The 72,089-nt window shown below is 33.1% G+C and overlaps 4 protein-coding genes across 7 annotated transcripts; 2 read left to right on the forward strand and 2 right to left on the reverse strand.

The window, feature by feature from the left end:
* Positions 1-5,249: 5,249 nt before the first annotated feature.
* LOC100804040 (protease Do-like 8, chloroplastic) lies at positions 5,250-11,526 on the reverse strand. 2 transcript variants are annotated; one of them, XM_003543730.4, is made up of 13 exons: positions 11,214-11,526; positions 10,080-10,213; positions 9,293-9,375; positions 9,091-9,189; positions 8,867-8,933; positions 8,321-8,396; positions 8,166-8,232; positions 7,392-7,609; positions 7,136-7,203; positions 6,830-6,909; positions 6,363-6,449; positions 6,172-6,279; positions 5,250-5,693 (listed from the first exon to the last, which is right to left on the reverse strand). In XM_003543730.4, the coding sequence occupies exons 1-13, from the start codon at positions 11,372-11,374 to the stop codon at positions 5,565-5,567; spliced, it is 1,377 nt and encodes a 458-aa protein (XP_003543778.1). In that variant the 5' UTR covers positions 11,375-11,526; the 3' UTR covers positions 5,250-5,564. The 2 variants fall into 2 exon arrangements, with proteins under 2 accessions (XP_003543778.1, XP_006593673.1); XM_006593610.4 differs by having other exon boundaries at positions 10,080-10,216.
* Positions 11,527-13,518: 1,992 nt separating this feature from the next.
* LOC100777114 (DExH-box ATP-dependent RNA helicase DExH18, mitochondrial) lies at positions 13,519-18,114 on the forward strand. The gene is made up of 3 exons (XM_003543801.4): positions 13,519-16,151; positions 17,031-17,109; positions 17,635-18,114. Exons 1-2 carry the CDS (start codon positions 13,738-13,740, stop codon positions 17,083-17,085), a joined length of 2,469 nt encoding a protein of 822 aa, XP_003543849.2. The 5' UTR covers positions 13,519-13,737; the 3' UTR covers positions 17,086-17,109; positions 17,635-18,114.
* Positions 18,115-32,658: 14,544 nt separating this feature from the next.
* On the reverse strand, positions 32,659-37,485 carry LOC100798198 (cullin-3A). 2 transcript variants are annotated; one of them, XM_003543723.5, is made up of 3 exons: positions 37,326-37,485; positions 37,028-37,224; positions 32,659-34,951 (listed from the first exon to the last, which is right to left on the reverse strand). In XM_003543723.5, exons 2-3 carry the CDS (start codon positions 37,186-37,188, stop codon positions 32,911-32,913), a joined length of 2,202 nt encoding a protein of 733 aa, XP_003543771.1. In that variant the 5' UTR covers positions 37,189-37,224; positions 37,326-37,485; the 3' UTR covers positions 32,659-32,910. The 2 variants fall into 2 exon arrangements, with proteins under 2 accessions (XP_003543771.1, XP_006593672.1); XM_006593609.4 differs by having other exon boundaries at positions 37,028-37,216; positions 37,326-37,471.
* Positions 37,486-61,770: 24,285 nt separating this feature from the next.
* Positions 61,771-72,024, forward strand: LOC100797124 (ABC transporter B family member 19). Of its 2 annotated transcripts, XM_003543721.5 has the most exons (10): positions 61,771-62,488; positions 62,642-62,696; positions 63,175-63,350; positions 63,970-64,170; positions 64,796-65,055; positions 65,149-65,465; positions 65,593-65,816; positions 65,954-66,773; positions 67,247-67,488; positions 70,604-72,024. In XM_003543721.5, exons 1-10 carry the CDS (start codon positions 62,243-62,245, stop codon positions 71,810-71,812), a joined length of 3,750 nt encoding a protein of 1,249 aa, XP_003543769.1. In that variant the 5' UTR covers positions 61,771-62,242; the 3' UTR covers positions 71,813-72,024. The 2 variants fall into 2 exon arrangements, with proteins under 2 accessions (XP_003543769.1, XP_006593671.1); XM_006593608.4 differs by lacking the exons at positions 61,771-62,488; positions 62,642-62,696; positions 63,175-63,350 and adding an exon at positions 63,607-63,745.
* Positions 72,025-72,089: the final 65 nt, after the last annotated feature.

Raw genomic sequence — 72,089 nt, forward strand, 5'->3', positions numbered from 1 at the left:
GAAAAACAAAACAAAACCCATCGTTATTAATGTGCTGTTCTCAATTATGAATAATGACAAAGTAGAAGTTAAAAGCACTTAGTAAGAAGTTTCAAGTATTGCTAAATGCTAACTCACAGTGTGGGCAAATTTGCTTAGTTCAAGGCCATGTTATGTGCCTCCCGAGAAGGTTTCTGTTCCCAAAGCTTCTGCCGCCCTTTTAGGATTTTCTATAATGAGAAAGTGTGTTGTGAATTTGGATGAAAATCACGATGACTTTGGTGTTTAGAAAGAGGTTGTGTTTATAAGCTATTTAAGGTTCTTGCCAAGGAAGATGTCTCTAAGTCAAGAAAAAGTAAAACCCCTAATATACTTTGTTATGTGAATGAATGACCAAAAAATAAGGATCAGAAGAAGAGACCGCAGAATTAGAAGCTTTAAGGAGTATTTTTTATATTGTGAATGTGTGTCATTATTTCATTTTCATTGCTGATGATGCTCACAACATTTCCTTTTATCTTCAACAAATCAAAGACAAGCACAAAATTACAAGGCAAGCTTCTAACGTAATTATTTTTTTCTAACAGATAAATTAATTCTATTTTGAATTGTTTTTTTATGAACTACATAATATTCTTAATGTTGCTTTCGGTATGAAAAATTCTCTGCCTAATTCTTCTGAGGGACCTTATAAGACAATTTTTTTGTCATTTTTTTACTAATTCTTGGATTGTAACATTCCCTTTTATATGCCAAACTTTTCAGTCTTATATTCCTCATATCCCGTGACAAATTATGAACAAGTGACCTGTCATCAGTTTCGGTACTTCTAAAAATATTAGCCTTAAAAATAATTAATCCAATAGGCTAGGCCATACACTCTTGATTGAGAGGGAGTTCCGATTTAACCTGCTTGGAAACAGAGTATTCGAGTAAGTACAACTAGTTGACCTTGAAGTGATAGTATGATGTTAGAGTAATCTTATAGAAACATATAAGTTTTTATTTTTACACGGAAAAATCAACTATAAATTCTCTCATGTGTAAATATAGCAAAATCTTATACTATTATATCAATCATATAAGTTTTATAAGTTACTTTTGATTAGCTTATAAGAATATTTGAACCTATTATATCCACGGTTTCATTAAATGTAATATATTAATGTGTCTTTTTTACAAATTAATAAAAATATTATTTGAATATTAAAACGAAATTAAAAAATTAATGACAGCAAAATATTAATTAAAATTATGACTTCAAACTCAATTATAAAAGTTGAAAGGTTTTTTTGGAATTCTAACAATAAAACATAATAAAGATTTAATTATATACTTTTATTTATGGTATATAAGTATGACTGGAAATTGGTTTCTCTGTTGTCATTTTCTCAGCTGTCCAGTGTTGTCCACTTAGTTTGTGTTAATATTTAATTTTATGATTCAATTTAAAACTATGTGATTTTCAAGAGACAACACCAGAATAGCTGAGAAAGAAATAGCAGAGAAGCTAGGTCCATATGAGTGTGGAACAAGTTAGGTAGTATAGTAAATTAGTAATCACGTGTCTGCAGTTACAATTTAAAAAATTTATAAGTCATTACTTATGTCTAGACTAGGACTTATTTGATGGATATTGCAAGTAATTTTTGTAGGTGCTCCTTGAATCTTAATTTGATTGTCATTTATAATCAATCCTTTAAAAACAATTCTAACAAAAATTTGTCTACGTTAGATTTCATTTGGTTTGATTGAGAAAATATTATATTTGTTTTCACTTTTACTAAGATTATTGTTGATGTTATTTGTAATAATTCCAAACGAATTGTACACGGTAATTGATGACATGCTTAAATCACATGGCATAAAATTGCTAACCATGCCCATTATGGCTTGGCACTTAGCAATTAAGGAGTCTCTACTAAATTTGAAAGTCAAATGCTAATCACTATTTTTTGGACATTATTTAAGAAATTAAAAAAATTATTGAAATGCATAAATTGTGTTATTTTATTACTACAAAATTAACATTTAACATCAGTTATTTTGGACATTCAACATCAGTTTTAAACCAATATTGAATTCACTGACGTTAAAAGTATCAACATTACTGTCAGTTATAAAAATTGATGTTGAAATTCATTATACATCGATTTTTTACGAAAATTGATGTTATATAGTAAGAAATATACAAATAAAAGTAAAAACTGCAAAAATAACATCAATTTTGGGAGAAATCGATGTTGTTATACACCGTATAACATCAATTTTGACAACAACATCGGTTATGCCAAAAATCGATGTTTTTGCATTTTTTTAATATTTTGTCTGTTTTGTTAATATTATCCAAATTAAACATGCAAATTGAAAACATAACCAATCCAGGCAGTCCAGACAATAAATTATATTATACTCAAATTATTATTGAATAATTACTATCAAATAATGTACAATTAATAGATAAGGTAAAAGCATGAATAGAAGACCAACAAGTTTTATCTTTTTATTCTCAATACAAATGCGAGATGGAATAAGAAGCTTATATGCAGCACAATTGGAAAAGTTGTTCAATTCATGGCATCTTCCTATTTAAACTCAAGCTTTGTCGCCAATTAACCTGAAGTACAGCTTTTGAACCGAAACAAGTAATGCAAGAAACTAAAAATTTAAATTTACATTTTGTTAGTTCAAATTCATTACAAAACCAAAGATGATGGACAAAAAAAAAAGAACACCATATATGTAAAAAAAACTAAATATACATGATTGTGCATTGAGCATGAAAACTAAATATATCTTGGGGCAGGACTTCATGTGTGTAAAAATATCAGTATGATTGTGCATGGAAACTAAATATGTATAAAGCAGTGTAATGGAAATTTTAAATTTGAAATACCTAACACAGGAATAACAGAGGATTCTATCATGTGAATATTGTTTGTGTACTATTTATCACCTAAATCTTATTAATTTGTCATGATGACACTAATGACATATCTTATAAGTCTTTTTTCATCTTTAACCTTTTGTGTTTGTTTGACATCATCAAAAAATGGGAGATTGTTGAGTCAAAAGGGCATTTATGTCTTAAAGATGAATTAAGACCCTTAATTATTTTGATTAAATGTAAACAGATAAAAAAGTTAAAAGTTGTGTGGTATGTGTCTGATATTTCGTATCAAATAACATCTACGTCTGATGTTTCAGACGATAGGCAGATGGAGTCATAATCTGATACAACATGTGTGATGTCATTTAAGACCTCATTTAATACTTTGTGTTTGAGATTTTCTTTGCATAAACATTCTTCTAGGATTTGTTGAATCTTATGAAAAACAAATAAAGTCAAGATCTGAAATCCCTCAATCGTCATCCAAAGGAGAGCTCTGCTATGCAGGACCTACTCTGACACAAAGGAGTGACTACTTGATGCACTTCTCTAACACGCAAGTGTTGAGGAGAGGACTTTCTGCATGAGAAAATGACATGCATTTAATGCTAGCATTAAATGCTCCCAACGACCATTTTCATCATATGAATATCAAGTGACGATATCTACTTGTTGTGGGACAAGAGATACTTGAAGATGAAGCTTATATAAACCAAAAGCTTTGAAGACTAAACACGATTAAGAGCAAAAAAAAATTCATAATTCTTTCAGCAAAATGATTTTTGTACATTCTTGTAAAGTTATAAAGAGCTCTCAAAACACCTTGAATACATTCAGAGAAAAAGACTAAGCATTGATATGTATATCCGTCTGTAAGATGATTATAGTTTTAGTCTCTGAGCAATCTTCAACTAAAAATATGTTCTGATTTGTTTAGAGCCAGTAGTCGCTTGGTAGGACAAAGAATATTGGGTGTTAATTAAGCTTAGAGTAAAGCTTGTTTTCTAGAGTCAGAAGTAGTTGTGATATAATACTCGTAGCTTGTGAGAAGCTAGTGGAATTTGGTGATTTACCAAGAACTAAATGTAATCTCAATGGTTGAGATGAACTAGTTGTGATATTTTCTAGTTCTCTCTCTGCTTTTAACTAACCTAGGGTTTGAATTGGTTTGTAGGCTCTTGAAAACTTGTGTTTTATGTTTTTTTTCATTGTCCATTTGTGTTTCTCATAAAATCAGTTATCTATTCACAAAGTTTCCTTTTCAAATGAAAAACTTTGTTGATTTATGAAAAGGTTTAAAAATTCATTAAAGTCACAATTCAACTTTCCTTCTTGTGATATTTATCTTTACAAAAATGTTAATACACGATAAACAATATAAACTTTAAACACCACCACCAAAGTTGTCTTCTAGGAGATTTTTTCAAAACTTATAATAAGAGTCTTAAAATTTCTCTATTTATGTTTTCAAAACTTGGATTACTAAGAGCCATGAGATGAAAAATGAAGAAATGGATAGTGAGAAAATGTTATTAGAAAGAAAATTTATACTTTAATAAGAACTTTCTAGAGAAAGATTATAATAGAACTAAAAACATCTCACAAGACACCATGTATTTATAAAAGAAATGTGAAAAATCAACTCAGAAAAATATATAATTATACCAACATCCAACATGTCATAAATATTAAATCAAATTACTCAAATAAATAAGCATTTATTACATACTCTGAATTTGTTACTAACTTAAGCATAGAAATTCGTATTATAGGTACCCAGCTTTTGTCCATGACATTTCAGTCATATCATAGAGTTGCACTACTATCTAGATTCAAGAGACCTTGGATCTCAATTAACATAAAGTGCACTTTGGTCAATGTCACCCAAAATTTCGTCAACGTTAACAATTTCATATATCGCTGGTTTACTACCATATACATTGTATGTAAAGGTTACTTAGATTGAATACTACTATAGTACTATTATAAGAAGACCATTTTATAATTAAGCTTTAGGGATTTGAGATTTTTACGTAAAGGAAAAAATGAAAAAACTATATATTTACACAATTATGTACATAGACCATTCAGAAAAAAGACAACGAGACCATAAATATAAATTTGTATAAATATCATTACCCAAAATTTTACGTGCACCACAATCGCAAAGGAATGCACTAGCCTTTAAATGCATCAAAAATAGTTTTATACCTTTTTCTAAGTTGTCTCCAAAATTAATAAATAAAATTACGTCCCTTCTTAATTTTACGTTAAGGGCATCGTTGTTAACCCACTGAATAATTTAAATATTAATACACTTGTTTACTTTAGAGAGGTATATCAAATTTTTGCTTTGCACCCAAGCCATTCAGAACCATCATATTATAAGTCATATATCATTTTGATTAAAAAAATTACTTTAAAATGTACAGCATATTCGACTTTGTTCCCCGAACTTCCAATTAGGTCAGCTAACTAATAACATCTTCGTGAAACCTGTAATGCATGAGATCAAATTCAAGAGTAAAGTATTTCGAAAATCAGGCAAATTATTTATATTTCTATTCCCTACATGAGACCCTGACTGCACAAATAAATTTCTTTTCTTTTCTTTTTTGTTTGTTGTACAAAATAATACATGTCTACCAACATAATATATTAGTGGGTTATAACACATTAATGCATATAAACCATCTCAAGAACTTTGTTCCTCCAGTGCCACAGGCAGCTCCAACTTTTCACTGCCCCTCTGAATCATCAAAACTACCTTATCTCCAACATTATAGTCATCCAATGCTTTCAACAAGTCAGCTTTGCTCTTGACCTGCCAAGGATGCACCAAAGTTATCAAATTAATGCATGCTTTCTCTACTTAAACCCTATTTGAATAAATTTCTCTATAAGCACTTATAGGAGAAGAAAATAAGAATGGAAAATGCATTGAGCTTCTCCATAAGCTAAAATCAACTTATGCAATATAACTTATGGAGAAGTTAAACAAAAGGAGATTCTATAAAACATAAATACACAAGTTGATTTTAGCTTATGCAAGAACTTCAATTCATTTTACCTTCTTATCTTCTCCTGTAAGTATGTATAGACTTTTATCCAAAATCCAAATAGGGCCTTAAACATGATAGTGTGGTGTGCGTAGGAGCAGTATTTGTATTTTATAGACCAAACAAATAAAAGGTATAGGAAAGAGATAAAATAAAGGTTAACAATATATAAATGAATATTTTGGCTTTTAAAGGAGCATGACTTAAACAGTTAAAAAACAGTTTCTACAAAACAAGACTCACAGGCTTATTGTCAACTGCAACAATGATATCTCCAAGGACTATATTCCCAGCAAAACCCCTTGTAGTGGGATTTAGCCCAGCTTTGGCAGCAAGACTATTTGCAGGAACCTGCGGAACACAAGTTCTTGGGTAACAGAATGATTTGGAAGTAAAGTTAGTTACGGTACAAGAAAAGAAGCTAGTGGATTTACCAGAAGAACAAGAGCTCCATTTCGAACATTAAGTTGGTTTGCAATTAAGTCTGGCGCAATATCCACATTTAAACCAGCTCTAACAACCTTAAGTTGACCAAACCATGTAATCAAATATAGTCACAGGGTAAATAGATCTTAAAAAATATGCTGCTAACAAATAGTATGTACAGACATATGAATAAAGCTAAGCATATAAACAGTTTTATCCGTGTTTTCTACACAAACTAACAATTAAGCATTTTTTTCTCTCGTTAAAATCTAGAAAAATAATGTACTTTCTTTTTTATAAAACATAAAGACTGTCAAGTGTCAACCATGAAACCTGATAAGATATCGAGGCATTTGAGTAGATATCTAAAATAAGAAAGCAAGAAATGCATTGCACATAAAAAGTTTGACAGCAAAGCTAAAGAATTGGCTAGATTGTTTCTGTGTATGTGGTTCCATTTCCATGAAGCACTTACTTTTCCGAATTGGATCAGCTGTGGAACAATTCGCAATACAGTTGAAGATGGGATTGCAAATCCTACACCAGCTGATGTCCCTGCAATAGCATGAAAAAAGGCAATAAACATAGAGCATATAAAGGTAATAAGAGAAACTAGAACTTGCAGCTTAACAGTCATTTACCCATGCAAAGGAAAGTGAAAAGTGGTAGAAAATTTTCACAAGTGGACTGAAAAGATTTCCTCAGCTATCATATTCAAATATACATCAATGTTTGATAACATAGTCCAATTCCTTCTGATTGAGATAGTAATATAACTTGCCTGTCCTAGTAAATATTGCAGTATTAATCCCAATTAAGCTCCCTTTCGAATCCAAAAGGGGACCTCCGCTGTTAGAGTAATAGGAAAAGTACGAAATTCAGCATTTGATATAACAACCAGTTAACACTTAACACCAATCATGAAAAGAGCAACATTTTTACAAAGTAAACTGCACCAAACTAAAGGGATAAATTTGGTAAAGAAAAATGGAAAGGGAATATTCTTAGTTCATATATGGAAGGGAGCTTAGTGTAACCTGTTCCCAGGATTTATGGCTGCATCAGTTTGAACACCACCACCAATTGTTACCCCAGTTTGACTAGAGATGTCTCGGTTAAGTCCACTAATAACCCCAACTGTGAGGGTGTGATCAAAGCCAAATGGATTTCCAATAGCCAAACATTGCTGCCCAACTTTTAGAGATGACGATTGACCCACCTTGATAGGCCTTAAAATATCTTTAGGGGCTTCTACCTGTATTTGCAAAGTTATTAATTAATTAGTATCTCATCATGTGTATGATACATGCATTTTACTAACTATCTAAATAAGATAGTAATAAATATGTGATTTACAGAATCATTAGTTTAGAGGCTCGATTGCTTCAATATGAACACGAGATAAATTGTGAATATCGTTTAATTTGTCCTAATATCAAATGCTCCACTTTATTAATATTTAAAGGATGCATATAGACAAACACATCATGAGTACTATTTAATTAACAAAGAAAGAAACTTTCAACCATCATTATTTTACTGCACGTCACAAGAATGAACTCGAGGAAAAAAAATACTTTGAATAATGAATTAATCATTAAATGGTATAGATTATAGAAGGCAGTAACAAACAAATAGAAGACCTTATATGCTACTAACTACTAAGAACCACAGCAGCAACAAAATGAAACCCAACTTGGAAGCAAACTGTTGTAAAGTGAAACAAAGATGTTGTTAAGTAGATTGCTTGTGAAAGCCAAACAATTAATTTACATAAGAAATAAATTCAGAAAGTAAAAAAGAAATCATGCCTTCAAGACAGCAAGATCCTTTAAACGGTCAGCTCCAATGAGTCTACCTTCAAAATTCTTCTGTAACCTTTATAATAGAAAGTGTCAGAATTACATATATTTACAAGTTTACAACAGTGATATATGCAAAGAAATAAAGTCTCTGTGAGCCTCACCCTTCTGATGCTAGAATATTAACTCGGGCAACAACCTCACCAGAATTTGGGTTTCTTGAAAGGGCATTGCCAATTACTGAATAGTACAAGAATATAACAATCAGAACTCAGCACCTGGTCTGGAAAGCCTACTGAATACACTAAGAGTGGGAAAATATACATAAAAATTGAAAAGTGCATAGTACAAAGCACTCCATCAGAGTGCAGCCTATAAATTAGGCAAGCAGCAAAATGAGGCTAAAAATTTCAAAGAATGGGGCAAAGGAGAGAAAAATCAAAAGATATTTAAAAGCAAAAAACTTCCAACAAATTCTTAATATTACATTGAAAATGCATATGTCCAAGTCAAGAAGTCCAACTAAATATGAATTCACTGAATTGTTGTGATCAATATAGGATAAAGGCCAGATCTACATATTCACTCATAGCTCAAAAAAATCTTACTGAGATGAACCAAAGCTCAATGTGTGTCTGTGTATGTATTGTTTGGGAGATAGAAAAATTCAGACGTAACATAAAAACTGTATTTTCTCTACCGATTCTCACCATGATAATTTGTCACAATGTGGCCCTCCTCATCCCAAACTACTCCAGAACCATTTCCTTCAGGAATCTGGCAGTATAGATACAAAAATTAAATTGCATTTTTTGATATTCTACTCCTACGCAGGACAAAAAAAAACTATCATGCTTATAAGATAGACACTATAATAATTAAAAAATTTGATAGTATTTAACATCAGATATTATAGTTTTAAGTACTAAGTTACCTCAACCACACCAGTTACATTAAGCTGAGGACGTAATGTCACATCAAAGATGTTAACAACAGAGTATGTGTTTCTTTCAAATAGTTGGACAATTCGATCCTGCCAATCACAATGAATTGGAATTATCTACTGCTATACAAGGGTTAAAAAATGTGTCATACAACCACAACAGACAAATGAGGGGCTATAGTTGAAAGCTGACCTCTATTGGAAAGAGTGGACCAGAAGAAAACACAGGAGGGGTTACTTCTTCAAGTTTCACTGATGGATCTCCCAAAGCTAGAGCTGTGAATTTACAATTTATAGCATGAAGATAAACTTTGCTAGTAAATAGTAATAAACACTTGTATAAAAGAATATAACAATATGATTTATCATGAAAGAACATATAAAATTAGAACACAGCTGCAAGAATTCCATTACTGCACTCCACCAACCAATTCTATATTTAAAAGTTAAAACTGATGTCATATCAGAACTATGAACTCATGATACCATTGGTTACTCAAGGCTCCATGTAACAAACAAATAATCAAGAGTCAAATACACCAAACTGAAGGCGACCCACCTAGTCAGCATTTACAAAGAGAAAACTATAATTCTATTAGCTATACCCCTAAATGCTTCAAGCAGTTAAAAAAAGTATTAAATATGTTTTTAGTTGCTATAAAATCATGATATTTTAGTTTTAGTCCTCTAATTTTTATTTTGCAGGTCTTAATTCTCACACACACACACACACACACACACATATATATATATGGCATGACTACATTCTACATCAAGGATTATTCTGACATTGGCATATCTAGATACATGTCATGCCATTAGTAAATGCTAACTGGAACCATTTTCAAAACATCTAAAATTTATAAAAACCAACAAAAATTTATGAGAAATAGATAACATTGACCATTGTTCAAAAGTTATGAACTCTCCAATATACAACCAATCAAACAAGTTGGACACAAGCAGAACTATGTGCGGACCTGACAAGAACCTTGAAGAGCACAAACAGGAATACATAGTCAAGCTCACCACTAACACACGTCGTGTTGGAGACAGAACAATCTTCCTCAGCATTGCACCAAAATCCAGAGTTTCATCTTGAACTTGAACAGTGCTGCTACACGTGTAAACAACATCCACACATCAACAAAAGTCACAACCCCACATAAAAACAAGCAACACCGGCAATGAAAATGCTCTCTTACATGCAAAAAAGACTCAAACTTTAAAAATGGCACCACAAAAGACACACACTCAGTTGCAGTTTGTTATTGAAATTGTAGGACCTCTTCATTTTTTATTTTTATCAACAAAACAAAGCTTCATTAAGATGGGTACAAGGGATACCCTCCCAAATTCAAAAGAGAGAAAAAACAAAACAAGCATAAGAAAGCTCCCACACAGAAATCATTAGGACAGAACCGTGGCACCAATTCTGTTCCCAGCCCAATTTTCTGCTCAGCTTATCAGCACCTAAGCCAGCCCAACACAACTAAAACACAAGATACATATATCATCCCTTCCCAGAAGCAGCAGTAATAAACTTTAAAGTGCACGCCTTCGCGATTACCAAGGAAAAGTTCCAAAAAGCAGAAAAAGCCACAGCACCCCTTTGACTTACAACCACTTATGAACCAGATGCTCACCTCCCCGTGCCTCATAAATTTGGTGATCATCCATCATGTTCAAATAAGTGATTCAGATATCCATTCATACAGTGAACATAATGGCATGTTTGATTTGCCCTGTAACCACATCCATGATTTCACTGTGACCATTTTCTGTTTTCACTTTGAGTAAACATTTTCTGTTTTCACTTTTAATTATCACCATATATTCAATCTGTTTCAATTCTCAAAAGTTTATAAACTATTTTTTTTTTTTTTTGTTGTTTTCAGTAATTCCTATACAAACTTTTAAAAACAGGAAATGGGAAATGTTTTTTTTTCCCTTCAAACCAAACAGCCCCTTAGATTGAAAATGAAAATGTAGCATATTCAGAAAGACTCAAACTTTGAAAATGCCACCACAAATCACACACACCCAGTTGCAGTTTTTTAATTGAAATTTCAGTTTGCAAGTACAATGGAGGTGCATAGTGTGATGGGGGAAACCTTGAAATGGAGATGGGCGAAACGGCGTCGTTTGAGCAGACAGAGGACATTCCATCAAAGCAGATCTCACGGCGGCTGAGGACACTGCTTCTTCTTCCTCTGTGACTGTGGGTTGGCACTCCAAGTGACCACAAATTGCATGATGATAACAATACTTGCATTTTCTGATTTGGGTGTGGAAAATTAAGTGAAAAATATGCAAACTTGGAAGTTGAATTTATGGGAGAGATAGGGATAAGGGGTTAAGGAAGGGTGGCTCTCTACGCAGCTTATGGTGGTTTGGTTTGAGTTTGAGATATTCATGTATTGGGTTTGGTTCGGACAAGAATCTATGGTTGGATATTTAAAAATGCATAAAATGGAAAAAAAAATACTTTTCTTTTATAATGAACTAGGTTGGAATTAGTAAAATAAAATTAGAGATTAATTTTCATGGATTGTGAGATTAAATATTTTTATATTATCAACTTATTAGAAAATTTATCATATGTTTATATTTACAATGTATTTAAATTGAATTTATAAAAATATTATTTAATTGTTTAAAAAATTATTTTTCAAATATTTTATGAAGGGATAAAAAAAACTCATTTGTATCTTATATCTTTAATTGCAGGCAAAAAAAAATTAAAAAGTTAAAACATGATATATTTGTTAACAAATTATTTTATTTTATATAATAAAATAAGAGTTTATTTTTCATGCATTATTATCGGTATAAAAAAATACATTGACAACCAATAAAAATCATTATTAATATAAATTTTAAGATAATTATTATAATAATCAATAAATTTATCGTGATAATTTATTATTAAATGATAATATAAATATCATTTTTCCATATATATTATTTATTCTATGAAAAGTATATTTTATACTATTTTATTTAATTTTATTTTACTCTATTAATGTAAATATAACTTGAGCTAATTGAAAAAAAAAAGTGAGCCAATTGAACAAGAATATTCCAGTGCTAGAATTGGTTAAATACTATGAAGATGTAAAGTTTGTACAGTTACCTTTACCTTTGGCCATTCAGAAGTTAGAATCACAACATTGTTCCCTTGTCAATAGCTTCCTAATGCTTCTAATTTTGTAGGAGATGAGGAGGTAGCAGAAAATAAACACACCTTAATTATGATGAATCCTAATTTTGGCTATTTATTGCTCTTAACATTGTTAATAAAAAAGATAATGACAAACATTTTCTGTCTACTCATTTATAAAATAAAGATGAGATGAATAATTTTTTTTTAATCATTGATGAGATGAATGACTAGTCAATAATATTGAATTATTGTCTGATTAATTTAATTCTTTTCTGTCATAAACTTGTAATAGATAGACCGAAGAATTTATTATATGATTGAATTTAAACTAAATATATATTGTTTGATGGATGATTTTTCAGCTAGAATTGTAATTTGTAAAAATTAGAAAGTATTCAAGAAATTTGATTTGTTTTTTTATTAAATTAATTTTTTAGTATTTTAACTTAGTTTTCATATTGTTATGTTTTTGCGAGCAAGGTTGGAGAACCATCTCTTATAACGGAAAAACTTTCAAAAAAAATTATTAAATAGATAGACACAAGAATTTATTACATGATAGAATTCAAACTAAATATATTTGTTTGATGCATGATTTTTCAGCTAGAATTGTAATTTGTAAAAATTAGAAAGTATTCAAGAAATTTGATATGTTTTTTTTATTAAATTAATTTTGTAGTCTTCTAACTTAGTTTTCACATTGTTAAATTTTTGGGGTCAAGGTTGGAGAACCATCTCTTATAATAGAAGAACTTTCAAAAAAAATTATTAACTTGGACCCTTTTGTTTAGAAGTTTAATTTAATGTATATATATATGTTAGGCTTTTTTTAATCATTTGAGGGTAATTTTTTTTTTCAAAATTAACAAATGAGATTCTTTAATTGATTGTCATTTAAGGATATATCATAAAAATTGTCAATTTTTATATGATTTCTAAGTGCAAAATCACATATTCTAAAACTGATACAGTATAAAGATTTGTGACTTTTATTTACAAAATACTAACTAGTTTTACCGGTTATCTAAATAAGAATTAATTCAAAAAATACTTTCTTTTATGCTTGCTAAGTAATTTAGCTAATAAATAACACAATGATATGTGATTTTTTTCCCTGGTCCTTAACACATATTGGACATGTTAATAACTTAAGATCAACTTCAGACAATGTAACAGATCTTAACATATTTTTATTTTCCTAAAACGATTGGAAATGTTTACTACTTTAAATAAAATTATAGGAAATTAAATCCGTGCATTGCCCAGTTTTGTCCAGCCATCTAAATCCCTAGCCAGACCCTTCCCTCAATTTCCTCTCCTTCTCTCAAAAACAAAACACCACTTTTCAATTCACCCATCCCTCTCTCAAAATTTCCACCATCAAACAAAACCAAAACAAAATAAAAACCCTAACCTAAATGCGACAATCTTGTCGTGTCATCTTCCATTCTCTCAATTGAACCCTATTCTCAATGGCTAGAGGTCTCTTCCACTTGTGCACACGCAAGAGAATCCTCTCAAAGCTTCAAGCTCTTCTCTTCATCAACCACTCCCAATTCCACACTTTTCAGAACCCGGTTTCCCCAATTTCGACCCGTTTCTCGAACCCGCTCCTTCGCCCCAGATTCTCCCAAAGTTCGAAACTTCCCGGCGAAAGATTCCGCCCCACCAGGCCGTTTTCCGCCGCTGGCAACGAGGGTGGCGCCACCGAGACGCCGGAAGGTGAGTTCAAAACTGATTTTGAGCTTGGAGATGAGGTTATTAATAGTGTTCATGGTTTTTCTGAACATGGGGTCGTTGCAAATGATGAGAGTAATGACTGCAATTTAGAGATCGTTGATTCTGCAGAATGTAGTAGTAGTAGTAATAATGGTGGTGGTGGTGGTGGTGGTGGAAGTGATACTAACAATGAGTTAGGGAAGAAGAGTGAGGAATTTATGCATGTGGCATCACGTGACCCGGTCGAATTGTACCGCGAAATGTGTAGTGTGGAAAGGGGTCCAAGGCTGGATAGTACAGAGGTGGAGGTGCTGCTGGAAGTGTGCCATTGGTTTGCCAAATCAGGTTGGGCATCCAATCAGGCCCTTGCCATTTACATTGGTTTGTCATTTTTCCCCACTGCTGCACACAAGTTCCGCAACTTTCTCAAGAAGTGTCCTGCCGATGTTGCCAAGTACTTGGTATATCTTGGGCCAAGCGATGAGGCCGTGAGGTTTTTGTTTCCTATATTTGTTGAATTTTGTTTGGAGAATTTTCCTGACGAGATCAAGAGGTTCAGGGGCATGGTTGAGGCGGCTGACCTCACAAAGCCTCACACTTGGTTTCCATTTGCGCGGGTGATGAAAAGGAAGATAATTTATCACTGTGGGCCGACGAATAGTGGGAAGACTTATAATGCTTTGCAGAGGTTTATGGAGGCAAAGACGGGGATTTATTGTAGTCCGCTTAGGTTGTTGGCGATGGAAGTTTTTGACAAGGTTAATGCGAAGGGGATTTATTGCAGTCTGCTAACCGGACAAGAAAAGAAGCGCGTGCCGTTTTCAAATCATGTTGCTTGCACTGTGGAAATGGCATCAACGCAGGAATTGTATGAAGTGGCTGTTATTGATGAGATTCAGATGATGGCAGATTCGAATAGGGGGTATGCATGGACAAGGGCCCTCCTTGGGTTGACGGCTGATGAGATACATTTGTGCGGTGATCCTAGTGTTTTGGATATTGTCAGGAAGATCTGTCAAGACATGGGAGATGAGTTGTGTGAGCAGCATTATGAGAGGTTCAAACCATTGGTGGTTGAAGCAAAGACCCTGCTTGGAAATCTTGAAAATATTCGATCTGGGGATTGTGTAGTTGCATTTTCTAGGAGAGAGATATTTGAGGTTAAATTAGCCATTGAGAAACAGACTAAACACCGCTGTTGTGTGATATATGGTGCTCTGCCACCCGAAACTCGCAGACAGCAGGCTAGTTTGTTCAACGATCAAAGTAATGAATATGATGTTCTGGTAGCTAGTGATGCAGTGGGAATGGGCCTGAACCTTAACATTAGAAGGGTGATTTTTAATAGCCTTACAAAGTACAATGGTGACAAAATGGTTCCTGTTCCAGCATCACAGGTTAAACAAATTGCAGGAAGAGCTGGTCGGAGAGGATGCCTTTACCCTGATGGACTCGCCACAACCTTGCATTTAGATGATTTGGACTACTTGATTGAGTGTTTGAAACAACCTTTTGATGATGTAAAAAAGGTAGGCCTTTTTCCATCTTATGAGCAGGTTGAATTGTTTTCTGGGCAACTTCCAGATTTGACATTCACCCAGATTTTAGAAAAATTTGGTGAAAATTGCCGTTTGGATGGGTCATACTTCTTGTGTCAACATAATCACATCAAGAAGATTGCTAATATGTTAGAGAAGGTCCAGGGATTATCTCTAGAAGATCGTTTTAACTTCTGTTTTGCTCCTGTTAATGTTAGAGATCCAAAAGCTATGTACCATTTGCTTAGATATGCCACATCATTTGGTCAGAAGCTCCCTGTAAATGTAGCTATGGGGATGCCGAGAAGTTCTGCTCGAAATGATGCAGAACTCCTGGACCTTGAGACTAGGCATCAGGTATTATCCATGTATTTGTGGTTGTCAAACCACTTTGATGAGGAGACGTTTCCATATGTGAAGAAAGTTGAGGCAATGGCTTCATGCATTGCTGACTTACTGGGTCAATCTCTTGTCAAAGCTAATTGGAAACCTGAATCAAGGATTAAAGGGAGACCAAAAACCGAAAAAAGTGAAGGGCAACTAGAAACAAGGAGTGCAGTTGAATTACAAACTGAAAAAACGGAAATGGGCTATTCAAGGACACGATCTCTTTTAAAATTATATGAGAAGTAAGTGTCCCTAGATGTATCTACCTTCTTTATCCAAGTGTTCATTTAATTTCACTAAATGTTGAGTGCAAACATCTCTCCTTTGCTAGCAAACTTCTGCACTTTTTACCATCTAAGTGTATGGCTTCTTTATCTAAGTAAAAGGCCCCTGGCTGGTTATGGTGATGTGTTCTGTGATTCTGTTGGCTCATCATTGTGGCATAAAAATTATGGTTTTTGAAAGTTGAAACCATTAGGGGGATAAAGTTCTATTGTTAAAGATGGTTCGTGGGAAATATTTTATGGTGTTATTTCTTCTATATTTTTCACCTTTAGGATTTTTGGGTGGGGTGCTTGTTTGGTAGAGGGGGTCAATATTGTGGAGGGAGAAATGCTAGCAAGTAGCAACACACTCTATCATCAGTTTATTTTGTAAAAAGTCTAATAATTGCCTTGTAAATCGATCACTTTAAAGCAAGTATTATTGACTTTTGAAAGAATGGACCAATAATGAAGAATGTATTTAAGAGTATATTGCTAAAATATCTCTCATTATTGGTGAGGTGAACACTGTTGTTAATTTGTGGGGTGTACTGGTGATAGACTATTATCCTAAAATAGGAAATCAAAATGGCCCATTAATAAAGAAATAATTACTTCAAAGTGTGAAGTTTCAGATTTATCATACATTAGTTAAGAATGTATCGGAGCTGTTTGTCATGTCTGTAACTTCAAATTTTCAGAGTCACTTGTCAAAAGTAAATAAAACACGACTGGATCTTTGTTTCCTCACTTTACCTCTATTTTAGTGTTTTATATGGTCTACTATTCCTTTATTCTGTCTTCTGATTATCTTTCCCATGATCTTTGTTACCTGACTAGTTATTTTTTGTTTTTCAGAAAACGGCATGAAAATTCTTTACTGCTTGATCACTCAAAGAAAGTAGCTGGCTAGCTGCATAATATGACGACTTTGGAGGTAGTTCTGCTAATATTCTCATTTCTGTTGCGGGTGTAGATTTGGGATTTATTTTCTGCATGATAAGTACCCTGCCAAGTCAACATATACCCAAGTTTGATCATATAGGAATTTCCAGAAACGAATATGAAAAGTTGCTCTTGTTTTCTGCTTCAATGCCACCTTCGTCCCTTTTTTAAATAATTTTACATTGAATATGATTGAGATTTTTTACAGTATGAACCAAGCCCTTGAAGACAGCTAATAGTAAAACCAGTAGGAACATTTCTTTAATCATTTCCCATGTTGAATAGTACCTCACCTCATTAAGAAGGTTCTACAAACTACCTTGGCATCGAGTTTCATAGGAAAGTCAGATAATAATTGAATACCATGTCATGTTTCGCTTGTATTTTTTTTTCATTGGTAGTTATGAAGTTCCACTTTATTCTATGAATGGTTGTTCTTGTTCTTGTTCCTGTAATCCTGTAAATTAGTTCCCTCTACGAACCATAACTTTGTTGGGATTTCATCATTGGTGTGCAGGTAATTTATCAATGACCACACTGCAACATAACAACTCATACCAGGGCATTTGATAAATTCATAAGTTCTTAGCCAAAGCCGTGGTTAGACCTTGTTGGCACGGCACTGCACTGCACCAGACCCCAAAAGAAAGAGAGAAATAAAGACCGTGTTAGGAATGAAGGATAGTGACATCTAATCTATAGAGAGAGAAACCAACTAAGGGTCATGTTTTGCATCCTGTTTTGGTTCTGTTTTGTACTCAAATCAAATGTAGCCTAGAAATTTTGTTTCTACGCTGACACATCTTAGTACATGGTTGAATGTTTTAGGCTCCATCATTCATATTACACGCTTTGGTTGTGGATTTGAAGATGTTAAACGGGGCATGGCTAGGACCTAGGATATAATTTGATTTTAGTTTGAGTATCCTCTTTTTGTGCCAAATGCACATGACTTGAACAAGCCTTTGTTAAGGAATAGTTATTTCTGTTGCACTGACTTTTGAGCATTTTTATAGATGTTTTAAATCTTGTTTTACAACTTAAGATATGAAAACAGATGACCTTCTACGGTGAGAGACTCTCTTATCTCTCCCAATATAGAAAACTTTTTTCAATCTTTAGATTTATTTATTTTTATTTGATGGCTGAGATTTTTTTTATTTGATTCTTATTTGTTTCTTTTTTTTCTGATTTATCCCTCTGATTATTGCGGACATGCTCCATCTCATTTATCTGTACCCACCAAAGGGCTTTGCTAGGTGCACCAAGCATATTGCTTGTGCACCCAGCAGTAAAACAAAATTTTAAAAATACGTTTAAGTGATTTTTGTTTTTATGAATTACATAATCCTTATAACTCATACGGATTACGTGATCCATATGAGTCATACAGATTAACTCATATGGATCATATGTAATTTGTATGAGTCATACAGATTACATAATTTGTATGAGTCATATGAATTACGTACGGATTATGTAATCCGTGTGAGTTAATTCGTATAACTTATATAAATTACGTAATCGAATTACATAATCTGCAAGTGTTTTTTTAAAAAAATTAATAAATTAATTTTTTTAATAGTAAGTATTTTTTTATTTATAAAAAATATACAGATTAAATAATTCATGGGTTATATCAAAATTAATTGTCACAATTTATTATTTAAATTTATATGTGCATTAAATATATATTAAAAATTTTAGTGTTATATATAACAACATTATTTATTTTATAACATAATTGGACTATTAGCTCAGTTGGTTAGAGCATTGTGCTAATAATTTGAAAGTTACAGATTTGACTCCTGCTTGGGCCATTAATTTTAAATTAATTCGTAAAACATTTTTGAAAAAAAATTAAAAAAAAAACTTACGGATTGGACTCATAGGGATTAACTAATCCGTAAGTCTCATATGAAAGGGAAAAATTACAAAATTGCTAGGTGTACTAACAATTTCATTAGGTGCACATAGCAATGCCCCCCACCAAAGGCCAACAAGCACAAGCTACATCTAAAGAGAGGAAAGGGGAAAATCCATCAAATAAAAAATAAACACATCTAATGGTTGAAAAAGGTTGAGAAAGTCTCCCATGGTAAAAGACGTCATGAAAACATGTTATACTTTTAATTCTCTATAATGATCTATTTTATCAGAATCCGAAACATTAAAAGGTAACAAAGTATTGAGATGGATATGAAAAAGAAGAGATTGTATATAATAGATATTTATGGGTTCTCAAGTCTATGAGATAATGCGGTAAGAGATAAAACAGACTCTGAATTTAAGGATTACAACTTTAACATGTCAACATTTTTATACAGGCTTTTACTCAACAAAAAAACTTATGTGTTTATTATTTATTGTAGAGCAATTGTATAGCAATTTCAAAATTTGCTCAAGGCTCACATAAACGACCTTCATGTACATTACAACTAATATACAAATCCTAGCCGAGAAAATACGAATTAAAACTATCCCAGCTAGAGAAATTTCCCATCTCAGGGAACGAGCCGTTAGCAACATCACCAGCCATTTTCTCATGTGATTGTAGGACTAACTTAAAAGGATTGATGGCTCTTCCAAGAACAACTACATCAGATAGAAGTGGTTTGGCATCATTATTGCCAGATCCAAGGAAAATGCAGTTAGAAAGAGCACAAAAGCCGAGTTAATTTGCATATAAGGGTAAAAATGCATCTTTATGGTTACCCATGCCTCCTATCCAATCATTTCCTTCTTGTTTCCCAAGATGGTCTTCATCATATGACACCAATTGATGGGAAAATCTAGCTCTCCATCCATGTAAATAGCTCCTGAATTCATCTTTGTCAGCCCAGGACTTCAAAATAAGTAGCTTTTCCATATTGGAGCAACAAATTTGGCTGATCAACAGCTTCTCTTCATAATGATTGTCAATCTCCTTGTCAAATACCCGTCCTACAAGATCTCCTTGGGGTGCTACACTGCTTTCAACTCGTAATACCCACTGACAGATAATCGAAGTAATCAATCCAGTGGCCAAAAATGGAAGAGAGGTGGTCAAAACAGAATCTTATCACTCTATCTACTTGGATTGGAACCGATCCAGGAGTAAGATTGCTTCTAGTTTTCTCTGTTGTAAAACACTTCTGAACATCGAAGGAAAGCCTCAATCTAACTGAGTCATCTTCATCTTCCAAAAGCTTGATGCATGAGAACCATGCATCTAGTACCTGATGAGCATATAAATTCACAGCTTCATTTTTCACAAAACAAGAAGATGAAGTGCCCAAGGGAATCTGGTAATTAAAAACAAAGGAACCAAGGAGCCCAGCCTGCTCAAGCAAACCAAATGCTATCGGAGATTCAGTTGCTGCTTGGTGCATACTTGCTGGTTTAAATGATAAACTACGTTGTTTAAACATGTTACAGAAAAAAAACAATGCAGTCAACCAACCAACCTAACATTTCCTCCTGATTAATGAAAACTCTATTCTTTCATTTGACAGAATAGAACTTGCAAACAACATTGTTATTCTCTTGGTGCATACTCCCAGACAGTGAACAAGGGTCTCTTGGGTCTTTGCATGTCTTGTTTGCTTGTACAAGGAAACTAATTCATTCCAAAATTGGAACAAAGTCAAAGTCCATTTCACCAACATTTATATCAGTGCACTTGTCATGGCCAGCGTTATCAAACTGCAGCAAATTCCAAGCTACAAGGGTCCTCGGAATGTTATATTTACATTTGTGGTTCTTCTCTGATGCCAAAATCTTCACCAATGTTCTGTTAAGGTTAGTTTTTGCCTAGAGTTCAACAACCCTGATGTCATTATGGAAAAGATCATAGACCTTACCACAGGGTTCAGATGCAAGTCTAACTTCAATTTGCAAGTCTAACTTCATATAATGAATCTGACAAGCAGCAAATCAACCTATCCAAAAGATCAAGAGAAGTGTTCTCCATTTCATGTTCAGGCAATGATTCTGAAGTAGGAAGAGAATGTCTTGCTGGTAAATGGATTATCTCTTCCTCATCTATAGATACTTGAAAAAAAAATCCAAAATAGGAAATGGCTGCTTGCTCACGAAGTTCAGTGATGGTCGGTTCATATCAGAGTTTAAAAACAGGGAAAAGAACAAAACAGAGAATAGTAAACTAATCTTATTGATTCAGAAAAGTTAGTTTTTATGTTACAAAAGAGATATTTATAAACCTCTAGACCTTGAAGCTAATCATAAACTAACTAACAACTAACAGAATTCTGTTAGTGAAAGAAAAGTAGTTAGCTTATACTAACTGTCCTACAATAACCAATAACTGTTTGTAACAGTTATTTCTATACATTCATTCTAATAGCCCTCCCCTCTCTCAAACTAAAGGGGAAGGTTTTTCTAAAGAAAAATGCTTCACATTGAGTTTGTTCCTTGGTTCTTCAAATCTTGTTGAGGAAAGTGGCTTGGTTAAGACATCTGCCATATACTGCTAATGAGAATCCAATGGATTAGCCATATACTGACAAACTTTATTAACAACATAACTAATCTCAGGTCTAGTAAGGGTAGCATACTGCAGGGCACCCACTACTAACCTATAGAGAGTTGGATGGACAATTTGCAGTTTGTAACCATAGGAGTAGAGATAGAGTGTGTCTCAGCCATTTGAGTTTTATGAAGTAAATCTCTGACAAACTTGCTTTGAGATATCAAAATAGACCTATTAGGAAGATACTTAATCTCCATCCCCAAGATTAATGGTTGCTGATACTTAATCTCCATCCCCGAAGTTAATAAAAATTTCCAAAATAACAGAAATACGTACTCCAAAAGAGCTTGTGTGTTAATGGCTAATAACTAGTATCAGCAACCATTAATCTTTGAAATTAAAGGACTTTTGGCATCCCATATATAGGAGAAAATATGTTTGGTCGTAATTGTATATGCAATTTTTTTTTATCAAAATAGTTATTATTTTATTTTCTCGCACCTTCATCTGTCTCTCGAAAATAACATCATCAGCAAGACTACATTAATTACAGCATATTTTAGCCTTTATATCTCTCATTGAAGATCCAATTATAAAGTTTTGAGCAACATTATATCATAGAATAAGTGTGATGAAATGAAATCGACTATATAATTTTGAAGAACATGGAATTAAATTAAGAAAACAGAAGGAGAAGTATATAATATATATGCACTTACTGAGCCAATCTCCAACATAGACATGCTCTTGAGCTTCCCATTCAGTGTAGTTGATAGAAAGCACGATGATGCAATAACCAGACCCAAAAGGAAGAGCAGTGCACCTTCATACCTGAAAGATTACATACAATGTCCTCTGCTAATGTGGCATTAGCGTGTCAGAGCCTTGTCTGCCATTCCCCATCACTGCATCTTTATTTTACAAATTCTGTTATACCTTGTCTGCACAGAATTACAAATTCTGTTAGCATTATCTTAGTATAAATATCAGCTCAATGTAATAAGGTAGAATAATGAAAATCACTACTTCCCTTATTTCCATTCTCTGTTCTTAGGAGGAACTGGACCCTCAAAACAAGCTTTTACTCCTGTTCTTAGCATTTTGGTGCTTTCATTGAGAGCAATCCATGGCAGAGTCCACAAGATCCAAAGCCAACTCCGATCTTCTAGAGGACGCTATCACAAAGCTCACCATCTCCCTCAATGATACCCTTCACAGTCTTACTCACAAAATCGATGAGCTCATCAACCACCTGCAGAAACCAGAACCAAACAGTCACTCACCTTTGTCTTCATCCGCTATTCCCTCCTCCGCGACTCCTCCTTCTTCTCACCGCATGAAGTTGGATGTCCCAAGGTTTGATGGCGCTGACCTGCTTGGTTGGATCTTTAAGATCAACCAGTTCTTGGAATATCATGCGACACCGGAGCATGAACGCCTGACGATTGTCTCCTTCTACATGGACGGTCGTGCTCTGTCATTGTTCCAGTGGATGACTAGCAATGGCCAGTTCACCTCTTGGCCAGCTTTTCTCCAGGCCCTGCAATTCCAGTTCGCCCCTTCACAATATGAGGATCCCACCAGGGCATTATTCAAATTAACACAGAAGGGAACAGTCAACTCTTACCTCTTTGAGTTTGAGGACCTCGCGAATCGCATTGTTGGCATGCCATCTCCCTTTCTCTTGAGTTGCTTCGTTTCGGGATTGTCCTCGGAGATACGTCGGGAAGTCCAAGCTCTCCAACCCTTGACGATGGAAGTTATAGGAGATCTTAAACTGACTAAACTATGAAGGTAGAGAAATTAGCACTAAATGAATAAGCAAGTCTTCCCATAGCTCAAGCTTTAGTGCCCTTAATTTTGAAGCAATATTTGGCATTCCCATAATGTATTACATGACATTTCCTCCTTTGCCTTGATACCCCTAAAGACATCGGGAATGTCACACTAAATGATCATAAGACTCATACGATTTGAATGATCCCACTCCTCATGAAGTTTCCTCTATTCAGAGGTACTGGAATCCATAGGAGAAGGGGGTTTCTCAATTCTTAACGCAAGGTCTAGATCCATGCAGCCAAGAACAATTTGCATGTTCTCTTTCCAGTCCTTAAAATTTGTACCATTAAATACCGGAACTGAATTCAGATTATCAATGCATTTAAAGTATAACGCATCTCAAGATATCTACTGCACCATTAATATCAAGTCTTTGGACAATAATATTAATTGCTAGTGAAATCCTTGTTGTAATGTTCAAACATTGATAATAAAAGCATATCAAATCACAAACTCATCTTTTTGACGTGATTTATCATTCACATGCAAAACCTCATCATTATCATACATTTGTGTGTATGTAAATTAGTTAAATGGTAACTTTCCTTTGGGTCAATCACCACTCATATAAATAATTACACACGTTAACATTTCTTATGAATGTTAAACAATTAAAATGGTATACCATAGCTAAATTTTGAACATTGATGCACCAAATCTAAAAATGGTATACCGTAGCTAATTTAAATGCTAAACAATTAAAATGATACATCGTAGCTAAATTTTAAACACTGATGCACCAAATCCAAAGATAAAACATTTCTAGAGTAAATTATTTTAACTTTATTTATTTATTTTAAATTTTAGAAGTTCATGATTGTTATTTTAATTTACTGCAATGACCTCTAAAAGTAAAAACAAACACAAAGTTATATATATATATCAACCGCCCAAATATGGGTAGCTCTGATATCAATCTGTATTCGATTCTAACCACGTACTTTTTCTATCCATGTAGAGAGATAAACATGAATGAAATCCCGTGTGTTCTCATACTCAAAATTATGATGAAAACTAAGTGTGGAAGCTGGATTAGCCATAGTGGAATGATGATAGGTTGATGAGGATCAAGATTGGTTTTATGATCTTCTAAATGTAGAGAATTTTTTGTTCTTCTCTGAGTTTTCTTTACTCTACTGATGAGGATAAAGAGAAAAGAATTCTTGAAAAAGTGTTAAAGCGAAGGCCGGGAGCTCTCAGAGACCATGGCATTTAGGCCGTTGACGACATCTGAGGCGACAACCACAACGCATTTTTCGACCACCGCAGCAAGGTAGTCGAGCTTGGGCAAGTCAAGGACGAAAAGCATGGCACGTGAAACGGAGAAGTATGGGAAGGTTTTGTTGCGGAGGAGTGTTTGGAAGGGGGTGGAGAGGGTGGAGTGGAACGTCGTTGGTTATGCGAGTGGAGAGAGAAGGGTTTCGTGGAGGGGATGGGAGTTTTCGAGGAAGAGAAGGTGAAGGTAGACAGAGGCAGCAAAGTTAGGAGGGGTTCAGGTTCGAAGTTTGGTTCGGAGGAAGGTTTGGGTTGGGATTGGAGGAGGTGGTGGAAGGTGGTGACTGTTAGAATATATGATACATATATTCTATATTTGTGTATATCTCCTATTTTGATTACGTAATTAATCTTGTGCATATTTTGTCTACATTCTTAGCTAATTAGTCTCCTACTTTCTAGGCTAATTATGTTATTGTATATTGTATATATTCTCACGTTACTAATGATAAAGCAACGATTCAAACTCTTTCATGGTATCAGTTTAGTTTCGATCCTAAAATCCCTAACAACCACCTCTCTTCCACCCTTTTTATTCTCCTTCCGCTTCAATTCTCCATGGCTGATCAACCCAAATTTCATCCTGCTTTGACTATCACCAATGTTAAGTCCCTCATTCCCATAACGTTGGATGTGGAGCATGGCATGTATCACTCTTGGGCGGCTTTATTCAAGGTCCTTGTTAGGATTCATGATTTACATCACCACATCATCTCTCCTACGGAGGCACAAGAGGTAATTGCCTATGCCGCATCCAAAGCCCTAGACCCTACTCTATGGAAGCGTCTCGATGCCGCGATGCTTCAATGGATATACGGGACTATATCCACCGATCTCCTTCACGCTATCTTGCTCAAAGACGACACGGCTCAAGGGGCGTGGGCTCGTCTCGAATCTATGTTTTAGGACAACAAGGCTTCTCGGGCTACTCATCTTGAAGAGAAACTTGCGGACCTTAATTTCAAGAATTTTTCGTCGATTGATAGCTATTGTAATCACATCAAGTCGTTGGCTGATCAACTTGCCGATGTTGATGCCCCTCTCACCAATAACAGATTAGTTCTCAAACTCACGGCAGGGCTGCCTGAGGCCTATGCCGGGACGGTGGATATCATCCAAAATCAAGAACCATTACCCTCGTTTGCGAGTTGCTGATCTCGACTCAAGCTTGCAGAGCGGACCATTAAAAACCGCTTGGCAAAGGAAGGCAACTCCGACAACCGCTCTCAAGCCGCTCTCCTCACGAGCACCGACAGCCACCACGGCACGGACAACAACACCTCTGCATCCTCTGCTTCATCCCATCAGAATTCCAAAGGAAATAAGCAAAAGAAGTCCAACTCTAAGGTTTCTGGGAAAAGCCTTAATAGCAATGGGAAAGTGGCCCTACAACAATCTGAACTCATGCCATTTAATTGGCAGCAACAACCATGGGCCGCCTGGGCTCCTTGGTTGGCTCAGTGGCCAAACCCTCCTCCATGCCCATATCCTGCTTCCTCTTAGGCACTGAAAAATGTTGCTGCTCCTACTGCTGGGCCACACCAATCTGGGCCAGGGATCTTGGGTTCACGTCCACAGGCATACAATGCCATAGCACCATCCACTAGCTACACACCTACGGACATTGAAGCAGCAATGCATGCTCTATCTTTTTCGCAGCCGGATGGGAATTCCTATATGGACATCGGTGCTACATCTCACATGTCTGCGGACCAAGGTATTTTTTCTTCTTATTTCAATTTGAGAATTAAAAATAATAATATTGTTGTGGGTAGTGGACATTTGGTTCCAATTGTTGGTCACGGTAGTACTACGTTGCCATCCCCTTACCCTCCCTTTCACTTGAACAATGTCTTACATGCTCCTAAATTGATTAAAAATTTAATATCTGTCCGTAAATTCACCACTGATAACTCGGTTTCCGTTGCATTTGATCCCCTTGGTTTTTTTGTGCATGACTTACAGACGGGAAACATTCTAAGTTACCGTTTTCTGATTCTATGTCGCACACTGCTTCTCCTTTTGATATAATTCATAGGGATCTTTGGACTTTGTCTGTCATAAGTTCTTCTGACCATTGTTATTATGTTCTATTTCTTGATGATTATAGTAAATTTTTGTGGACATATCCTATTGCAAAGAAATCCCAAGTTAAACACTTGTTCAAATCTTTTCATAGTCTAATTCATACACAATTTACCCGTGATATTAAGACTTTTCAATGTGAAATGACCCGTAATATATTAATGGCACTTTACAAGAATTTTTTGATCAACATGGCATGCTTTTTCGTCTATCTTGCCCCCATACTTCCCCTCAAAATGGAAAAGTCGAACGCCACATAAAATCAATAAACAATATCATACGGACCTTACTTGCTCATGCTTCTTTGCCTCTTTCTTTTTGGCATCATGCATTAGAAATGGCCACATATCTCCTAAACATTCTCCCAACCAAGGTCCTAGGATTTATGTCTCCCACTCAAATTTTATATCAATGTGATCCCATATACTCGGAATTACATGTCTTCGGTTGCCTATGTTTTCCTCTCTTCCCGTCCACTTCTATTCACAAATTGCAAGAAAGGTCCACTCCTTGTGTCTATCTTGGTCCCGCCCTAAATCATAGAGGTTCAAAATGCTATGACATGTCAAGTGCAAAAATTATTATTTGTCGTCATGTGAAATTTGTTGGAACTAAATTCCCTTTCTCTAAGCTTCACTCCCTTCACAAAGATGACTATAATTTTATGGATTTTAATCCCATTTTTCATCACTTGCACCACCAAAGCAATACTCCTCCAAATTTAGCGCACCAAATTGACCCTACTTCCCGTCCTAGGCCTGTGGCATCAACAAACCCACCTCAGCCCACTCACTCATCTACTTATGGTACTGTCACATTGCACGCTCCTAACTATCAGCCTAGTTCACCCTTTTCTTTCCCTATGCGAACTGGGCCAGTCCACCAGCAAGCCCATCATCCCTCCCTAGATCGGCCTACAACCATTCCCACACCGTTGTCAAGTCCTACCCCTCATCCAATGACAACTCGAGCTAAAAATGGGATCTACAAACCAAATTCGAAATATTTTTCTAATTTTTCTGCCATGATTACCACTACTATATCTCCCTTACCCAAAGATCCAGCTAGTGCTATTTGTGACCCGAATTGGAAAAATGCAATGTTAGATGAATTTAATGCTCTTGTTGCTAATAAAACATGGGAATTGGTACCTAGGCCATCGGATGTGAATGTAATCAGGTCTATGTGGATTTTTTGCCATAAACGAAAATCTGATGGTTCTTTTAAGCGGCATAAAGCCTGTCTTGTAGGTGATGGGAAAACACAGCAGCCGGGTGTTGATTGTGATGAGACTTTTAGTCCGGTTGTCAAACCAGCTACTATTTGTACTGTTCTTAGAATTGTTGTTTCTAAATCTTGGCATATTCACCAGTTAGATGTCAAGAAGGCTTTCTTACATGGCTATCTCAACGAGACAGTTTATATGCATCAGCCTATGGGTTTCCGTGACAAAGGTCGCCCGGATCATGTGTGTTTACTAAAGAAATCTCTCTATGACCTTAAACAGGCTCTGCGGGCCTGGTATCAACGTTTTGCAAATTTTGTTGCCAACATTGGTTTCTCTCACAGTAAATCTAATCACTCATTATTTATTTATAGTCAGGGGCTTGGAGATGACATATATTTTGTTATATGTTGATGATATTATTCTTACGGCTTCATCAGATCGATTGAGAAAGCATTTTATGGCTCTCTTGGGTGTTGAGTTCGCTATGAAGGATCTAGGTCCTCTAAGCTTCTTTTTGGGGATTGTTGTGTCCCGCGATGCTAATGGTATGTATCACATAAATAGTACGCCACAGAGATCATTGAGAGAGCTGGTATAGCTAATTGCAGCTCTTGTCCCACTCCTGTTGACACCAAAACAAAACTTAGTGCATCGAAGGATTCACCTTATGAGGATCCTACGAAGTACCGCAGTCTGGCTGGTGCCTTACAATATCTTACCTTTACTAGACCTTACATCTCTTATGCAGTTCAACAAATTTGTCTTCACATGCATGATCCCAGGAACGAGCATATGAGTGCTCTTAAGCATATTTTGCGCTATTTGCAGGGTACTTTATCTTATGGTCTACACTTGTATAAATCCTCTTTCAACAAGCTCATTTCTTATATTGATGCTGACTGAGGAGGATGCCCGGATACTAGACGTTCTACTTTCGACTATTGTGTTTTTCTAGGTGACAACTTGATATCATGGTCGTCCAAAAGACAACCAACTTTGTCACGTTCCAATGTTGAGGCTGAATATCGAGGAGTAGCTAATGTTGTTTCTAATTCTTGTTGGATCCAAAATTTATTACTTGAACTACATTGTCCTATTCCTAAAGCTACTCTGGTTTATTGTGACAATGTGAGTGTCATTTATTTATCAGGAAATCCGATACAACATCAGCGTACCAAGCATATTGAGATGGACATTCATTTTGTCAGGGAAAAGGTCGCTAAAGGCGACGTACGAGTTCTACATGTTTCTTCCCGTTATCAGATCGCCGATATTTTTACGAAAGGCCTACCTCGTATTTTATTTGAAGATTTTTGAGCCAGTCTCAGCATTCGTGAACCTCCCGTTTTGACTGCAGGGGTGTGTTAGAATATATGTATCATATATTCTATATTTGTGTATATCTCCTATTTTGATTACGTAATTAATCTTATGCATATTCTGTTCATATTCTTAGCTAATTAGTTTCCTACTTTCTAGGCTAATTATGCTCTTGTATATTGTATATATTCTCACGTTACTAATGAGAAAGCAACGATTCAAACTCTTTCAGTGACGAGGTGTTTGGTTTGGGAGAGTTGGGAGAGGGTGGAGAAGAGGGAGGTGAAGTGGAGGAGGGAGGAGTGGAAAGCAGAGCGGAGACGATCATCGAAGAGGAGGAAGGGGAGGTAGGAGAGGGACGAGGGAGGGAAAACCACGACTATGTAGGTGTAATGATGGCGGTGTTGCAGGGTGCGCCACTTCGCCGACGACATGTTTGGTGAAATGCCCAACACACAGGTGAGTTTGAGTTCCTTTTTGGTGTCGCGATAGTGTTCAATGAAATGCCTCACACAAACGGAAAGGAAATGAGAGAAGGAAGGAGGCGTCGCAGTAGGGTACGGACGAATGCTTCGGCCTCTCGCGGAGGAGGGTGGGGGTAATTTGGGTTTTAAATTTTTAATTAAAGTTTTACTTAGGATTAATCATATTTTTTAGTTTAACTGTCACTATCATATTCGTGTGATACTACTGGTCTTCCATATTTGAATTGCTTGTTTTATGTTTTTTTTTTTTAGAAATTATAGACCTGGTTGGTTCAATAAAATTTTATACACCAATTTCATATTTAAATTGCTTGTTTTATTTATTTTTTAAATTTCCAGTCAGGTTTTTTCTTCGTTTTATTTGATATTTAATGAAATTAGTTAATGTGGTGAAATAGTAACAGCATAATAGTAAGTAATACAGTATACCAAACATAAAGAATATTTGAATTGGAATTACCAAAAAAGTTACAATGAGTGTATCATAGAAATAAAAATGAGTGTCCCTAAAAACCCGAAATTAAAATGTGTGGTTTTTTTAAAAGTTTGTTAAATTCGTTGTAGGCAACAGTTTCATGTACCTCCATAATTGTTTTCATTAAAATGTAAAATTTAGATACCTGGAAAATAATCTAAAATGTAATTTTTCATTCCAAATTAAGTGTTCTATGAGCTTACCAAGGTTCAGGAAAGCAATTTATGGAAGTGCAGGAAACAATTTTCTTCATTGTAAGTCTTAAGTCCATTTGATTGTTAAAAAATGAAAGATAGAACAACTTTACCCCACCATGTTTGATCTTAAAATTTGTTATAGAAGAGAACAAAAAGAATGGTATAGAAAAGGATAAAAACACAAAAAGTTGTAACCCACTAAGTTATAGGATAAAAAAAATTCCCAAATATAAAACATGCAAAAGGCATAACTACCCATCATTCTTTTGTCTCCCCCTACTCTCTATTCCATTTTCTCTCATTCTTCCTACTGTTATCTAATTACATTATAACTTTTTTTAAAAAAATCTTCTCCTCGATCCCACCCTCATTTCTCATTCCAGAATCCAGATTGTATTCCTTTTGCCTATTTGTCTCCGAACATCGTTTTCATCTTCTCTCAATAATCTACTCTGATCGGGATATAATGATATTGAGATTCAAGGATTGTTATGTGCTTGATTTATAAAGAACACAAATGTGAACAATCTTTCTTAGAAAAAAAAATATAAAACATATGCAAGGCTTTTTTTTCATGAACAAATGCAGATTTGTTAACAAGGTGTTCCACACTAAATCAAATGAGAAAAATCAAAGATTATTGCCTGCGGAGAGATACGTTCATAATTTGAAAATTTCCGTCTTACTCTCCTTCCCAAATCTCAATTTGAATAACTTGTATCCGCTCTTTCTTCCATAATTTGGAAACTTGTTTTTGTAATTCAAGGATTTGTCGTGTTGTTCTCCTTATACTAGAGCGCTTCAAACGCACCCTTAAACCCGTATGTTGCTAGTTGCTAGTAGCAACCCTCATTCTTATAAAGCTGAAGCCCACAGTCAAGGAATACTTGTCAGGCATTACTTCCGACACCCATGTCTTTCAACTTGCACCCCATATGAAACCCAAAAAATACTCTTTTATATAAAGATTGATAAATCCATAAAAGATATATGTGTTTCCATATTCGATAATTCGATATGTTTTTTTCACCTGAATTAAACGTTTCAGATTGTTGTTAGAGTATTCCAGATCATATGATCTATAAGTTTGATTTATTGGACTAATTTGGATTATATGCAATTAGCGGATCTGCAAACCTTTGCTGGAGCATTCTGAATCATATGATTCGTAAGTTTGATTTGTGCGTTCCAAAATAGTTGATCCAAAATGCAAAAATTAATTCGAGAAGACTTTACAGATTACCTGATCTAGAAGATTAGGATTTGGCATCAATTCCCAATGAGGTAATCCGAAATATAAATTTTATGAAATGTTTTTGAAAATCTTGAACTACATCTAAAATATTAGTTTGCAATTGTGTTACTTCCGTGGATTAGGATTAGTAGAAAATTTGTTTATCTCCCCTTTTAACATATGGGAGTTTAATTTCATCTATATGGATCTTATTACTTTTTCTTTATGAAATGCCTCTAATATGTGAGTAAGATGACTGGAAAAAATGTTGTGAAGGAGATAAAAATAAAATAAAATAACAAATTACACTTGCATTCATTGAACTTTTTTTAGAATTACACAAAGTACCACTCTTTTTTTTATCAAAAGTACACTAATCACTTTAATAGTAAACTAACACCTCATATATATTATACTAGTCCTAATTAATATTTGACAAAGAGGCACATTGACGCCTCTATAAGAGAAGTTCTTGTAAACATTAAACAAGGAAGAGTATTGTGTATATTTGAAAAACCTTAGGGAGTGTTAATATAATTGGCTTTCAAATAAAACATAAGTGATTAAAAAAAAAACAGAAGAATATTCATCAGTCAGCCAATATGCAGCATGAGATTATAGACTCAAGACAAATAGCCTGGTTGTCTCAAATCATTTGGGTAACAAACGAATCACTTATCTTCTTATTGTGATCCGAACCGCTCACATATCACCCGCTCAGTAATATAATATACATCAAATCCGAATAATCTCTTTCCTTTCCAATTCCTAGCACAAGAACCTTTGACAGAATATGCTATTCAAATAGGTAACAGCTTCTTTCCTAGCTTTCAATCATTTCTCGTAGAAGCTTCTTTCCTGGCATTCAATCATTTCTCGTAGAAGCTTCTTTCACAAGCAGTGCGGTTGAACAAATAATTCCAAATCCAAAGTGATTGAAAATTGAATATATTACAGTTGAGGGACATAAACTATAAAAAAAAATTGGTTTATTTTTGTTTAGAAATAAGAAGCTAAAAATGATATATTTAAGTTTTGCAGCCTGAAAAGAAGTAACCCTGAGAAATCTAGGTTTTGTTGAGTATGCAGAGAGTTACACTACTTGCGGCAATTTGTGATGTGCACTCAAACTTATGACAGACAGAATCACACAAGAGCCATGCCAAATCAAAAGCACATACAGTTCAAGCAAGATAGCGGTACAGTTTTCTGTCCACTTTATCCCTCTCCAAAAACTCACGCTCAATAAGGGATTCAATCCTTTTCTTAATAACAACAGGATTAGGCAAAAACCGTGACTGCAGCTGCTTTGTGACCTCAGCAACAATATTATTATGATCTAGAGTCCGCCTAGACTTCATTATCCTCACAATGGCTGCTTCGATCTGTGGCTTTCTGTCTTCTTCCACTCTTTGCCTAGTTTCTAGGTTTTCTGGTTCAGACTCCCTCTGAGCAACAACAGTCCCTATCTTTACCTTGAAGAACTTGCTGGTGAATTTGTCATTAAAGAAGAATGCATCATCCTCAGCTATGTCCTTGCTCATTGGCTCTTTTCGAAGAACATTTTTTCCTTTGACACAGGCCAGAGACTGAAGGCACCTCCTCAAATCTGACATGGGTATTGCTGTAGCTTGCTCTATCTCCTTACAAGTCAACCGCTCAGCGCTGTTGAAAAGCATAAGTACACACATTTGGTATGTGGAAACATTCAACTCATGCTTTTGGCCCTTACCAAATGTTGCTTTCAAATCAGCAGTCCCCATATTAGTTTGCCAGGACAATCTCCTACCATTATGGGTGCCAAGATAATATGTCCGAAACTTATCACATACACCCAGTATTTCTGCTGGAAGATTACATGGTGGGCTAGGTTGAGTAGGCCATGATCCTGTTGTAAGTACCTGGACAGATAGCGAAGGGCTATCCCCCATCTCAGTGCCAAGGATTGCATAGAAACCCTGCATCGTATCATGAGAAGTCTTCATGTCAGTAAACATACCCTCTAACTTAGAAGTGAATTGATATCCACATTCTGTTTTGAGCTTAACAATCAAACTCCTCTCTGCATCATCAGATATAGTCTTCCCTGAAAGAAGCCTTTTTGCTAAGTGTTGCTTGTAATACTTCTCAAACACATCCTTCTCTTGTAGGTACCTGAAAAGCATCATGACTTTGTCTAGTAGAATCTCCACATCCTCTTCGCCGACCCCTTTCAACCCTCTGCGAAGTTTGTCATCCACAAACAAAGAAATGAACTCTGGAGACCGGGCATTCAAATTGATGAAATATTCAAAAGAGGAATTCAAGGCATTCTGAAATGTCTTGTCATTGTTAAATGACATAGTAATAACCCTGTCATATTTATCCTTCAAATCCAAGAGACGTTGAACAAAATCCACAGGATCTCTCAACCTTTCAGGATCCATAACTAGCTGCTTACCTGTATCCCGTACAAAAGAGGTCATGACATCTTTAACAATTGTGAGCCCATCAGGCACCCGGCGAAACAAGTTATGCATTCTTTGCAAGTCTTCATATTTGTCATCCACAAGCATACTAACCAGGCCTGAGTTCTCCATGTGAACTAGAGTGTGCATATGACTCTCAATCATCTCCTTCTCCACCACATTAGTTATCTTTGACTCACTTCTAGGATCCAAGTAGTGAGATACTCTCTCCATTTCTTCATTTAACCGTCTCTCGGCTTTCTTCAAATAATCACCACAATCACAGGATTCAATGAATTTCTGGGACTCACGACAGTAAAAATTTGCTGAAACATCAAGAAAATGCTTCTCAAAGTCCTGTTGGTAAACAGGCAAACCCAAATCCATAAGCATCTTTATTATATTTCTCATCAATCCTCTGTTTATTACTTCACCATTCCTTTCTCTAAGTACAAGCTCAAGAAGAGTATCTAGAAGCCTAGCCTGAGTTTTGCTGGAATGGATCACAACATCTCTCCAAAGATTCAATCCAAGCTCGTGAACAGGAGTTTTATGGTTGCTCGGTATAAAAGTTCGATCCATGTACATCAGTATATCTCGGATCATTTGTAAGGCCTTATTATGATCTACCCACTTCCTGTTGATCTCTTCCAAGAAAATTTCTCCTTGAGCAGATTCAATTGATTGAGAAATTTCTTTTAGATGAGAAGTCATGGTCGTCACAAGTCCTGTGTAAAGTTTCTCCCCAAATTTTTGTAACACCATGTTATAAGCATTCCTGAACAGGCAGATCACAATGATCAGAAATTTGGAAAATATATACACAGATATGAAGATTGGTAGAAAGATCTACAATGCTTATTACTTATTATGAAGCAAGCTTAGGCAATTAATATATTTAAAGAAAACTAAACTACAGGCCTATCATATAACATTAAATTATATAGAGATCCTGATTTTTGTTCAATTATAAATTATTAATAAATGACAAGTTTAATGGAGGTCTGTGGCATCATTTGAGTAAATACAGATTGAGATCCTAAAAACATGAGCTTTTTCTTCTTACTAAATGGTATGAACTAAGCTAAGGACAACAGCATTTTCTTGTCCACGTGAAAATGAATAAGCAAAAGCTGGTGAACTAACCCATACACAAGCATAATAATCTACGACATCCAAATAGCATCACGGGGAATGTTTCAATATAATATGTGCCATATAAGAAACTATGTCAACATTTACAGGTTGTAACCCCCAAGAATACAACTTGATGGGGATTCATGTTCAGTATGTGAACAAGTTTTGTATTGGCTGCCGAGAACCTAACACAACCCTCCTCCTTTACTTGGGCTTCAGACCTGGTCAAAAGCTTTAAACTCCTCAAAATCAACAAATTGAATAGTAATTCTAGGACACTAACATTATAGATCATAAACTCAAAAGAGAATTGTTGAAAATCTTCCTTGACAATCAAAGGGGGAGGGTAAAAACCTATAAAAAAGAATACTTAAATATTTGGACACACACAAATGGAACAGTGTTAGCAATTGCAGATTGAGGAAAATGGCAGAAAGCCAGTAATCTGCTATATCATATAGCGGACAGCATTGTGGGCATAACGAAAGTCACATGATGGTTGAAAATATATGATATATGTATGAGAAATTAAGTTTTATGGAAATAAAAATAAAATACAGAAAAATTGGCATAATATTAACTCAGTTTAATTAGCTGGAGACTCTCCAAAAAAGATGACAAGAGGATGCAGGATGCATGCCGCAACCACAACAATGATAGCAGCTGCAATAGCGGCCAGAGTTTCAATTGTGGATCTGAGAAATTCCACTATGCAACAGCAATATAGTACCGCTATAGCGGCTATTTAACAAGACTGATATGGAAGCGAACCAGGAGATTAAAGCGTAAAAAAAATTGAATTTCAGCCTAATAAAAATGGATGGTTAAGATTAGAAATAATCAAAACAATTCTGTCTGTCCATATATGGCTGCATAACTATACGACAAGAAATGGATCCTCTCATGTTAGTTTTTTCACATGACAAGATTAAATGAAGAGATCATAAAAAACACTACACACAGGGTCTAGTCAAAATTAAAATCTCTTTAGGTCTCTTCACACAATCTTCTTATGTGAACGACCAACATTAGAAGATTCATTTCAGGTAGACAAATGAAAAAAAGAAAAAATCCTTAAAAAAGAGTTTTTTGATTGATACAGATATAAAAAACACTACACACATGGGGTCTTATCAAAATTAAAGAGTGTGTTTGGTTTTGCTTTAGAAATGTGCATAATTTTACAAAATCACGTCAAATACATGCAAATGATGCGGAAGCTACAAACTATTGCTTCCAATTGACGCACGTCAAAATCTCTTGAAGGTGCAACCAGACATAAAAAAAATCTCTTTAGGTCTATCTCTCTTCACACAACCTACTTATGTGAAGGACTATGATTAGAAGATTCATTCCAGGTAGACAACTGAAAAATAAAATAAAAGAGAGCTTTTTGATTAATAGATAATGTTCAAATTCAAACCCTATAATTCGCCACTCAAAATTTTCAGACGGAACTGATCAAAAAATTTCAGACAGACAAAATGTTCAGCAAAGCAATTCTTACACAATTCTTTTCACACACAATTTAAACATTCTACTATAAACCCTCGATAACACAAATTAGTTATAAAAAAATGCAGCAGAATCAAAAAAAAAAACAACAAAACCACACAATTGAAAATAATCCAAAACCTCATTGCACAATTCACAACAAGGTTAAAGTATTGAAATCGAAGAAGCGTTAATTGACAATTAAAGGAACGAATGAATCAACCTGTAAAGCTCTTCAAAGCTAAGGCCACTAGCGTTGTGATTGTATATCTCATGAATAGCGTGTTCCAGAACCTTCCATGTCTTCTCGGCGTACTTGGGATCCCCCACGGCGCGGTGCTTGAACGCTTCTATGTGGTACGGTCGCTTCTTCTGCGTGCTCATTTTCCCTCGCGAATCGGAACTCAGAACCCTACAGAGCTACGCGCAAAAAAAGTTCAATTCAGAGAACGAAAAGAAAAGAAAAAAAAAAAACAGAAACGGAGAAGAGGGAATTGGGAAATCGAGAGAGGAAGACGAACCCTAGCGACGTGGCGCGGAGGGAGGAGCGATTGGAGAAAGGAATTGGGAATTAGGGTTTTTATGTGACAACTCAGAAGTGGGAGATTAAATGGAAAAATAGGAGTGTTGCCAAGTACCGGTTGAATCCAAATTGACTCAAATCTATTTGAATTGTTTATAATCTTTATATATTTGGATTAAAATCAAACTAAATCGATTAAAATCGTTCATACGGGTTTAGATTAAATGGAAAAATAGGAGTGTTCCCAAGTACCTGTAAACCTGTAATTAAAATATAATAAATAGGTTTTAGAGGATGACATTAAAGATGATCATTGAATTTGACATTTTGAATTGGTGGGAACTGAAATATTATATTCTTCTAAATATTAGTCATTCTTGCTCGGATCTACGGTGTCATAAAGTAGAATTTTAAGTTCATCTAGTAGTTTCTTGAGTCTCATTATTGTTGAAACTCTAGTTTGTGTCTTAAAACCTGTCAAGCAAAATATGACTCGCAAGTTGAAATAAATAAAGTGGGAAAGATTGAATTAGATGTGTAATCTCTTATTTCATTTTTTATAGTGGTATAAAATATCAATTAATTTTTGTGTTAATGGGTTGTGTTTAAATTTTTAGAGTTACATGGTTTGACTTTAAATACTACTAACATTGAAAAGTATTAGGACTACTAGTGTTAGAACTTCTTCTGTTATTACTTTCAGGTACATTGATATTTGTTTCACTTTTTTCATATCTATTTTTTCTGTCATATTTATAATATTAATTGATCATATTTTGTTCATTTGTTGCAACAAATCTAGTTACAACAAATCTGATTGTAGCAAATATGGTTCCAACAAAACTTATTGTAATAAATTAGCTTGTAGGAAATAGTTGTGATTCAAACTATTATATTAAATCTCGTTGAAGTTTTTTTAAAATTTATATTAGTCTATTTTAAAATATTATGTTGATGATATTAAATGAATCAATTTTACTATTTGTAGGCATTTGATAATATTGTGTTAATTGTATTGAATATTTGGATGAATCATGATATAAAAGAGTAGTTCTAAAAAAGATCAAATTTAAATGGATAACGCATTGGCCTCGAACCGAACAAAACTATTCATGAATAGGTTGGATTGGGTTGGGTTTTAAAAAAAATTATAAAAATTGAACCAAACTAAACCAATTAAATTTGATTGGATTGAGTTTCGAATTTGACCAAAATCGACTCAAACCGGCCCACGAACACCCATAAGGGAAAAGGGGAATGAACCAAAGAATGAATGGTAGTGAGTGATGAGTAGTAATCCTCACATAGTTGAGAGGGATTGACTAAGGAGGACTTTGTCTTAAAGCCAATCACAAATATTTTTCATCATCTTTTAACAATAAAAAATAATATTAATTTAGGTGAAAATTATCATAAGTAGTAAAATTTTATCTCTTAAATGTTTAACATAATTGTATATTTAAAACTTGAATGGATTAAAAGGATAGTGTTTAGTTGATTCACGAACTTCACTTGAATTGAGTTATTCTAGGAGATTGATTTTCACGTAATATTGATATGGAAGTTAACAAATAATCATATATTGTTTAGGAAAGAAAAGTTGTGTATAGTCTAATGAAACATAATTCATTGGTCTTAAAAATGAATTTATGATGATATGAGATGTGGTTGAGATGATGTTGTTTTATGATTAGAATTTACTTTATGTTCAGATCATGAGATTCACATTCATATGATCTTTTGATGATTTGTTGCAAGAATTTAAGGTGTTGAAATATCTTGTTAGGTTTATTGAACTATAGGTGGGTTTATGATTGTGATGAGCATATTCATGATGAATTCATGATGTTATAACCTCTTTATGGTGTTGAGATTGTTGAATGAATTTGTGATAACTTATGATGGTTGTGGATGATAATCTTGTTTCGAGAATCATTCATATGTATGAAAAGAAGTTAGATATATCCTTTGGAAAGATTTTTATTATTGTTAGAAAATGGTATACTTGGGAGGGTATGTTTCATGCCAGAACTGTGTCTCACTAAAGCCTAGGTCTCACCTAGTGGGGTATCTTCTAGAGTATCACCCCTACATTTTGACTTCAAATGACATGTCGATGTATTTATAACTACTTTCCAGGAGGATTAATGACCCTTTTAGTACATATGAGATGGATTATTATTGATGGTGAAACTTTGATCCATGAGACTGACCATAGTGAGATGGTGGGTACAGAGGTGTCGTATCTTAAACCTCAAGGAGTCCAAGTTTAATTGTTGTGAGTAGGCACGTAAGTTGGGGGTGCTAAGAAAGCCTCCAACCTAGTGTTGGAGATTGTCGATGGTGGCTAACAATGAAAGGGCCTATAGAATGGATGGATGGGCGAACTCCTAGATAGGTTAAGGTTTTTGCAAACCTTGTTGAGGTAAGTCATTACTCAAACTCATTCATTTTTTATAAAACCACACTTCCTTCCTGGGGTTAATTCGAATCTTCCTGAATGGTTAGATCATAGAGTGCGACTATGTTAAAGGATGTACTTAGATTAATATCTCAAAAGGTGAAATCTCTATGGAGTTTAGTCTATCTTTAGTGTTGACGATTGGTAGACTAGTGATGATGATGTTTGATGGATAAATTATGGTGTATGATTATTGAATCTTGATACAATGATTGATGAACTAATGAATGTTATGATATTCTTTGTTTTGTGGATTCTAAGACTTATGTTTTATGCATGATTCCTTCATGTTACGTTTTATATGTGATTATAGTAGGTCATGCTTAAATGATTTAAGTCTATCTTGTTTTAAGTATGCATGTTTTTATAAGCTTATCCTTGTGTGTGGCACATTTGGTTGTAACTTTGATGATCTCAAAATTTGTATTCATGGGAGCAGATGATTAGGAGCTGAATCCTTTCTTTGGAGGCATTATGATGGACATGCTTGGACGTGAAGATGCGACCCCTTCTTGTGTTGTTTTTCATTAGTTTTATGCATAGTGTTGACTGACTTAGAGTTTATGCAGTTTATCCATATAGTGTGATTTATGTTTATATGCATGTTCTGAGTAGATTTGGATTACTATGATGTTATGTGTGTGTGTATTATGTGATGTTTTATTTTGGAGTTATGCGTTTTAGCCTTTGGTCTTTAAAATATGAAAAATTTACAAATATTTTTCATAATCAAATTAATTGAAGAGTTTCAAATGAATTAAAATAAAGTTTGCCGCTTGAGTTAATTTCTAGTTTCATGTAACGACAACAAGTTGTTACATTTTCTCTAGTGTTTCATCTTGCATTTCTCAGTTGATTATAAATTAAATGCTATAAGTATGTTTTTGCAAGTAAAAAAACATAATTACATCATAAAAACTAATTTATGTAAAATGATATTTTTTTAAAAGCTTAAATACATTTTTAGTTCTTATAATATACTTTTTTTTTGTTTTGGTTCGTATAAAAGTTTTTTCTTCAAAATAGTCCATGTAATTTTTTAAAAATTTAGTCATTGTTATTTTAGTCCTTGTAATATATTCATTTTTCATTTTAGTCTCTATAATATTTTATTTATTTTGAAAAATGAATATATTACAAGGACTATAACCAAACAAAAAAGATGAAACCGATTTTTCTTTACTACGATCATTTTGAAAAAATAATTTATAAATACCAAAACCAAAAAAGTAGTATATTCTAAGGACAAAAACAAATAGGTGGGCGTGCAAAGAGTAAAAATGAGAGTCTAAATAGTATGTCCCATATATAGTTAGACTTGGGCCACTAGATGGAAACTCAAGACAGTTTGGGCTCTTGCTTCTGGCACCCTATGTTTACTAACTATCTTCTAATAGTGTATTCCTTATTTTATTTTATATAAAGTTGAGCTTCTTCACCCATTCCCCTCCCACATTGGTAAATTTTGAGCTTCTCAAGTTGTCATTTCCCCTTTAGCAAAGACACTGTTTAACGCAAGTTAGTAGTTTTTTTTTCATATTTATATATTGACAAATCCATAATAGTGAAAATTGTTTGTGTCCTTACGAAACACCCAATTCAGAATTATGAAAACAAAATTTATGATTACATAATCCAGAATGATGTTTACATAATTCTGGAATAGCCAATCTAAAATTCTATAGACATAATTCTGAAGTATGTTATTTGGAAACAACTTATACTCTAGATTACTTAATTTGGAATAATGCTTTTATAATTTTGGATATGGTGTTTCATAAGGGTGGGTTTCATAATTTTGGTTAGGATGCTCCGTAATTCGTCATTATTTCAGCATTTTGCATCATCTAACCCGAAATTCTTTTATGACACTACAAAACACGTGATCTGAGAAACTACATCGTTGAGTGTTGGTACTATAAGCCAACCCCTACATAGATAGTTAGGTTGTTTGTTATTCATTTGATTTATTGAACCTTAGGGTAACACTGATGCATAGTGACAAGCAACAACAAATTCATATGAACATGGTTTTTTTTTAATCAATAAATATTAGTCGTTAATTTATTAGTCTTTGTTAGTAAGAGATTGAACTCATGACTCTTTTTCTTTTCCTTCTTTCTTAACCACCCAACAAATCTTATATCTCTTGCAAACATGGTTTTCTAAAGCACTTTTTGCTAGGTTCCTTTTTCTTCTTGTCCTTCTTCAGCTTTTGATGTTACCATTTTTTATCATAATTGAACCTAGAGAGGACCTCATTAACCAATATTTAATGAACGACACTTATTTGGTTCTAGTTATGGCATGTAGATTCCCCTCTTTACCCTTTTTTAATAAACAAAAGGTTTTATTGAATTGGTTGAATTGAGAAAATATTATTATCATCTAGGCTTCCTCCCAATGAAAAAGAGGATGAACTACACAAAAAGGGTCTGCACGGAAGTTTTGGAATATTCTAAATGTTATAAAGTTTGGGAGGTGCAGTTAGAAAACTTTAGTTGCAGGAAGCAACAACCTAGATTTAGAGTTTGTTTAAATTATACCTTTATTTTCGGATCATACTATTTACACCCCGATTTTCCAAGTACACCCACATACCCTCTTTCTACCTCTCAATTACCCATTATATCCTTTTTCTTACAGAAGTACACCCGTTTTGCTTTCCAGGAATGTATTTCCAGACTTACATATATCTATTCTAGAAGTATATCTTCAGAACTATGAAACATAGTTGAGAGATATACTTCCGGATTGATATATATTTTCAAAAGAATATCACTTAAGAATTAAGATGGTTGATGAGAAATAAAAAAAATGATAAACGCTTATCTTATAGTCATGTTTGTTAGTTTTATTTTCATCCTATCATTAGTGTTATTTAAATCATATCTAAAATCTTTTTTTATCATATCTTTATTATCCTTTAAATTCAAATTTTAAATTATCTTCACAATATATTTATTATATAATATTGCGCTTTCATCAGTATTATATAATATTTTGTGTTTTCCTTCATGTGACAATGCATTTCAAGGTACGTTCATCACTAACTTCATGTGGCACTGAATCATTGATGTAGACTTGGATTAGAAAATGAACGAACACACTTAAAGGAAAAGAATCGTCGTCAAAATCTTTGCTTTGTAATTAAGGTGTATAATATATGAAGTTAGTGATGAACATACCTTAAAACATAGTGTCACATGAAGCAAAATGCAAAATATTGTCTAATAATGATGAAAACGTAGTATTATATAATGAATATATGGTGAAGATATTTTAAAATTAGGGTTTAAAGAAAAATAAAGATAAGATAAAAATAAAATTTTAGATAAGATTTAAAGAAGGCTATTGATAGGATGAAAATAAGACTAACAAATATAGATAGAAAGTATATCTCTGGAACTATGATTCATGGTTCCAGAGATATACTTCTGGAATAGATATATGTAATTCCAGAAATACCTTTCTAGAAAACGAAATGGATATACTTCTTTAATAAAAAAAAAAAGGTATAATGGATAATTGAGTGATAGAAAGGGATATAGGGACGTACTTAGAAAAATGGAGGTGTAAATAGAAAGAGCCATGCTTTTTAGTAATTAATGTTTCACTTAAGGGAGTTGCTTTCAGCCCAACGTTTTTGTTGGGACACCCAGCAACCAACGTGAAAAAGCTAAAATGCCCTTCATCTTTTGTTTATAAAATAAAAAAGTGACTCATCCGTACGAGTCACTCCTGCGCCCTTCTTCCTCTTCCTCGTTATTCTTCTTTCTTCGTATTCCTTGCTGCTTCTTCTTCCTTCGTTCCTACTCATTCATTCCTGCTCCTTCGTTGCTGCTTCTTCTTCGTTCGTGTTCTTCATTGCTTTCATTCGCGCTCTGTTCATTGACACATTTGTGTTCTCCTTTGAGATAAGTTATTCTCTTTATCATTGTTTGTGCATTGTTTTGTTTGAATGATTGTTGGTTGTCGACGATGTAGCCTGAATTTTTTTTGTGAACAAAAGGCCATACAGATTGACAACCCGTATGACCAATATGGATTGTTGATCCGTATGGGTCATACGAATTGACAATACGTATAACTTTTTTTTAAAATTCTAAATTTATTTTCTGTTTTAATTTTAAATTTTTTTATTCTAAATTTATTTTTTGATTTATTTTTTATTTGTTATGTTTTAGTAATTTTTTTTGTATATTAGCAATAGTTTTATAAGCATTGATTGGTGATATTATTTTATAGTGGTATAAAAACAATAAAAAAATTAGTTTAGTAATTAGATTGGTAAAAACGTTATAATAAATATAAACGCATTTTTTTTAACTTTTTAAAAAATTGAAACCAATATTTAAAATACTTTAAATTTAAAATGATTGAAACAAAAATTTAAAATATATTAAAATTGTTAGTTAGTTTTAAAAAATGATTGAAACAAAAATTTAAAATATATTAAAATTGTTAGTTAGTTTTAAAAAATTGATGAAACCAAAATTTAAAATATATTAAAATTGTTAGTTAGTTTTAGAAAATGATTGAAACAAAAATTTAAAATATATTAAAATTGTTAGTTAGTTTTAAAAAATTGATGAAACCAAAATTTAAAATATATTAAAATTGTTAGTTAGTTTTAAAAAATTGTTGAAACTAAAATTTAAAATATATTAAAATTGATAGTTAGTTTTAAAAAAAGATTGAAACCAAATTTTAAAATATTATAAAAGTGTTAGTTAATTTTAAAAAAGAATTGAAACCAAATTTTAAAATATTTTAAAATTGTTAGTTTTAAAAAATATTGAACAGATAATCGTTAGAATTAGAGGTCTCGGACGAGCTTTATGTCGAGCAATAAGAAAAGCCCTAGGGAGGAGAGAGGCTAGTGACGATGATAATGATGCCCTCAGCAGCAAATGCCTACTGTATCTGCCCGTAGGCAGCGACAACAGGTGTGTATTGTTGAGGATCCTCCGACGACCGTGATGCAATTAAACGAAGAGCAGCAACAACCACCTGTTGAAGAAAGTGTTACTGATTTTAAGGGTTTTTGAGGCAGATCCCATGACACATCAGTTTTGAGAGATTTTGAAAATCACATTGCTTTAAGAGTCTGGAATGGAGAGGAATATAAATCAAAAAACATAAAGCACGTAACTTATAACTTATTATTTTTTTGTTACAAGATCGATATTATTGTTTGCAGGAACATCCTGAGCTGAAGCTATCTTCCCATGGAAGGAAGATGACTAAGTTCAGTAGGCCTACTCTAGAGATTGAAGGCCTTGTGGCTATTAGCGAACTAAGTTCTTTGATCCATGTTTCCTAGATAAAGGCGATCGAGGACTTATGCCTGCTTTTGTGGAACCTTGGCATAAGGAGACTAGTAGTTTCAATTTGCCCGTAAGAGAGGTGACTATTACCTTGGATGACATGGCTTCCTTGCTATATTTTCCTATTGTAAGGGCGTTCCATAGTTTCTAGTAGCTTCATGTCGACGACGCTGTCGATATGTTGGTGGAATTACTCGAGGTCAGCACTGCAGAGGCAAGAACTAAGACGATTCAATGTCATGGATCTTATGTTCAACTATCCTAGCTGCGAGATGTGTATCAGGCGTGCTTGGATGCACACTCTTTTCTAACAAGAGTGCCACACACGTGCACGCGCTATTCTTGGATACACTACGTGACTTGACGCAAAGTGGGACTTACGCTTAGGGCGTTGCTACACTTGTGCATATGTATGATAATTTAAATGAGGCGTCAAAGAGCACGACGAGGCAGCTTGCAAGATATATCACTTTGTTATAGGTTAGTTCACATGTTAATAAAACATTTTTTCATTGGTGTTGGTTGTTATATGTTGTCGCTTATTTTAATGAATATGTTTGCAAAATATCTTTAGTGTTGGATCTACGAGCATTTCCCATCTGTTGGTTTCGTCCTAGCTGTCGAGGATTATGACGAGCAGAGACCGCATGCATGCCGATGGACCTCTGGCGAGGCATTACCCGTGTCGACATATCATAGGCGTCTGGACAGACTGACCCCTGATGTTGTGTGATGGATTCCATATGGTGACCACTGTTCATTTAGGGAATTTGAGGTCATTTCCTTGTTTTCCAGCCATCTCAGATGGGGTCCCTTGACGGTCATTCACCGACTGGAGAGGGTTATACTACAGTTTGGGTACATCCAGACCATTCTGCCACATCCTGTTGCGCCTTCGGCTTCTATTGAAGAAATAGATGCTAGATGGATGCAATTATGTGACTATATTGCACCTGTAGAGAAAATTTTTGTAGTGTCTGACCAGTGTTCTTCAGATTACATGGAGTAGTTCTACATGATTTCACATTTGTTTATGACTCTGGCACAGCCAGGGGATCCTTCTAGAGTTCTGTTGGTTCAGCAATATGACATATTTGTTGAACCAGATGTGGCTCAGCAACTGGTGGCGACAACGACACTTGATGAAGCAGATGTTGATGTGCATCGTCCTGGACATGCAGTGGTAATATATTTTTTTGTATTTTGTGTTTGTTGTTTTATTTTATTACGAACAATTTTTATGTTCATTTTGTTTTCACTTACTAAGATGGTTATGTAGCAATTATTGAGATATTGGAGAGGCTACTAAATCTAAGGATCTTGACCAAAGATACAGAAGCCTATACTATTGCTGAAGAACGTCTAAGCATCACAAAGAAGTTGTGGAAGCAATGTCTTCCAAGGTTATTTTGATGATGCCAAAGAATCAAGAGTCAAGCAAATTCCAAAGATTCAAGAATCAAGATTCAAGGATAATCAAGATCAAGATTCAAGACTCAAGATTCAAGAATCAAGAGAAGACTCATTCAAGATAAGTACTAAAAAAGTTTTCCAAGACATTGAGTAGCACAAGAAGTTTTCACAAAATCATTACCAAAGAGTTTTACTCTCTGGTAATCGAATATCAGAAGGTAGTAATCGATTACCAGTGTTTTAAAACGTTAAGATTTCAAATTTCAAGAGTTACAACTTGTGTTTAACAGTTTTAAATCATTTTAAACTTGTGTAATCGATTACACAACACTTGTAATCGATTACCAGAGCTTCTAAACGTTTTGATTTCAAAATTTAAATTGAGAAGTCGCATCTATTGATGTGTAATCGATTACACCTTAATGGTAATCGATTACCAGAGACTGATTTCGAAAAATAAATTTCCAAAAGTCACAATTCTTCAAGTGACTTGTTTCTGAAGATTTTTTCAAAAGTCACAACTTTTTAAGTGACTAGTTTTAAAGAAATTGCCAAGAGTCACAAACTTTGACTTGAGTCATCAAGAGATTATAAATATGTGACCATGGCATGAATCATCAATAATCTATCTTTATAACATCATCTCTCAACATCTTTCAACAATCTTTCATCTCTTTCAACACTTTCAACAGAATTTTCTAATCCATTTCTCTTCATCTTTCTAAAAGTTTTTGTTCAATACTTTTTCTTTGAAGAAAAGTTCTTTGATAAAAAACTTGTGTTATTCATCTTTTTCATTCTCTTCTCCCTTTGCCAAAAGAATAGTAAGACTAATCGCCTGAATTATTTTGTGTCTCTCTTTTCCCTTACAAAAGATTCAAAGGACTAACCGCCTAAGAATTCTTTTGATTCTTCCCTTCCCCTTAAGCAAAAGATTTCAAAGGACTAATCGCCTGAGATATCTTTTGTTTCCCCTTACAAAGATTCAAAGGATTAACCGCCAGAGAATTCTTTGTCCCAACACATTGGAGGGTACATCCTTTGTGGTACAAGTAGAGGGTACATCTACTTAGGGATTGTACTGAGAATAAGAGAGGGTACATCTCTTGTGGATCAGTTCAAGTGGAGGGTACATCCACTTGGTTTTTCAAAGAGAATAAGGGAGGGTACATCCCTTGTGGATCTTTGGCTTGTAAAGGATTTTACAAGGTTGAAAGAAATCTTAAGAACCGCAGGTTGCTTGGGGACTGAATGTAGGCACGGTTTGTGGCCGAACCAGTATAAATCTTGTGTTTGTCTTCTTCTTCCCTACACTCTTTAATTTCCATTGTGTACTTTTAATTGTCGCTTTTACTTTTGGTTAAGTTTCTATTTCTGTTCTTTACTTTCTTAACTTAGTAGTAAAAGCCTAATTGAATCTAGTAACATTAAGAAGGTTAAATTTTTAATTAGTCAAGATACATTAATAATTAATTCAACCCCACATTCTTAATTATTTCCGAGGGCACTTGATCCAACAAGTGGTATTAAAGCAGGTATCTTGAGAAAAGTTTCACAACTTCAAGATTCATGGTCTCCTCAAATTCTCTGTTTCCTGAAGGAAACTCCATCCATAAGCCACCTATCTTTAATGGTGAGGGTTACCACTATTGGAAAACCCGAATGCAAATCTTTATTGAAGCCATAAATTTAAACATTTGGGAAGCAATAGAAATAGGACCTTACATACCCACCATAGTAGATGCAAGCACTAGTACAACAACACAAAAACCTAGAGATAAGTGGACTGATGAGGATAGAAGAAGAATTCAATATAATCTTAAAGCCAAAAACATCATTACTTTTGCCCTAGGAATAGATGAATATTTTAGAGTGTCAAGCTGTTCAAATGCAAAGGAGATTTGGGATACTCTCCAACTAACACATGAAGGCACCACTGATGTGAAAAGATCTAGAGTCAATACCCTTACACATGAATATGAATTATATAGGATGAACCCTAATGAGAACATCCAAAGTATGCAGAAAAGATTCACACACATAGTCAATCATCTTGCCTCCTTAGGAAAAACCTTTCCAAATGAAGATTTAATTAATAAAGTTTTGAGATGCTTAAGTAAGGAATGGCAGCCCAAGGTAACTGTCATTTCTGAAAGTAAAGATCTTTCCTTTATGTCTCTTGCCACTTTGTTTGGCAAATTGCAGGAACATGAAATGGAACTTCAACGTCTCAACCAAAATGAAGAGACCGACAAAAGGAAAAGAAGCATAGCACTCAAAGCCTCCTCTTCGATGCAAGAAGAAGAAGAATTTGATGATGAAGAGGACTTCTCACTTTTTGTGAAGAAGTTTCATAAATTCGTCAAAAATAGAAGAATGGAGAGAAGCCATAACTTCAACAATGGGAAGAGATCTCAAGAAGTTTCTCCAACACTTAAATGCTATAAGTGTAATCAACCCGGGCACATAAAGGCAAACTGCCCCTCAAATGAGTCATGGCCCAAGAAGAATGAGAAGAAAAGCTATAAAGAAAGAAGATCCAAGAAGGCGTATATTGCTTGGGATGACAATGACTCATCCGATGGTTCGGAGAAGAAAATCAACCTTCTATCCAAGGATTATGAAAGTGATGAGAACATCTCTCAAGAAGTTTAAGTAAGAAAAACAAAAGTCTGACTTCCATCTTTAAAGATCTAAGCACTTGAATCATGAAAAAGGTAACATCAACCCGGGCACATAAAGGCAAACTGCCCCTCAAATGAGTCATGGCCCAAGAAGAAAAGCTATAAAGAAAGAAGATCCAAGAAGGCGTATATTGCTTGGGATGACAATGACTCATCCGATGGTTCGGAGAAGAAAATCAACCTTCTATCCAAGGATTATGAAAGTGATGAGAACATCTCTCAAGAAGTTTAAGTTGGTTGAAATTTCTCTTTTATTTAACTTGTTTATATGATGACTAACAAAATTTTATTTGTTTGTCTTGCTTGATTGCTATAATGAGTTTGTGCTCATATGTTTAGTTGAGTTATCTTCCTTTCTCAAAATATGAAGCTTATCATTAAAATAAATTTAAATGGTTGATGATGCCATGATCTATATCTTTCAATTGTTGTATGATTACTTGTATGATATGTTTAGAAGTATTTGATTAATTACTCATGTTTTTCAAAACCATTATATTAAATAAAATTATTTTTTTGATATATTAAGACTTTCTATGTTTATTTTGGTAAGTGTTGAATTTTTTTTTGTTGTTTTAGAAGAAGTGTCTGATAATCGATTGCCTTCTCATGTAATCGATTACAGACAATTAAACTAAGTGTAATCGATTACAACATTATAGAGCGTCTGTGTCTATAAATTCAAAATTTCTGAAAAATATTGAAATGTGCCTAAGTTTCTATGAATTTTTTCCCTTGCTTACTGTGTAATTTCTTATCCAATCATTATTATTATATTGACTCCAAAAAAGAGGTACTAACGTTTTTGCATGTCAATACACAAAAACTTGTGTGTTTGAAGCTTCTTCTAATTGTGAGCTGCCAGACATGGTCTCACTCGTCAAATTCATGACCACTCATGAAAGTGTCCACGTGTAAAAAGCTATCTGCTGGTGCTTTCGATCATTATTCGCCGTTATTGCTTAAAATAGTGTTGTTTTCCCTTAGCAATCAAAGCTTATAAAGTGAGAAAACAGTGAGGTATGTTTGGTCAAATCATTAAGATAATGATGGGCTCAAGGGCCCCCTCAAAAGTAGAGTGAAATATGCTTCATGGAGGCTATGTTCTGTAAGGGATGGATCAAAGGCCCAGTGTTATTATCCCCCATATATTTTTCACTAATATTGCATAATGCATTGTTTTTACAATTAAAAAGAAAGCCAAGCTTTACATCAAGAATATGGTCTTGCTGTTCTGTTCCTAAACAGTATTTACTTTAGGGTAAACTCAAAGTGTATTTTGTTCGAGACTTACAAACTAATTTTTTGAGATATTAAAATTTATTTAGAATGTATTTGGTCAGGTTAAAATATGAATTATACAACTTTCATGTTTTTTACTAGATGAATGTAATTTATATATATGTTACTCAACGTGTTTCTAGATACGCCGTTAAGATATTAAACTCTTCTAATCTAATAAATATTTTTCTATATACATGAATGTGAGGATTAATCTTTGAGTAACATATTTAAATGACAAAGTGATCTATTATTTAGGTCACTCCATGTAGATATTTATGAATAACATTTAAACATTATGTACGAGGTCCACAAAGCAAGTTAGAAAGACTAGGAAAGTAACATTTTGATACTCTTGTAGGGCATCCATTTAAAGAAGAAGACAACCTTTTCTTGAACTGAATGTGTGGAATGGACTCGGTCAAGAAAATGGCACAAAGAAAATGGAAAGTGAGGGCAAAATGCATGATGTAATTCAAACACAATTAGAGCAAATGGGACAGAGGGATTGCACATTTTTCATGGTGCCCAGAACGACTACATGGGTAAAAAGCAAGTAATAATAAATTAGTAGTAGTGGGTAAATAATTGAAAGAGTTTGAACGATTTTGCAGTATGTGGTATTTGACCCTCTTGTGCTGCCATGTTTAAAAAACAAAAGGGAAAGCAATAGTAATCATTTAAACTTAGCTGCCGAGAGATGATTCTACCTATTTGAACTAAGGATCATCACATCAAAGATCTTTAATCAATAATGATAATTAAGAGGGGAAAGAACAAATTACAGCTACTAATCTACTAATATTTTAATTCAATTGCAGCTACTTAATATAAGTTTAGCTAGCCAATAGAGAGTAGGACCCTATACACCAAAGTGTGTGGTCCACAACTTTGGACCACGAGTCTACATTTTTAAGCCTAAATACATGCTTATTGATGATCATATGGAGCAAGGAGTAGTACAAGTTACCATATGGAAACAATAGAATAGTGAGATTAGCAAAGAGTTAGGCTATACGGCATCTACATGCTAGGATAATAAGGGTTTTAAAGGACGAAATGGAATCCTAATTAAGAAAAAGCATGTCACATGCTACATTATATTATATGGTGTTATTAATACATATATAAGGACTAAATTAGCTCACCAAAACGGATACCATGTCCCCAAAAGTGGCTACAACACAGCTAAAGCCACTTCATCAGTTTCTAATTTGTTTAATTTTTTTTCAAAATTTTATTGCGTTTTTTTCATTACACTTGAGACTATAAACAATTATTCCTAGACTTTTGAGCAAGAGAGGTCCCAAGAGCCACACAAAAGTACAATTGACTGTTGAAGAACTACCCGACCAATTCCAATTTCTGCGTGGTCTCAATTTCTGAGGCTGTTATAGCATTAAGCATCTATGTATTTTTATAGCCTCCTTTTTCATTGATTAATGCAGTAGGTGATCAAATGGTAATGATTTGTTTGCAAGTGAAGATTTTTCATATCTTTGTTGTTGTCATGTTTGTGGATTGAGATGAAAAATTATAGCTGAACAGATCAGATCATTTAGTTAATTAATCTTTTGGAAGAGGGATTAGACTTTAATTATATGTCCAATGAAGCAATGTCATTATAGAATGATATAACGGTAAATTCTGTTTTCCAGGAAGATGCTAAGACTTGTCACATGGATTTATCATGTAGTGCATGTCATTAGTGATATGAAATATCTTTGTTATTTGAATTTTATATGAATTATTAGAATTAAAATGAATGGTGAAACTAATTTACGCTTGCAAGCCAATTTAAAAATAAAAGTAAAAACATGTAACCATTTTTTTTACAAGTATATGATTGTATGAAGTACATTATTTTTGTGAGGAACTGAAGTTTAAATTAAGGCTTGATGTTAATACGAAACCTTATAAGCAGTGATGTATTATGGGTCTGTTACTCTGTTTGTTACACCTTTTTTTTCGTAAAAGAATCATTCTTATTAAAAACTAATCATTTTTTTTATTTTCTATGCATTTGTTTTAGCTTTTTAAAATAATTAGAAACTAAAATAAATATAAAATTTGATTAAAATCAGCCTTTTTTAAGAAAAAAATGATTTTTATGATTTTAAACAAACATAAATTAGCTTGTATTTTGTCAAAAGTTTCTAAAAAAAACAATCACTAAATTATTCTACTTTAGAATCACTCCTTTAATCTGCAACAAACTAGGTCTATATAAGTTTTTATTTCAACATTGAGTTTTTTTATAAAAAAAATCTTATAATAACTTATAAATAAACAATATATACATTTATAGTGTAAATGAATTTTTATATTATTTTTTAATTATAATTTGTCAGGTATAATAAATTTATTAATTGTTATGATAATTAATTTAAGAGTTATATTAAAAATGGTTTTTTATTGATTGACGTAAAATCTTTTATGATGTATATTAAACTCATAATTTATTTATTAGTAATAAAAACATTTTTCCTTGCTTTATTTCTTCTTCTTTAAAATGAATTTCTACGTGTGACAAACATAGTTCTGAAAACTAGAAGTATAGGAACTAGAAGTCAACAAAGGGTCACTTATTTATAACCCATAACATTTTCTTTGGATCCACTGGACCGAAATCATTCATCCAAGCCCATATATATGAATACTGTGATTGATGGAAGGCAAAAGTAATCAAGATAGCCCTTTGGATGTGACTTGGTGTAAAGTATCAGGAATGTTTTTGTAGGCTTACTAATAGACAATATGTTACTTCCAAAGTGTGATGGTGACAAGCTTAGCTCGTGTGAGATTTTAGGGCATAGCTTGGATCATTGGTGCAAAGTATGTGTGTTCACCTGATTTAGCCATTCTAACTACTCCAAACACATAACATTCCCTTTTAGAATTTTTTTACCCCATAAGCTTTCTTTATCTCTTTGAAAACTAGAAGAAACCAAGATTTTGTGAATTAAAAATGGTAGACAAATTGGTCAAAGAAGTAAGTTTATCCCATAATAAAAATTATATTTCTAACACCCACCTTTCTAACTTTGGCATTCCAGTTTGACCCATTTTGAAAAATATCCGAAGGTTTTGACTCTAACCTGATGTTTTCTACGCATAGAAATATTCATACATAAAAAATATTATACTGCTTATATTTACTCTGATTATTAGCACTTTATTATTATTTTTACTAAAAAAATAAAGTGATTTTCTTCGGAAATGGAGAGAATAAAAATTCATTATTAGGAAAGTTGCATTGGAACTCTCCTCTTTCCACGTGTTTTCCTAAAAAGAAAAGAAAAGAAAAACCTTCGTTCTAAACAGTTAGCAGAGAAGCAGAAAACAGATATTAAAATAAATCTAGAAAATAATTTTACTTCCCTATATATCATTGATATCGGTTAAATTTTATGTGAAATTAATTCAAAGATTTATCTAGTTGAGATATTTGTGATTTTGATTCAAGTGTTGAGGGTGAGACATTTTTTTTTTCACCATGATATTGGTACTCTATCAATTTTGTTGATTCATAATCTTTATTGGAAATCTAACGGGTCATTTTTAATAAGATTTATTTTTTTAATCATGATTTTTTTATTCAAAAGATTCATGTATCTTGTTTAACAAACGAATTTAGACTACCCGAACCAACACTTGTTAATAACACATTGTTTAAAGAACTATGTGTAGATACAAAAGAATATAAATTGTGGTAATCAATGTGAGTGATCTTAATTAGAACATTATCAATTTATTGTGTTGTATTTAAAATAAGCCTAATTTTCATACATGATTAATATAATTTTTTTATAATATCAGTCAATTAAGAATCATCTTAACTATAATTAATAAAACAATTGTTACAAAAAAAATTAACTGCTTTACTTATACGACAATTCATAATTAGGTGACAGGATAAAAAAATTTCAATTAATCAGTATATTTTAATTAAATTCTAATAAAGTATAAAGACAAAAGAAATACTTAAAAATGAAATTCTGGGTTGATGATTTATGGTGTGTGGGAGAGAGAGGGGTTTAATTTGACCGTTGCAATTTGAGGAAAGCTTTCTCCATTTTATGTGTACTGCTTGGTGTGTGAAATGATTGTTCTCTCCTCTCCTCTGAATGCTTGTGATGATCATTTATGCAAGCGACATAAAATTTGCATTTCAACTTGGGACCACAAAAAATCTTACTATGGATGATGGACAGAACTTTTTTTCTTTCATTTTTAAAATTTTTGTTTTAGTAACAACCTGAAACTATGAGGGAAGAATAGCATTCTTAATATACAAAAATTTTGAACCCAAAAAGAAAAACACCAAGATTGTTTTCAAATGATAGAAGAGGTTTTTTGGGCCATGCCAATGAAACTTCCACTCCATCATACTTATTGGCATTTGATGAGGGCTTGTCTTCTTTATAAATAAAATTGAATTTTAAAAAGCCAAATTCTTGTAGTAATAACAATAATTAATAACTATATATATATATATATATATATATATATATATATATATATATATATATATATATATATATTATTATATGGGTGGTTTTAATTCGTGTGTGTGATCGAGAATTCACAATTTTACTTAAATTAGGTAATCAACTTTCTATTAATTCCATGTTCATCAACTACCATCTTTTTTCTTTGATAATATTATACATCTTTATATTAAATTCTCAACAGAAGATCTTTATGTACTAAATTAAAATGTACTTTCTTAACTACATGTGCCTGACTCATCTGTTTGTTTTTGTTAATTGCCAAAAAAGTTCTTCTAGTGATTTTCTCAAAAGTTAAAAACAATAGTTTTTTAAATCTATAAGAGAGATAATATCATAAAATCAGTATTTTTTAAATTTAAAAAATAGCCCAAACTCTTTATTAAAAAATCAAACGTATCATTTTGATTTCTTTTATCTATTTTAAAGTTTAAATTTAAATTCTTTTAAATAACTTATTGAGCATCAATTTAGAAATACATTATATACAAAATCAGTAATTAAAATGATTTCTTCAAAAGTGGTTATTCACACTTAAATTTTTTAACTAAAATTTGAAATTCTGTCCCCTAGCTTACATTATACTATAAGGTTTTATATTAAGTTAACTTATCACTAAACACGTGGATTAACACTGATGTGAGATTGCTATATCATAACCAAATAAGATTACTTCTGGTAAAAAGCTATTGTGGTTAGGAGAAAAAAATTAACTTACAAGGAAAAGATTTTATATAAAATAATACTGTAAATGTTAACCGTTATATTACAGGTTGGAGTATCCAAATTGATTACCTTTCTCTCTCAAAAGATGGGCGCACCTGTCATAAATAAAGCTCAATGCATACCATACACAAAATAAATATTTAAAATGCATGGCTAACATTTTCTATTTTAAAAGGAATTTGTGTTTTTCTTCGGAATTGAAGTGATTCATATAAGCACAGCTATGACACGCTTCTATATTAAAATTAATAATAGATATAAATTGTAATATTAATGTTAATATTATTAGTGCATATTTACTACTAATAATATATTAATAAATATATACTAATAATATCAAAATTAATATTAACAATTATATATTAATAATATATAATAAAGACCAAAATTACATATATATTTATTACTTCTAAAAAAATATAATATTATAAAATCTAACAAACATTTTTTTTGTATATTTTTATCAATACTGATATTAATAGTATATATTTATTAATTTATATTTATCAAAGTTATTAGTATTTATTTATTTAGTATACTTATTAAAATTTAGTCTAGTAGATTTAAAAAAATTATTTCAGTATATATAAATTAATATATCTTAATATGTATTTTTAAACATTTATTTTATTATATATTTAAATCTAGTAATAATAAACATTCTGGCAATTTTGATCACCCATTTGAGTTATAGACATATAGAACAGATTTATTAACCTAATAGGTTTAGTGTTATGGTGAACTCTAAGGGTAAGGCCATTGAAATTGCCAAGTCTAGATGTTGGAAGAAGCTTTGGTTAGAATCTCATTCTAAATATGTTGTTTGTTGTTATGATGTTTCTCCGAGTATATGTGTAATCTCTTGAAAGCTGAAAAATAAGTCAAAAAATTGTCCGTCTCTTCTAATTTTTGTTAATGTATATCTCACTTATACAAATAAGGTTACTTTTATGCAGATTCTTTAGTTAATTTTGAGAAACATTGGAGGTTTTTTTTTTTTGTCTGACTCGGTCCCAAAGTTTTGTTGGGAGAACTTTTACAGGAATAGACTAAAATTATTTGTATATAGGTTTTCTCTTTGATGTTGTTCATGGATTTTTGTTTGGTCTCCTAAATCTGTTCTTGTTTCTTCTTTTTCTTAATATATTTTAGGTCTTACAACTTTTCTCATATAGATTGAATGGTGTCAACATAATTTGAATGATTGTACTCTTATTGGTTGCTATAAGTATTTTTGGGGAAAAAAAATCCATGGGTGAGATTGAGTTCAAACTCCATCCAAATGTTATGATGAGTTATTTTGAGGTCTTTGTTATATGAAAAATTAACAAAGTGTTAGAGGTGGAAACCCATCCTTAATAGTAAGAAATATGTGTAATTTTGGTCCTTGGTATATATTATGAATCTATATTTGCATTTATTAATACTAATTTTAATATTATTTGAATATATCATTATTTATTATTATTAATATATAAATAATTTTTATTATTTTAATAATACTATTGTATATTTAGTATATATGTATTAATATTAACTTTAATATTATTAGCATATATTGATTAATGTATATTTATTAATATTATTTAATTTAATAATAGTAAATACTACTTCAATCTCAGATATAGAGAAAAACATATTTTTCTTGGTCTAAAACATCGTTCATTTAATTGAGATTTTAATTCTAATGACTCTTTTATTTCTAATATCAAGTTTTAATGAAAGATAAGTTAGAAAAAATCATTTTTAATTGAGATTTGTACAATTAAATGTGATTAACTTACTTTTTTAATTAGTGTGAATAATTATTTTTTTCTTATACTTGAGATAAGAAAAATTATATATGTAATTTAATCCCCATTTAGGTTATAGTGTAAATTTTGTTTATATGTTAACCAAATTTGTTCACTTAGGATGCATTTGATTTGCTAAAAAGACAAGACAAAAAGAACAACACTAGATAAGTAGTTGAGTCATAGAATAATTTTTTGTATTGTAAGTCGTTTGGTGGTTGATGCACAATACAAGTAATTATGTGTTATTTCTGGTTTGAGTGCTTATGTATTGTATAAAATAATGTAAATTTTACTATAAAATCCTAGGTGCATTAGTAGCACCTTGGCGACGCAACAAAGAAGAGACACCTCCACGAAGGAGGCGTGGCCCTTGACGCCACCGGACCCAGGTTCTAATCGGAGTTGGCCAAAAGAAAAAAATATAGCAAGAAGGAGAAAAATAACGATGAGAACATTTGAATAAATTAACAATGAAAAGAAATAAATAATTAGCAAAAAGGAACAACAGGAGTCCATACACCCTTGCCGCTGATCAATGTATGACGTTTGGAGAGAGATAATGAAAGTTAAAAAATAGAGATAATATTATATTTTTACTTTTGGTAGACACTAAACAAAAAGTTATATTGTGATTTAGTGAGTTACAAGTTTTTGAGTATTGGTTGAGTCCATCATTCTATATTTTATACTATTCCTTAGTTATTTTTTAAATCAAAGATTAGACAAATATTTTATGTTATTTAATCCCTTATTTTTTTTAGCAAATCAAGCGTAAGGATTATAACATTGCTCACTTAGTAGACTTTAAGAAGGAAGCATGCTTATTTAAATCTCATTATACTAGTATTTAATAAATAGGTAAATGCCAATTAATATCTTATTGGTTAAAGATGTAAAATGACAAAACTTTTTACTGGGATGTGCAAAAATAAGTTGTTTATAATTCTTTTTAGGTTCATTTATGATTTTAACAATAAATATTTTTCTTTCAATCCATTAATCAATGTTTTAACCGTACTAATTAATACGATTCTAATAAATATAGTATTTAATGAAATTTTATAGATATTCAAAGTCTTTTGAATACTACTATTATATATATTTAGTAAAATCTATAGTATTTGACAAATATGATATTTAATGTTGTCGGCAGTCAATTTTACATAAACAAATTACCCAAGCGGTTCTAGTGTTGTGGTAAACCTTAAAGGTGAATATACATAAAGAAAAAAAAGAAAACATTAAGGAAGCAGGTGGACCTCATCCTAATTGCGGATTCATTTTAGAGTCTTTGTTACGGGAGAAATTAACACAAAGTGTTAGAGGTGGAACCTCCACTATTTTGATCTCCTATATAAATTATATATATAATATAATTGTTATTTATTTATTTAACAAAATTATTAGCTTAATGATTCATTTATATGTTTGAATTTCATTTATCACATATTAATGATATTATCTATTCATTTTTTATTTATTTTATATGTTACTTTAACTTGGCATGTCATTGTCACATAAATATCATAAGCATACATGTTAAACAACACATGCTAGCCTTTTAGGATCATGTCACATTATGTTAGTTTTCATATAATAATTTACTATCATATGAGTAATTTTGAATGAAAGGCTAATAAGAGAAATTTGGTTGACAAAAAGATGAAATTTAGAAAATCTAATTAACAATTAAAAACTTAAGAGACTAAAATTCCACAATTTCAATATATTCTATTTGTCCTTGAATATAAAATGTTCATAACTAATTCATAATTATTGATAAAGTTAGTTAATTGGGTTATTAACATAAAATTTATTTGTAATTATAATTTCTTTTAATTATACTTAAATAATTAATGTATGGAACATGAAGAGAGAAGAATAATAATAATGAAGTTTTAATTTTTAAATTTAAACTCTTTATTTCCCCAATTCTCATAAGAGAGAGAAATGAATAATTTATAATATTTATTATATGTGGACTAAAATAATTAAAATCATTTTGGTAAAAAAAATAATTAATACAAAAGATAATTAAAAAAAGTCTTATAAACAAATCAAATACTTTTTAAAACAATATCTTATATTTAGAAAAGGGAAGGAGTATAAAAGACTAAAAGTGAAATTATTATATTTTATTTCATCCAAAATACTCCTATTCCATTAATGTTGTACTTATTTTTTCTATTTACTTTGAAATTTTCAACAACACTCACTCCGATCCAGACGTTTAAGGTTTTAAGTTAGGACACATATATTAAGAACGTAATTAATTTGTTAATTTTTATAAAAAAAATATTAGATAATTTTTTAATATTTTTTATCTCTTTAATTAATGATTTACTTATTTTTTCTATACACTACTTCCACTTAGTATTTGTTAAAAATATTCTTGGGAAAAAGTTTTTAATGTAGCATTAATTTTATAAAACGACATGGGAGTAACTTCCTAATATATCATTTATATCTTCAATTAATGACATATAATGATTTTGTAAAACAACATATTTTGAAATAATTTTTTCTTCTAAAACATCATATAATTTGGAATCTAAAAAATACTACTTAATTTTTCATTCCCATTTCTTTTAGTGTAGGCTTAATTGCAACATCTGTCTCTTTATTTTATCTATTACACTTAGTCCTTCTATTTTTTAATTTATTGTTTGAGTCTCCATATATTTCAAAATATATTATCTTAGTCTCATTTTAATCATTAACTAATTATTTATCATTAAATTTTAAACATTGATTAGACTAAAAAATTAACCAATATTTTCTTAAAAAATAAGAACTTAAAAAATGATTTAGGAGAAACTAGAATCATAGTTCTTGAAGTAAGAATTACACTCTTTTACAATTAAATCCAAGTTTTTATTTAAATATTTGGTGTAAAATATAGTATTAATATAATTTTTATGTGAAAATAATTCAAAATTTAAAATTTATTTTTTTTAATTTATTATATTTTTATAATTTTATATATTATCTTTTAAAATATAATATATGAGATTAAATTATATTTTTACATAAATTATAATATATATTTATATAAGTTTTATTTTTATTTTATATATTATATTTATTTTTCTAAATAATACTTGTGATTTAGTGACAATATTCTTTTTATCTATATTAAGATATTCATATTATTCATTATAGATAAAAAATAATGTCAATAAATTACATAAATAAATATTTTAAAAAATAAAAAATACTATCATTTTATTTTATTATGAATTTTTACTATATAATTTAATTCTTTAATTATTTTTATAAATATTAGAATAAATAACAAGAATATCTTAATATAGGTAAAAAATACTGTTATTAAATCACATATATAAATATTAAAAAGATAATAAAATCTTGTCATTTTATGAAATTATAATTTATGTAAAAAAAATATACATTAAAGATGAAATTTATATTATATAAGATTATAAAAATATAATATATAAAAATAAAAATAAAACTTACATAAATATACATATTTTAATTTATATGAAAATATAATTTAATCTTATATAATATATTTTAAAAGATAATATATAAGATTATAAAAATATAAGAAATTTAAAAAAAATATAAAATTTGAATATTGAACTATTTTTACATAAAATTTGTTTTAATACTATATTTTATATTAAATATTAAAAAAAAAAACTTGTTTGTAGTAGTAAAAGAATGTGTTTATTATTTTAAGGATCATGGTTCTAGTTCTTTATAAAGTATTTTTTTAAGTTTTTTTTTTTTAAGAAAATATTAATCAATTTTATAATATAGTAAAATATAATGTATTTTGAAATACAGGAGGAGTTAAAAAATAAATTAAAAAAATAAGAAAACCAATTTAGTATAATAGATAAAAAAGAGGATAAATTTTAAAGCGTTTAGAGTAATGATTTTTACCTTTTATTTTTATAAAACAATTATTATTTTAAAAATTCAAATTCTAATGAATATTTCCTATAACTATAACGTACCTTATTTAATACTCCACTCACTATTTAATACTTCATTAAGTATTTTTTTTTAATCAGGATACATTCTTAAACAAATAAAAATATTAACTTAGAAAGGAAAGAGTAACAATTAAGAACTTTCACCACTCTAAAACAAAACAAAACAAAAAAAAAAACAAAAACTTTGACATTCTATTTAATTCTTTCAATTTTTCACCTATTAAAGAAAAGTGAAAAAACCAGACACAGGCACACTGCACAGAACCCCATAACACTATTCACTTGACTCCTTTATCTCTGTGGCTTTATCAACCTAACCGTGATCCATCATCATACTAGTATGCTCTAATTCACAACCACAGTAAAACCAAACCACTAACACTATAAAACCACACTTCACACCTCTCTCTCTTCCCAAACTCTTGTTCTTCTCCCCAATTTCCTTTGACCACTGTTCACCAAGACACACACACACACTCTCACTCTCTTTGCTCTCTCTACCAAACCAAAAAACGATATTGACACTGCAAAAAAGAGTGATATAGCAAAAGGGGTTGTTGTTTCAGATCTCCTTCATTCAATGTCAAGAAAGAAGTCACAACATTACACACCCCACTAGGCCTAGATCTCCTTGTTCATGGCATTGAGCCACGAGTCACTCTAAAAATCCCATTTTCTACCCTTTTGTTCTTATCACATCAGAACCTCTGTTTCATAGCTGGGGGTGTTTGTGTTGTGACTTGTTCTAATGGCTGAAGCTTCTGAGCCTAAAGCATTGCCTGAGGCAGAGAAGAAGAAGGAGCAGACTCTGCCCTTTTACAAGCTCTTCTCATTTGCAGACAAGTGTGATTGGATGCTCATGATCTCTGGCAGCATAGGAGCCATTGTTCATGGCTCATCCATGCCAGTTTTCTTCCTTCTCTTTGGTGAAATGGTTAATGGCTTTGGCAAAAACCAAATGGACTTGAAGAAAATGACAGAAGAAGTATCAAAGGTTAATTATTTGATCAATGAATCCCCCACACTTCACTCAAACTTCTTATTAGCAACACCTTCTCTGATCCAAGATCTAATGTTTTTATGTTTTAAATTAATTTTTCTATTCTCTTATTTACATTTCTTCTTCTTCTTATGATCATGATTGCAGTATGCTCTCTATTTCGTGTACCTTGGTCTTGTCGTTTGCATATCATCCTATGCAGGTATGTTAATTTTCTTTCTTTCTTTTTTCTAAAAAACATTCAACCTCTCTCTCTCTCTCTCTATTTGTTTTGTTGGTCCTAACCTGTGAACAAGATCGATTACACTTATTTGACCATTGCTTCTGAGACTTCGTGTGTGACTGTTGTTGTTTCACGAGCCACTTCACATCGATCCGACGTGTTCTGTCAACAAAACACACTGGTCCTTTTCCTTCCTTCACTTGTCAATCTCAATCTCACCACTTGAGAATTTCCTGCCTAACATTATCTATCACCCCATTCTCATCTTTATCATGTATTATTATTACCATTAATGATTGGTACACATTTCTATTACCTTAATTTAATAATTGAACCCCCCTACCATGCATCACATTTGTAGTAACACTAAAAAAGCAAATAAAAAGCATGTACTAATATTACTTAATTTCTTAATTTTTTACTTTAATTTTTTGATGATGAGTTAAATATTCTTCAGAAATTGCATGTTGGATGTACACTGGGGAGAGGCAAGTGAGTACACTGAGAAAGAAGTACTTGGAGGCAGTGCTTAAACAAGACGTTGGTTTCTTTGACACGGATGCAAGAACAGGAGATATAGTTTTTAGTGTCTCCACAGATACACTTCTAGTTCAAGATGCTATAAGCGAGAAGGTGCTTTGAATTTGCCATTTTTCTGGGTTTTTTTTCTCTCAATTGTATGAAAAAAAAGAACAAATTGGATCCATGGCCTTCTGGGGGATAGTTAGTTGATTGATATCCATTAAAAGTGGGGCCCCTACATGATCATAGAAAAAATGGCGCACGTTAGCAAAGCACGGTTTAACGTGCGCCGGTGCTAAGTCAAGTCACATAAACTGATGTTGGGAGTTCTTTCATGGTACATAGAAAGCATGGCCGTCTGGGGTTGTTGATTGATATCCATCAAAAGTGGGGTCCATTTCCATACATACATGATCATTGTACAAAGTAGTGCACGTTAGCAAAACATGGCTTAACATGCGCCGGGGTTAAGTCACATAGCTGATGTTGCATTGCAGTTCTTCATGGTATGAAAAATAAAAAAAGAACATATAGAAACCATGGCCTTCTGGGTTTTTGGGTTGATATCCATCCGTTAATGTGGGGTCCATACATGATCAAAGAAGCGGTGCATGTTAGCAAAGCACTGTTTAACATGCGCCGGGGATTAGTCACATGGCTGATGTTTTCTATTTTTTCATCGAGTTTTGTATTTTTATGTTTGTTGGTTAAACGTTTTGTGATGCTGTAGGTGGGGAACTTCATCCACTATCTATCAACGTTTCTGGCGGGTCTAGTGGTTGGCTTTGTTTCAGCATGGAGGCTTGCACTTCTGAGTGTTGCAGTGATTCCTGGGATTGCTTTTGCTGGTGGATTGTATGCTTACACACTCACTGGCCTCACATCAAAGAGTCGTGAATCTTATGCAAATGCGGGCATCATCGCCGAGCAGGTGAGGTTAATTCATGGTTGAAAAACTTGGTCTTGAACATATCACGTGCATGAAAGTTGCACATGTTTCTATTTATGAAAGCAACACAAGGTTAATAATGTTCATGAAATAAAATGTTTTGATGAGTTGATTGTGTTTGTTCTATTCTTTTTTCTTACCTTTTGTTAGTGTTTTTTTTTCTTTCTTTTTCTTTTTTCTATTCTGGGGTTATGGAAAAGATTTTGAATTTTGATCTCCTACTTTTGAGAGCGCATGCTCTTCTTTCATATGAATTTGCGCCTTGTTTCAAGTTCAGTGGTTGTTTAATGTGTGAAATGATGTCTTGTCGTGTGAGGCACTCATGAAAGTTCCTAGCTAGCTTTTCTCTTTTGTGAGTAAAATAATCAAAAAGCATGGTAATGATGATGGTGGTTGTGTGTTGCTCTAATGCCAACTATGGCCCTTGCTTACAATTAAGTACATGAAATGAAATTATGTTTTGCCTAAAGTTACTTACTTTTTTAATTGTTTTAGATCTGTCCTTTACATTGATTTACATAATCATTGGCTCAAAAATAGCCTAGGAAAAAAAAGTGATAGACTTATGTATGGACTGATTGGTCTCCATCATGTGCAATTTGTACAGGCCATTGCTCAAGTTAGAACTGTTTACTCTTATGTTGGTGAGAGCAAGGCATTGAATTCTTATTCTGATGCGATACAAAACACATTGAAGCTTGGATACAAGGCAGGGATGGCCAAAGGATTAGGTCTAGGATGCACATATGGAATAGCTTGCATGTCTTGGGCACTAGTTTTCTGGTATGCTGGAGTTTTCATCAGGAATGGACAAACAGATGGTGGCAAGGCATTCACCGCTATTTTCTCGGCCATTGTTGGTGGCATGTGAGAGCCTAATTTGAGTAACTTTTGATGATTCAGTGTTAAACTTGTAATGAAGCGAGCCTTTGATCTTGACATGTTTGTTTACTTCAACAGGAGTTTGGGACAGTCATTTTCAAACTTAGGCGCTTTCAGCAAAGGCAAAGCAGCTGGATACAAATTGATGGAAATCATCAATCAGAAACCCACCATAGTGGAAGATCCATCGGAAGGAAAGTGCTTAGCCGAGGTTAATGGCAACATTGAATTTAAGGATGTCACTTTCAGCTACCCTTCGAGGCCGGACATGTTTATCTTTCGCAATTTCTCAATCTTTTTCCCTGCTGGTAAAACTGTTGCCGTTGTTGGTGGTAGTGGATCTGGAAAGAGCACAGTTGTTTCCTTGATAGAAAGGTTCTATGATCCAAATGAAGGTAACTAAGCAAATTTTCGTACTACTACGCATTATTGTGATACTATTGAAACTTTTTACTTTTGAAGATATTAAGTTTTGATTCCTGGATGAGCAACTATGCTGATCATTTTGAAATGGCCAAGCAGGTCAGGTTCTGCTGGATAATGTGGACATTAAGACACTGCAACTAAAATGGTTGCGCGATCAAATTGGGTTGGTGAATCAAGAACCTGCACTCTTTGCAACTACTATTCTTGAGAATATACTCTATGGAAAACCTGATGCAACAATGGCTGAAGTGGAAGCTGCTACTTCTGCTGCAAATGCTCATAGCTTTATTACCTTGCTTCCTAATGGCTATAACACTCAGGTTTCTAATACTAATAATTTTCATTTCAAGCATTACTAAGTTGTAACATTTTTTTTCTTCTTAGGCTTAAAATTGATCATTTAGTACTAGTTAAGGGTGTGCAACTGCGAATCACAATGTTTTCTGCTTCTTATCAGGTAGGAGAGCGAGGAGTTCAATTATCTGGGGGCCAAAAGCAGAGAATTGCTATTGCCAGAGCTATGTTGAAGAATCCAAAGATTCTTCTGCTAGATGAAGCAACTAGTGCTCTTGATGCAGGATCTGAAAGCATTGTTCAAGAGGCACTAGATAGGCTCATGGTTGGAAGAACAACCGTGGTAGTTGCGCATCGTCTATCAACCATAAGGAATGTTGATACCATTGCAGTTATACAACAAGGACAAGTTGTTGAGACAGGTACACATGAAGAACTCATTGCCAAGGCAGGCACCTATGCCTCACTCATTCGGTTCCAAGAAATGGTTGGAAATAGAGACTTCTCCAACCCATCAACTCGCCGGACTCGGTCATCACGCCTGAGCCATTCGCTGTCAACAAAGTCCTTGAGCCTCCGGTCCGGAAGCTTGAGGAACTTGAGCTACCAGTACAGCACCGGAGCTGATGGCCGCATTGAGATGATATCAAATGCTGAAACAGACAAGAAAAATCCTGCCCCAGATGGATATTTCTTCAGGTTGCTGAAGATGAATGCTCCTGAGTGGCCTTACTCAATCATGGGAGCTGTGGGTTCTGTCCTTTCTGGATTCATTGGCCCTACTTTTGCCATTGTTATGAGCAACATGATTGAGGTCTTTTACTTCAGAAATTATGCATCCATGGAGAGGAAGACTAAGGAGTATGTCTTCATCTACATTGGTGCTGGTCTCTATGCAGTTGGTGCATACTTGATACAACATTACTTCTTTAGTATCATGGGAGAAAACCTCACCACAAGGGTCAGAAGAATGATGCTTGCCGGTATGATTTATTTTATGTGTTGGTGTGTGTGTGTGGTATTCTCTACTCTACTTTGTTCTCGCATTCTCTTTCAACGCTTTTTGAAAATATTGCCTTTGTCTTGGCAGTTTGGGATTGAATTATTTCTAGCAAATTATTGTTTTTAAGTTTTTTAAAAGGATAAAACTTGGTTAAATTTTTCTTAGGTCAATCAGAATTAAGAGTTTCATCTTGGTAATCTATGCTGATAGTTTCTAAGGCCAATCAGAATTGTAGTTTTTATCGTCGTAACTTATGCTGATCTTCAATACAAACTTTTTATTAATGCGAAGTGAAACTCTAATTCTTACAGGAGATCATCACTAAAAACATGCATGTAAGCTGTCTTTTTCCAAAAAGCTAGTAAAAATAAGGGGTTATGTTCTTTTTCCTTTTTCAAAATAAGTTAAATAAAACAAACACTTAAATTTTGGTATTTGTACTTTTTTTGTTAGCTATTTTGAGGAATGAAGTTGGATGGTTCGATGAGGAGGAGCACAACTCAAGCCTTGTTGCAGCTCGCCTTGCCACAGATGCAGCTGATGTCAAGTCTGCCATTGCTGAGAGAATATCAGTGATTCTACAGAACATGACATCTCTCCTTACTTCTTTCATAGTTGCTTTCATAGTGGAATGGAGGGTTTCCTTGCTCATCTTGGCAACCTTCCCTCTCCTTGTTCTAGCCAATTTTGCTCAGGTAAATTAAAAATCTCACACCCTCTTCTCTTACCATATTCCACAATACTAGTACTACTATATTATAATGTCACATAATTTTAAAACAAACAACATTATCATATTAACATGATGCTAAGGATACAAACTATATAACTAGCCAATTTTGCTCAGGTAAATAAATCTCACCCTCCTCTCTAACCATATTCCACAATACTAGGACTAATATATTATAATGTCACATAATTTAAAAATAAACATTATTATGATAACATGGTGCTAAGTATATAAACTATATAATAAATTAGATCCAAGTTTTGATGAAGTTTTTGCAGCACTTTTTTTCACCCAAGACATGAAAAATTGTTTTTTAGTATGGTCCAAGTGAACTTACAAAATTGTCTTATTATTTGCATGTGTTGACCTTTGACTAGTGGTGGGGCCAGTCCAAAAGGGTAACTCTAGATTTTAACCCAAGATTCTTATATATTAGATCCTTACCTTACTCTCACACTTGCCCTTTTACACTGGTGAGAATCTAGCTTCACATACAAGCTGGCATTAAACGACAAAAGCTAAAACAACAAAGTTCCCACTCAAAGTTGAACGGTGCACGTGCTTTCTTCCAAGTCCAGTGCATTAACTTCTGGGAAATAAATAATAACTCACAATATATTGGCCTATTAAAAGCACATTAATAATGGCCATTAAATTTTAATTTATTTTATGGGTACAGATTCCATACCTGACCATCAACTTCGATGTCACACACTGAGACTGGTCTTGCAGTTCAAAATTACTAGTACTATTATATTATATATTATTGAGTTATAATATCTCTGCCAACTGTCTATGGAATATATTTTAATTTATAAAGAATTGAAGGCAGAAACCATGCTCTTCATTGGTAGGAATCCTTGAGACTCATTTTTTTAATAATATTTTTTGGGTACTGAAGAGGAAACTTCATATATTCATTTTCTTATTCATATATTTTTCTACAAACCCCAAACCTTTTAATTTGTCTAGGAATCTGAACTTTTATTTTTTAGCCCCCCACCCGTGATCGTATTCAGTCTTTTTCAGGTCCTAGACATGTGACCTTCATAGTCACTTATGTATATATTTATATATTATGTTCAAGACTTCAAGTACATCCACTTATTTTTTTAATAGCTTTTTAATGAATTATAAATTTGATTTTCTTGGATATATTAAACGTGAAGATTTATTAATATACACCAACTTGGTATTTTGTAAAAAAAAAACATTTTAATAAATTATAAGTTCTATTTCCATAAAATATATTGAAGAGTAATTTGCTAAAATATTTCTTCTAGTAAATTAGTAAGTTTTGGGGTTGAATGGGTGAAAGTGAAATAATTGTGTTTTTAACAATTGGAGATTTTGACTACGCACCTGAGACCATGTGGGATTTGGTGCATTTACATTGTTTAGCTGTATATGGATAACATCTCAGCTGTTTAATTAGGGCATGCATGCGAATAATTATGGAGATAGTATCACATGGACTTTCAATTTTGCTTTTGGGGTTCACACTTCTCGATCCTTCTCCAATCTAATTGTTTGGTGAGGTATATTTGGAAGAAAAAAATAGTTTATATAGATATATTTATATATTTTATCATGGAGTTTTTCTTTTTTTATTTCAAAAGGCAGTTTTTAAAAATATTTTGCAAAACAATTTTTGGGTTATGTTTTTTGTTGTAACTTTTGTCTTACTTTGCGTAAAAATATTACTTTTCTGTTTATAATTTACTGTGCATATTTTTCACGGGAATTACCCTGCACGATGTAAAAGCGTACAAGTAGTTGATTTTTTTACTTTCGCTGTTGTGTCGATGATTCCCACGGATAAGCATGCAAAGTTAACCAAAAAAAAAAAAAAGTCTTCGACAATAATAATTTATAAATTCAAAATTGTGCCTAGTTTGTTTTTACTTTTCATGAGTTAACTTTTTTAAATTAACGCTAAGTATTTATACATAAATTTTCACTTAAATCTGTCACACGTCACAATAATATCACCATTGTCACACTTAGGAATTGGGATGACACATTAATATTTTTAAAAAATATCAAATTTCGCAATAATGCATAGGATGACATATTTATATATTTTTTAAAGAAATATCAAATTTTCATGCATCATTTTCCAACTAATACTAGTAGTCTTAATATACAGTAAGGGGTAATGTTCTACATTCTGCGCATGCTATAGGCACAGGGCAAAAAAAAAAGACTGATCGATCAGAGACATGTACCTTATTATCTATCAATGTCTTTAATGTAGTAGGTGTCCATGCATTGCATGTAACATTCAACATTCTCTCCTCTCTGGGTCCCACCCCACCACTTTAGCCCTTTTGGTTCTTTTTTTCAGTAAATTTTCTTGAATTTATTCAACCCCCATTGAACCTTTTTTTACCAAAAATGAATGTGCAAGCTATTACTGAAATTACCAACTTCCCTTTGTCCAATCTTGGCAGAAGCATTACATTCAATTATTAAAGTTTACCGTTATACTTGCAGTTATTTGTAACCCTCTTGCCTTGCATGGATTTAGTAGCCAACAAAAACCAGTAGCATAGGTTCAAGAATTACTCCTACTACACGTGCCAAAAAAAAAAGTTCAAAAAGAATTACAATAAAACTAATAGCTTGTTTAGATTGAGAAAACATTTTCTAGTTTTCAATTTTGGTTTTTACAAATAACTATTGAAATATCATTTTTTATTTAATTAAAAGGTTTCTGAAGATAAAAAATAAAAAATAGATATACAAAACCAAATGTTCTATAAGCTTAATGTTCTTGTCTTTTTGTTTTGGTGTACTAATGTTCTTGTCTATTCACTGTTTCTATCAATGTGGAGTGCCACTAACACACCTTTTAGCATTTGTTGAAATTTTTTGAAACTACAAAATCGCAACTGAGACTCATTCCTATAGAGTGAAACCTACATAATTTTGTGGATGTTTTGCTCTCATTTGATAATATCAAACAATTTACCTTAGAAGTTAGAAAATTCTAGGAATATAACTTGGTTTGCGTAGGACGTTATGCTGTTGATTAAGTGTTAACAATCAATGTTTCTCTATGTCTTTGGATTCTGCAGCAACTATCACTAAAAGGGTTTGCTGGAGACACAGCCAAGGCTCATGCAAAGACAAGTATGATAGCAGGAGAGGGAGTGAGCAACATCAGAACAGTTGCAGCATTCAATGCTCAGAACAAGATGTTATCAGTGTTCTGCCACGAGCTTCGTGTGCCTCAGAGCCAGAGCCTGCGCCGGAGCCAGACATCCGGCTTCTTGTTTGGCCTCTCTCAGCTTGCCCTCTATGCTTCCGAGGCTCTCATTCTATGGTATGGTGCACATTTGGTCAGCAAAGGTGTTTCAACCTTCTCCAAAGTCATCAAGGTGTTTGTGGTCTTAGTGATCACAGCAAATTCGGTGGCCGAAACCGTGAGCCTTGCACCGGAGATTATCCGTGGTGGCGAAGCTGTTGGTTCAGTGTTCTCAATCCTTGATCGCTCAACCAGAATTGACCCTGATGATCCTGATGCTGATCCAGTTGAATCGCTTCGCGGGGAGATTGAGCTCAGACATGTTGATTTTGCGTACCCTTCTAGGCCTGATGTGATGGTGTTCAAGGATTTGAACCTTAGGATCCGTGCAGGCCAGAGTCAAGCCCTTGTGGGGGCAAGTGGTTCGGGGAAGAGTTCTGTTATTGCATTGATTGAGAGATTCTATGACCCTATTGCTGGAAAAGTGATGGTTGATGGAAAGGACATTAGGAAGTTGAACTTGAAGTCTTTGAGGCTCAAGATCGGGTTGGTGCAGCAAGAGCCAGCACTTTTTGCAGCAAGCATTTTTGAGAACATTGCATATGGGAAAGAAGGTGCAACTGAGGCTGAGGTGATTGAGGCCGCACGTGCTGCCAACGTGCACGGGTTTGTGAGTGGTTTGCCCGAGGGTTACAAGACACCGGTTGGCGAGAGAGGTGTACAACTCTCTGGAGGGCAAAAGCAAAGGATTGCTATTGCAAGAGCTGTGCTTAAGGACCCCACAATTCTTCTACTAGATGAGGCCACAAGTGCACTAGATGCTGAGTCTGAGTGTGTGCTACAAGAGGCCTTGGAGAGGCTAATGAGGGGTCGCACCACGGTGCTCGTGGCTCATCGTTTGTCAACAATTAGAGGGGTTGATTGCATTGGAGTGGTTCAAGATGGGCGCATTGTAGAGCAAGGTAGCCATTCTGAACTTGTCAGCAGGCCTGAGGGGGCATATTCTAGACTCTTGCAGCTACAACATCATCACATATGAGAGGGATTATTGTTTTTTTTTTATTTATTTATTTGATGAATATGACCTTGTGGGGGTGATAAATTATGTTTGGGTCCTATTAACCTCATGCTTTGGTTTAGATGTAGATATGTGGGATATGAGGTTTGTATCTTGAGGACAAAGTGATCTATTTCCAATGGGGTATCAATTATTATATTTAATCACAAGCCAATGGGTGCATAAGTCTGTCATCTATCTGGTGTTTTGAGCCTTTTCTTCTACCTTCCAATTACTATAATGCAGCTCTTATAATGTC

The sequence above is a fragment of the Glycine max genome, chromosome 13 (assembly GCF_000004515.6).
Source record: "Glycine max cultivar Williams 82 chromosome 13, Glycine_max_v4.0, whole genome shotgun sequence".
NCBI lineage: Eukaryota > Viridiplantae > Streptophyta > Magnoliopsida > Fabales > Fabaceae > Glycine > Glycine max.

Coding starts and splice junctions, on each gene's coding strand:
- LOC100797124 (XM_003543721.5), top strand. CDS start 62,243: ATGGCTGAAGCTTCTGAGCCTAAAGCATTGCCTGAGGCAGAGAAGAAG. Junction 62,697..63,174: donor TTGCATATCATCCTATGCAG/GTATGTTAATTT, acceptor AATATTCTTCAG/AAATTGCATGTTGGATGTAC. Junction 65,466..65,592: donor GTTCTATGATCCAAATGAAG/GTAACTAAGCAA, acceptor ATGGCCAAGCAG/GTCAGGTTCTGCTGGATAAT.
- LOC100804040 (XM_006593610.4), bottom strand. CDS start 11,374: ATGCAAGTATTGTTATCATCATGCAATTTGTGGTCACTTGGAGTGCCA. Junction 8,233..8,320: donor AATATTCTAGCATCAGAAGG/GTGAGGCTCACA, acceptor TCTATTATAAAG/GTTACAGAAGAATTTTGAAG. Junction 7,204..7,391: donor GCCATAAATCCTGGGAACAG/GTTACACTAAGC, acceptor TTACTCTAACAG/CGGAGGTCCCCTTTTGGATT.
- LOC100798198 (XM_003543723.5), bottom strand. CDS start 37,188: ATGAGCACGCAGAAGAAGCGACCGTACCACATAGAAGCGTTCAAGCAC. Junction 34,952..37,027: donor AGCTTTGAAGAGCTTTACAG/GTTGATTCATTC, acceptor CTGCCTGTTCAG/GAATGCTTATAACATGGTGT.
- LOC100777114 (XM_003543801.4), top strand. CDS start 13,738: ATGGCTAGAGGTCTCTTCCACTTGTGCACACGCAAGAGAATCCTCTCA. Junction 16,152..17,030: donor CTTTTAAAATTATATGAGAA/GTAAGTGTCCCT, acceptor TTTGTTTTTCAG/AAAACGGCATGAAAATTCTT.